At 32.9% G+C, this 65,858-nt stretch overlaps 4 protein-coding genes across 4 annotated transcripts; 2 read left to right on the top strand and 2 right to left on the bottom strand.

The window, feature by feature from the left end:
• The first annotated feature begins 10,568 nt into the window (after positions 1-10,568).
• LOC124361100 (glycine-rich cell wall structural protein-like) lies at positions 10,569-12,841 on the top strand. Its single transcript, XM_046815134.1, has 2 exons — positions 10,569-10,580; positions 12,170-12,841. The coding sequence occupies exons 1-2, from the start codon at positions 10,569-10,571 to the stop codon at positions 12,839-12,841; spliced, it is 684 nt and encodes a 227-aa protein (XP_046671090.1).
• A 7,738-nt stretch (positions 12,842-20,579) lies between these two features.
• On the top strand, positions 20,580-27,118 carry LOC124361099 (putative gustatory receptor 28b). The gene is made up of 4 exons (XM_046815133.1): positions 20,580-21,401; positions 22,962-23,033; positions 24,721-24,810; positions 27,032-27,118. The coding sequence occupies exons 1-4, from the start codon at positions 20,580-20,582 to the stop codon at positions 27,116-27,118; spliced, it is 1,071 nt and encodes a 356-aa protein (XP_046671089.1).
• Positions 27,119-34,709: 7,591 nt separating this feature from the next.
• Positions 34,710-41,937, bottom strand: LOC124359693. The gene is made up of 3 exons (XM_046812638.1): positions 41,789-41,937; positions 35,896-36,214; positions 34,710-35,583 (listed from the first exon to the last, which is right to left on the bottom strand). The coding sequence occupies exons 1-3, from the start codon at positions 41,918-41,920 to the stop codon at positions 35,177-35,179; spliced, it is 858 nt and encodes a 285-aa protein (XP_046668594.1). The 5' UTR covers positions 41,921-41,937; the 3' UTR covers positions 34,710-35,176.
• Positions 41,938-56,129: 14,192 nt separating this feature from the next.
• LOC124361098 lies at positions 56,130-63,077 on the bottom strand. Its single transcript, XM_046815132.1, has 3 exons — positions 62,940-63,077; positions 57,124-57,448; positions 56,130-56,469 (listed from the first exon to the last, which is right to left on the bottom strand). The coding sequence occupies exons 1-3, from the start codon at positions 63,075-63,077 to the stop codon at positions 56,138-56,140; spliced, it is 795 nt and encodes a 264-aa protein (XP_046671088.1). The 3' UTR covers positions 56,130-56,137.
• Positions 63,078-65,858: the final 2,781 nt, after the last annotated feature.

Genomic DNA, 65,858 nt, shown 5'->3' with positions numbered 1-65,858 from the left:
TAATGTTTTGGAGAGTTGCATAGTTGTAAGAAATCAAAATATGGTTATGTATAAACAAAATAATTAAATTGTGTTAGATTAAAAAAAATGAAAGTTGTACTAGCTTTGTTTTATTTTATTACTTGAAATTTATTTTTACCGTTTATATCCTACGTAATAGCAATAATAATCTTAGTTAAAATTAAAGAAATATTCTCTCTTGATTATTTTAACGGTTTGAATTAAATTTTTGGAACCTTTGTTTAGAAAACAACTTTTGTTAACTAGTTAGTGTTAATTCTGATATTAAAATGCTAAAATTGATAGTTTTCCTAAATGCGTTTAAATATTAGATCTATACACACAAGCATACAGGTACACCCAAGTACACTATACACACACACACATGTATTAATGTGTTTTTTAAATACTTGTGTAAATATTGTATATGTATAACCATATATATATTTGCGTATTGTTAATTAATTCACTTGCAATATCAAACATTTTATTTGTTTTCATTAATTAACAATATATTTTGCTCTTTATTATGGTGTTATTACTATTTCGACAATTCTTTTTAGAACCCTAGGAAATAATAAAAATAAGAAACTACACTTAGGTTAAATGTAATGATATTACATGAGTATTTGTTTAATAACATGTTACGTGCATTGAAATAGAAAACTTTTCCACTGGAAATATAAATATCATCCGGTACATGATCTAATAGGTGAAGCTTGAACAAAAAAGGAAAGAAAACCTAAGATGAGATAACTTTTTAGTTTTTGCCATGTTAGAATGATATAAACACAATTTGCACTATGAAACAAAACAATATATTCCGTTAACTTGGTTCATGTACTTTTTTTAAATGTTAATTATATTTATTATTTTCATTTAAATTAACTTTCGTTTCTGGATATTCGATTTTTCATGATATTTGACTGAAATTTCATCATTTTAACAATAACACTTATTTTCATCACTTTGTTGCTTTCTTAAAAACCGTTAATAGTCCATGATTCATCACTACTTGGTACCGGCATTCACAGTGGCAAATCAATAAGCACTAAATACGTGTTCCCAATTCATTAATAGTAACGATCGTTTTAACCCCTTGAAAAAGAGCCTTTACATTACTTACCTAGTCGAGTGTATTCCTGGACAAATACTTCATCTTAACCAATATTGATGTAGAGAATTAGTCTTATTTGTTTCGTGGATGGAAGAAAAATCAACATACAACATAAAAATCGTGCTCTGATAAATCAACATACCTTGAAGTAATCTTTTATAAAAACCTTGGTTTAACAAAATGGTTTATTTAAGAACAAATCTGTTAAGGCTTGTAAGTGGATATTGTTTAGTAAAATATTAAAATCACCTCGAGTCTGAAGTTTGTTCTTTTTAGGTATTAATTTAAATAATAAATAAATCAAATCCTCTTAAGTGTTTTAGTTTGCCATTTGATTTTAACGTATAATGTACAAATTAACTATTTTTACAGATAAATTTGGTTTACAATTAAGCTATTGAGTGTAAATGTCTTAGTTTTTACTGAGATGATCAGTGTCATGAGACATATTTCTTTAACGTTATAGATGTCTGTTACATTGTTGTTATTAGTTCCTCTATTAGAATATTACATGACGAAATAGTTAATTATTGTAATAAATATTTGGTATTTTATCAGGGCACAGAGTTTTAGGAAGTTATTTTTTTATAAAAATGTACACGCCTCCACGCCTCCTAGGAATAAGATTAAGATTCCAGAATCTAGAATCAATTTTCCCTATAGAAGCACACAACCTGACTGTTCTTGAAATCTGAAATCCATCATGAAAGGAATTGATTGTTTGTCGTGCTAGTTTTAGTAGGAAAGGTTGAGATTGAAGGTTATCAAAGGGTTAAAAATATGAAGTGAAACATTTTTCCCAGATCATGTTTTCCTAGCTTAAAACAAATGAAACCAACCGTCAGAAGCGTAGGTAAGTATTAAGTGAGCCTTAAAAAACTATATAGTATAATCTTAATACTAGATAATAGATTTCCAATTTTTATATCTAGTTGACTGATTCTGATGTAATAGTTGGTCGGTTTTAAGTGCATAAAGGTAGGAAACATATATCTGAGGAAAAATATTGTTGCATATTCTTAACGTTTTTGGTTTCCTCTCATTCTATAACACACCAAAACCAGCGCGGTGGACGATTGATTTCTTTCTTACAAAAGAAATTCTCTAGCAAATTAATTTGAAGAAAACTTACTGTGTCCTTTAACAGCGGAAATTGGGAATCGGTTCCTAAACTATAGGTTGTGGCATCTTACTTGAATTTGGTAAGCTCAAACCTATTTACTTGACCGCGGCGATGATATACAGACGGGTGTACTTTTTGATATTAGCTTAACAAAAAGAGAGACTCCATAATGCTTCATAAACAAATTTTAAAACAGGCAAATGAAAAGTGGTCTCTAATGAATTCTGCATTCGTATCTTCAGTTTTAAGTTTATTCAGTAGCAATGTTGATTTAATCAGTTGCCAAAGTGCAACGATTTGAAAATAAATCATACTATATGACATATATTTCGTTCTGCTTATAGCATAGCTATGCTGGAGGGGTTGAGTCAGTGTGAAATTTGAGTTTAGCTCCAGTTCACCTTACTTTTAGTGCATCGTCTGGAATCTGACGCTGTTACAGACTTGATTCCTGGAATCTGGAGTTATGTTGGTCTGAACACATCCAAAAAAGTCGATGATGAAGAAGTTCAAAATAAACATCTCCATGTCGTTTCTACATCACTGACCTCTACTATAAAATATTGTATAAACTAAGAGAAGAAGTATTATAATTACCATAAGGTGCATATTGTGCACCCTACATCTGTAACCAAGTTTTCTACACATATAGTAGCTAGGGTGGGAATGGTTGAATCAATGTGAATGTTTAGCTCAATTGATTAATTATGATTATGAAAGCTTTTATTAATGAATATGTCACGTAAACTAAAAACTGTTTCCAACAGTGTATATGTTACACTCAAACACCGAATTCGGACAATGTCCGAAAATTTTTACTCACTCCGCGATGTGGACAACGTGAATTACCCACGTCGCGTATTGAGCATTTTTTTCGGGACATTGGCCGAAGCGAAATACCCAGAAAACGCGTTGTGGGTAAGCGAAAGTACTCAAGAGACGAAATAAACACGTTCATCGGAGATTGAGCAAAACCATAATACCCATAACCCGACGTGGGTAATCTAATTTGCCCACGTCGGGTTGTGGGTATTTGTAATTTTGCGCAAACGCCGAAAAGCCTCCAAACACAACCATACCATACCCTACACTAATTCCATTATAACAAGTAAAATAAAATCAAATTTTCCTTGAAATTCCATTTATTTCAATCAAAACAAAAACTAAACAGTAAAATACAAGTATCTCTATTATTGAAAATAGAAAAAAAAGTTATTTTTCACACATGTACCACTTTCAATGTTTATTAAAGTTCTTTTCAGAAAGTATTCACTTTACTTGTTAGCACAAGAAGTGCTACCGTGACATTTAGATTGCATTTTAAATTTGATTTTACATCATTGCAAGATCTGCCCGAACACTTCTTCTTGCATCCACATCTGATGAAAACCTTGTTTGGACCCGGATGACTTCATTGCTTCTTTACGGACATTGAGCTGTTCATCAGGTACATCGATGTTATTAATAAATTTATTAGGAGCTACCTGGAACTGGTTTCTGGAAAACTGTTTGTCAAGAACTCCATGCTTTGTACCAAGGGTATAGGAATCATCGTTCTTATTTATTACAACAGCCATTACATTTCTTGGAGCTAGTCGGCCCCGGTCGACATCAGGAATGTTTACCAAAACGTTATCGCCGACTGAGACTGGAGTTAATTTTCTTTCAGTACGCTTTAACATTTTGGCTGCCTGACTTTTCAATGCAGTTACACAGTTTTCTCGTATTGTGTCTATGGCAGATTTTCTTGAGCAAAGAGTGCACAAAGGTAAGCCTAGGTCTTCGTTATTTAAAACTTCATAATGTATGTGCTGACCACATTCAAAACAGCTGTTTGCTTTGTCACAATCTATTGCTTTGTCACAATCTATTGCTTTGTCACAATCTATATTACAGAGTGTTAAGTTATCGCTGGACATAGTTTCTTTTTCTACGTGTTCATTGTTTTCTACAGTCCTTGTCAAAAATCTCCGAAGCATCTTCATCCACAGCATTTATTTCTTCGTTGTCTTCTTCATTAAAACTTTTTTCAAGCTTAGAGAACTCTCCTTCTAGTTCTTCCTCAGTAGTTATTTTTTTTACGACGTCGGCTGTTCAAAGGGGAATCTAATAATCCATTTTTCTGTGGTGAACCAAACATTGCCTCATAAGGGGTTCTCTTGATCCCACTGTGGTAACTGTTTGTTCTTAGTATTCTGAATGATCCTGAGACCATTTGCCCATCCTGAGGTGTTGTTATCAGTCATCCAAGCCAACAAGACTATCTCGAACGTCTTGATTGGCCCGTTCGACAGACCCTTGACTCTGCGAGTGTCTTGGTTTTCCATGTACTAGTTTTATGGCACTCCATTTAATGGCTAGGTTCTCGATAACTGAAAACCGTACCATTACCATTACAAAAATACTAAATTCTAGGGTGGAATCTTTTCACTACAGTAATTTGTTTTTTACCACTTACCGGTTACAAAATTCCCGTTCCATTATCACTGTGAAGTATGTATGGAGCCCCAAATAAGCAAAATATATCCAAAAGGATGTCGGATACTTCATCAGCAGTTTTAGTTTTCAAGGGACGTAGAACAACAAAACTTGGTGAGATGATCTTGATAATTAAGGATAAACTTGTATTCGCCGTCAGGCTCTGATTGCATATCAATTAGATCCACCTAAAATACAATAAAAATACATAAATCGACTCAACATAAATGTTATGTCAACTATACCATATACCTCATTATAACAACTGCCAGTGCGTAATACGCTTAGGTATTTGTCAGCAAAGGAGAAACTGTCTTATTTAGAGAAATGCTATGATATCTTACCTGGCAGCGTGAATTTAATGCTGTCATAATGATGGTTTAACAACCAGCCCTTTACTTTTTGACTTTTTCTTAAGTGCGCAAGGTTCGCAAAGATCCAAATATATTTTAATTACCTCCCTCGGTAATGTTTACAAAATTTCTTTTTTTAGCTCGGCTTCCATAGCTTTTTCTTTTTTATGACCAACTCGTAAGTGAGCTTAATGAATTGTGTCATACATTTGATCAATGCGACAGAAATATTTTATATCTGTCATTTCTTCAGTTGTTTTTTCAATCAACATTTCTTTATCGCCAATGTTTATGACATCAAACCGATTGATTCGGCGATAATCTTTAGACATCAAGGACTGACCATTTTTCCTCTTCTGTTTTGCCTCCTTTACTTCGCTGATAATTTCTTCATAGCGTGGCTCCTCGATAATAAAAATTTCGACTTGTGAGACCATTCTTCTTGGACATCAGATCTTCCAATTTACTGTGAAATGATTCCTTCATTTCAAACAAAATCACAAAACACAACAGCACTTTTAAAATAAGTCAACACACGCCACTTACGCACAGAACAAAGAAAAAACTGCTTGTGTATAACGACAGTGCACTAATGTCAATGAAAATAGACAGTAGGCCTATTTGTTGCTAACAGTGACGATAGTGGGGGGGGGGGGGGGGGGCGCATGTCTCGACCTGCACGTCTGGACTGTGGGAAAACGGATTTCGGCGTTTTGCGCAAATTACAAATACCCACAACCGACGTGGGCAAATTAGATTACCCACGTCGGGTTATGGGTATTATGGTTTTGCTCAATCTCCGATTGAACGTGTTTATTTCGTCTCTTGAGTACTTTCGCTTACCCACAACGCGTTTCTGGGTATTTCGCTTCGGCCAATGTCCGAAAAAAATGCTCAATCCGCGAACGTGGGTAATTCACGTTGTCCACATCGCGGAGTGAGTAAAAAATTTCGGACATTGTCCGAATTCGGTGTTTGAGTGTAAACATATATATTATTTCAACCAAAATTACGTTTCTTGTTACATAAAATCGGTAAGGCTTGAACTACAGACAACAGAAATTAAAGCTGCAAGTGTAATTAATGCTGACGTTGGATACAATTGTTGTTTGTTTATTTCCTGTATTAAGATTGAATTCCATTATATAATCGTTAATCAGTAACATTTATTTACGAATTTAATTCGTTACCTTTACTTTTATTCAGGCCTTAAAACTGTGTATACAATGATAGCAGAACTAAACATAGAAAGAATAGAATATTTTGGAAATTTTGATAACAGGAAAATTAAATTATGTTCAATACTCTGTGTGTTATGGTACATGTAATAAATAGTTAAACCTGAATGAAACTTCACCCCAATTCTCATAATTATTAACCAATAAATTATCCTTTACCTACAAAAATGTATTTATTTGTTCTGATTTGTGTTTACTATTTCCTGCATTAAATACTTTATTAAAATTAATTAATTTTTGTATCGTTTTGTGTAATAGGAAGCCATCACATATGCAGCACTACTTGTGCATGAAACTAAGTTTAGTTCGTGAACCTTATCCGAAAATTCTACAGTATATCTTTCAATTAAATTACTACCGAATTGATCCTCATCCGGATAAACTTTATTGTACATTTTAGGAGCTCTCGTTTAATTTAGAGATATGTTCTACAACTTAATCTCATTTTAGAGTGAAAGCATCATGCTGATAAAACAAACAAAGGGATTTCCTGAGAGAAGTAATTTTACATAATTGAATCTATGAGACCTGAGTGAATACACAACAGAGAGTGTTAACTTTAAAGCATTATAATTACATGAATGCAGTTATAGCTTTTTGAGAGATATAAACATTATATTATCAATCTTTATTCTGCTTCTGTAATAATCTCTTACAGGTTTCTCTTCCTTGATTTCAACATGTTTACTTATAAGCTTATTCTTAAATCTATATTTATTATTAATAGTACTAAGAATTTTCCTGTGGTTAAGAACCACTCCAATTCACATCTAAGGATTAAAAACTCCTAATGATTTTGTTAAACCCCCTCTGAGCATAATTTGAAAATTTACTTAAACGAATAACTAGTTTACAATATTGAATTCTCCATTGAACTGGTTGCTCCACAATTAATGTTAATATTTATGTTGGGGTTTATCATTCCCACTTTCAGGTCTATCATTGACCTGTATCGATTAGATTAGTTCCAGTTAATTCGGAGATCGTTAAATCTTACAAGTGGTGTAAGTTAGAAAAGTAAAATTCAAATTTCCACATTTATTATCTACAATATTGGCCTAGAAACATATATTTATAAATAAATAAATAAATCACGTCAAAGAGTACGGTCTAGTTAATCACACTCAGGAAAGTTAAAGGGGAAACCTAGGATTTAAATCACGGATGCCTCCGAGCCGCTGTAACGCTAGTGGGTCAGGTGCGACACGAAAGAACCGGACCGGAACAGGGAAACAGGAGTTATAGCTGCTAATAATCATCGGCGCGTGGCGGCTTGCCTCTACAGCAATTAGCTAATCTTGTCAGCTATTCTGTTGTTGGCTTTCTTTCAAAGTATCATTATTCCTTTTTCATAAGACCAATTCCTTTGTTTGTATAGAACAGATGCGCCAGCAATTCCGAGCGTCGCGCGATGGGAGCTTTTTTTCGACGTTCTAGTAACCAAAGATTCGTGCAATTCACAACAAAATCCAAAATCTTACTCCTCAAAATGTTTTAAACCCGTTTGCTTTATTTTAAAGCCGTCATATATGTTTTAATTTCTATTAAAAGTATTTTTACTTAAGTGCTCGTTTTTGGTTTATCGGAATTAAAAAATTCCTTTATCTGGATAACTCTTGTTATTTGATTAAAAGGTTTCGGTTTTGCAGGATCTGCTATCTCCACAATCTGGAAGGTATCTATAAAATTGCAAGCCTATATATGTCACCAAACCTGAACCACATGCTCCTAAACCAGCCAAATAACAAACTGAAAACTTCTGGCCAGGATGTGCTTCCTGTTTTCCAACATGTGAAAGCTGCCATGTCGTGGGGACTTCTGACTTCTGGGAATTTCCGGACCAGTAATAAAACCGATCGTTTTGAGTGTATTCTTTCTAAAAACTCCCGATTTGAGGTACATTACAAGTTAAATTTAGATCAATATGACTGATATTAGGTAGCTGATCATATCTGTATGTTTTATGGCTGAAGAAACTTCTGCTCTGAAGCTTTTGGCGTTTGGAATCTCCAGTACTGTCTTATGGCTCTCAAGACCACATGATCTGGAAGATCTCACGTTTTGAACACCTCGGGCTTATTAGAACTGGGATATTGATCGAAACTAATGGAACTTCTACCCTCGAATATTCGTGGCTTTTTTAAGTCCTAGCTCGTCGGGGAACTGCTCTTCTGACAACTTAGTGCCTCGGAGAAGATCAGCTTCTTAAGGCATCAATGGGCACAACTTACTTACGAAAAAGTTGTGAAGTATATCAAAGGACATGGATATAAACGGCAAACCCTTTGGAGGCGGATGGTATAACTCCACCAAGCTCCACCTGTCCTGGTTACAGTTTAATCAATGGAAAGTTCATGTTAATTTCCATTGAAGTTGAAGTAGATTTATGATGTCAAGGTTAGATGACAAGAAAAGAACTTAGGTCCTGGTTTGGTACGATTAAACTCAACGGAGGCTTCAACTATTCATTTATTTTTACAAATTCTATGATTAAAAACCAGATATTTTAATATTAGCAAACACGAAATTCCCTCACTCCTCTTGAATAAAATTACACGCATGAGCACTCAAAACACACACACACACACACACACACACACACTCATGTATATATATATATATACATATATATATATATATATAAATATAAAATATTCATGTAAAATGGAAATATAATATTTAGTCGTAGAAATAGAATTTTGAATATTAAAACACGAATAAAAACCGGATCACTAGAACAATATACAGTGAGTTACGTTTTTATTTCTCGGTGACATTGTAGCTACTATTTATCGCATACTTGCTGGCGAATATGTTAGATATTAACACTCTCTCATTTTTATAAAAGCCTCATCTGTGCAACACTATAACGATTGTGGAAAAATAAAACATGGAACCTCAAATAACCTTGATGCTCAAAACACTTGTTAACATGTTATCCAGGTGATGGTACTCCTTCACAAAGTGACCTTCTAAACAGGATGCTAAGGGAAACGGAGATACATTTCTGTAACATCATTACTAGAAACGAATAGTAATCTCATATTCGACCCACAAACTCCCGCTCTTAGTACAGAGTATTGTAGTGACTTAAAAGTTCTTAATTCAATCCATGGAGGGTTCAATTTACAACAATTCATTATTACGTGCCAGAAGAACAACTATGATTTACGCTTTCAACTTTAGGTTTTTGTTTAACAAAATAAGATGGATTGTTTTTACGAGTTTTAACTTTCAAAGGAATGTACCGTGCTTTGGAGAAATTGGATTCAGAATCAAACATGATAACTTCCTAAACCTCATGTAGAATTCCTAGGCGCCTAGTTTTAAGAGCTATACTTAAAGGAATTCACACTAGGAATACTAGAAGATGAAGAAGGGTATACGGATAAGTAGACATCTTTCGTTCGCCTTCCCTTAGGGAAGTGTCTGATCTTTCAATTAGCACATCCACCATATTGTATATAATACTAATACTAACTATAACTACAAGACATGAAGATACTACTACTACATGCCTAGTAGTAAAAGTAGTATTCTAATAGTATAGTATTGTTGGCCTAACCAAACACATGGACATGGGAAGAGTTTCCAGAGAATAAGCGTCTTTTGATTTTGTAGCTATGCATTAAGCATAGCAAAACTGCGGAACACTTGATCTTTGAATAATTTGAGTTAGCTAAGGATGATTTTGCCGACTTTCGCACATAATAGAGATCGAAATTTGGCACTCTTAAAGATCTGGTCGGTTGGTATAACTTTTTGTAGTACGGCTGACATTCGAATTTACTTGGGATTCATTTCATATTTTTAAGTTGTACTGGAGGCCCTTGAGGTCATAAGTAATCTCCAAGTCTAAAGCGCATTACGGGAAGAACATACTGGTTCTTGCACTTACATGAAGTCTAATACAGTTACATAGTATAAGTTAAAACAAACAATTCGGATAAGACGCAATGTATATGATTACATTATTGAGAATGTAAGAACAAATCTCTGAACACATTTGCTTCACTTTACTCTATATGTTGCAATCAACAGTGGTTACTCCTGCATAAAGTAATGTGTTAATTAATGAGCAGGTCGTACCTCTTGGAGCAACCACGCATAGCGGGTTTACACAACCGATAGTGAACCAGACATTCTCAACCGAGGATGTGGTGTCTTAACCGGACATACCATGTTGGCACACTAAGCTTGAGTTAGTATTTATACCGAACATCTCCCTGACCGAACCAGACCACCACTTCTCCACCATCATGCACATCAAGGTGAGTGAGCCGCAGCATATGGTGTACATCGAATAAAACTGGAGTTAAAAAGACTTCTTGATTTAAAAAGCGTTAAAATATTTTAAATCTGTCAGAAATGGTCATAGAATAAATATTTTTGAACCTGTATTTGCATGTATATACTTTATTTAAAGATTTAATTGTGTTTATATTTGACATATAGGATCATACCTACATGTATAATATAATAATAAATGATAATTGTGAAATAGTAAAACATTTATATTAATACAGGATTGGTATTTTATCCAATAAACAGTAGCAGAATACTCTTTATAATATATACAGTATATAAGTGACAAAAGCATGTTTTAAATAAGATATTTATAAAGATATTTGAACAAATTAATAACTTAAAAACGAATAAAGTTCTTAAATATATGCTTTTCTAAGAGCCTAGTATACATAGTGGTTACCTTTAAATAGTTTTATAGATTCTAAAAAAATTTGAAAACGAATAAGAATCATTTTGGTGCTAAGTCCTTTATAAGTTTAGACTATTTAAATACTATTTCTTATCTTTTAATTCTTTTATAAACAATTAATTTAACCATAAAAAAGGTTTATGAAATTAATTAATAACAATTACAAGTATTATGTATTCTAACAGGAAAAATAAAATTGCCTAATACATTTTTAATAAACTATTAAATAAATTGATGACACCATCTAGGCACTTCCCGGGATTACTTTTCCCCCAGATTTTGAATTGAGTTACATACTTTACGACTGATACAAAATGTTGACAAATTTCTTTTTGTGTTGTAATTTTGATACTATTTTTATCACATAAAACATTTTTAAACACATTTTTTTGTTTCAAAGAGCTATATTTACTTTTAAGAAGCTAAGAAGATATTATTTAGCGATTTATTTTATTATTCATTAGTTAGAATTGGCAGAAAAGAAATGAGGAAGATGTATTATTTAATAGAAGTATTTAAGTGCTAACCTTTACAGGTATTTTAATTTTATCAACACTAAAGAATTTTATTACTATATTTATGTTTACTAAGGTTTAAATGACAACTTCTTCCTACTTAGTTCACGTTTAAAATTACAGTTATAAATTGGAGAATTTAACTATTAGAAAAATTAGTTACCAAATGTGGTATTTATAATAACATGATAAATGTTAATAAATGTATACTGATTTCAATATGAAAATGAAATAGATTATTCTTTATTTTAAATATCTCGTATTATTTTCACCTATTAGATCTGCCAAACAAGAAGTTTTTGTAAATACTGGATTTCATAAAAAAGTTTAATATCTGAAATCTTACACAAACATTCAAACAATCACCTGTATTACACTTGGTGTTTTATGGAAATCCGAAAAAGATTTTCAAAAATGAATGACTATGTTCTTCTATAAATTCATTAGTAAAACCAATCTGACATATGGATAAATTACATATTATTTCTGATGTTTATATTAAGGATTTATAAGAAATATATTTGTGCTGAGTGGATTTAAAATTAATCAATACAGTTCATTTGATATTATAAAGAAATGTAAATTATTGACTATATCACATTAAGACACTAATTGTACAATATCCTAGACTGTACTCGTCTTTGCGGTTATTGCTGCTGTAGACGTTTATGGGAGCCACAGTCATTATCATGGACCCATCGCTATCCCACATGTCCTCCACAACGGCTACCTAGCAGACACCCATGAAGTAGCAGCGGCCAAGAGCGCTCACCTTGCTGCCCTGGCTACACAGTCTCACGGTCACGGATATGGAGGAGGCTACGGTTATGGAGGAGCCTACGGTTATGGAGGAGGCTACGGTTATGAAGGTAGCAATGGTTATGGAGGAGGACATGGATATAACCAGGATGAAGTATACAGTGGCTCTTATGGAGGTCATGGAGATTTCAGGTATCACGGACCAATCGCTATTCCTCATGTACTCCATAACGGACACATCGCAGACACTCATGAGGTTGCTGCTGCTAAGGCTGAGCATTTCGCCGCTGTAGCCAAGGCCAAGGCTCACGCAGGATACGGGCAAGACTACAGCGGACGATATGCAGGAGGATATGGCGAGTATACTGGAGCTTACAGTGGAGCGCACTATGTCGTTCCTTACCACGGACCTCTCGCCAAGCCGGTCGTGCTCAAGTCTGGATACCTGGCAGACACTCATGAGGTCGCAGCCGCCAAACATCACCATCTTGAAGCCCTCCACAAGGCCAGTTACTATGGTCATCAACATCATCACTACTGATTCTCTGTTCTCAAGTTATGCTTAACAAAATAAACTTACACTTCGTAATAGACTATTTCATATTTTTGAGAAACATCCATTTCAGTACACTTTTAATCAGTAAGTTCTTACAAAAATGTATATTTCGGCTTAAACCATCTTCAGGAAATAAAACAAAACATTATAAATACGGCTATATGGACACAATATTGCCCTACATAAGCTTAAAAAGACTAATTTTGCCAAAAAAGCATCTACTTGCTTGCTTGAATTTTGCTGCCGGTATAAGGGGAAGAGTGTGTCTTCCCTTTCTTTCATTAAGCTTCAAGAAAAATATAAAACATAATGTAACTAGAGCCGACCACTTTCCATTATCGTACTTGCAAACACAAATGTCTAAAAAGGTGAGTTTTATAACATGGTTCAAATAGTATTAATGGTTTTTTCGTGACTGGAGCAATCTAAAGTCAAAATATGTAGTACATCCGAGTTTGCAATCTGCGTTAGACTACATACCAAGCTATTTATAATTCTAGCTAATTAAGATTTTCTGAAATTTAAATGTAAACCAATGTTTCTGCCTCTTTGGCGAACTTCAGTTGAAATTTTCAACATCTGTTTAGTATCAGGTAACTTTGAACTACGTTTCACACACGCACGCACGCACGCACGCACGCACGCGCGCGCACACACACACACACACACACACACACACACACACACACACACACACACACACACACACACACACACACACACACACACAACAATTATTTTGTCCAATCCCTTATTATCTCAGGTAGCTTTTTCTATTTTTCAAAGCCTATGTTAGATTTCAATGGATATATTTAAAAAAAGGAATGACCAAAATCGGTCCAGGCGTCCTTAGAGTAGGGCTTAGCAATAGATGTTGCGACTTTCATTATTATTTATAAGATATTGCAGTTATTTTAAAAATTTATCAAACATAAAATATGATATACAAGCATTTTGACTGACAATGAGTAATTAATTATATTGTCTTATAAACAACAAAACTAAAAATATTGAAACCAAACATAAGTCAATATAGGAGTATTGGGTTTTAAAATAAGGTTTTAAAAAGTTGCGGGTATTACTATGTGTAAATGTGTTTATTGAAGTATGAAAATTACATACAACCAGAACATACAGTTTTAAATCATCAATTGCTTTTTCAAATGTTTCTCATATTGTCTAACCATTTTTTTAGACTTATAACTTTATTTTTTATAATTATTCTTCAATGAATGGCATGATATAAAATCTATAGAAATATCGTATTGAATCACTGGTTTTTATGTAGTGGGTTGAGTAAATACATTTTACTGGATAAACCTTATGGTGCAGTTACAAATTTTATGTGGAAAGGAATTAATTGTCAAGTTAACAATACAACAGTTTTTTATGCAAAAACTCTCCTTTCTACCCCCTTGTATTAGCTGTAATTGCCAGCGCTATGAGCACCTCCTTCATGTGGGCTCGCCTGGCGGCCTGCACTTCAGCAGTGTCGGCGAGAAACCCGTTGGGTAGAAGAACCATATGGTTCTTTTCAGAGGCTTTACTTATTTTATGTGCTCTTGTTTCAAGATTTTTCTTACTATAAAGTTCATGGACCTGGCCGATGGACGGCTGTTGGCGTATTTTATTTGAATGATTCTCTACATTGTTTGAAGGATTTGTGTAGATATATATTTGATTTGTGTTCGTCATCTTCACAAGTGGTTTGGAAAGACGATGCCGGTGATATAGGTTGATATGAGGCTGTGTTTTACTTTGCATATTCTTTCTTGGCTCTTCAGAAAAAATTCGATTCCTTATTGCAGACTGTGATGCAAGTGCTGAGAATTTTGCTTGGTAGTCTCTCTTCAGGGTAGCAAGCAGGTGGAGATCCTTTGAGAAGTCTTTAGAAATTATTGGAGCTCTTCCTATGACTTGAGCTTGTTTGAAGTCTGTTATATGATGCGCTCTACCATGAAGCTCCACTACTACCGCAAATAAGAAAGTAGGAACAACTACCTGCAAATATGAATACACTTGTGTACTGTCAAAAATTATATTAATACACACACACACACACACACACACATATATATATATACATGTTTTATTCATTTTGGGAAGTTAATAAATTTGTATAGTATGATAAAATTGTATCTTTATGTAATCACAGAATAGTTTGGAACAACCAATAGGAAACTATCTGCAAATATGAACACACTTGTGCATTGTAACAAATTATATTACATAAATATATATTCATATTTATTCATTTTGAGAAGTTAATATATATATATATATATATATATATATATATATATATATATATAGTCTGATAAAATTTTAATCTCTATACAATCACAGAATAGTTTGGTTTTGACTGTATTTAGTACTTATAACAAAATTTCATTCGGTTGAAACTTCATTTCCAACAATTTTCTATTAAATTTAGTCTACTTTATGCTAAACTAGCTGTTACCCACGGCTTCGCACGCAAATCTTAAGAACCGAAGTCCTTATATTACTTAGTAAAAGCAATTATGCGCGATTGGCTGCGGGTAACAGCTAGTTTGTCAATAAATTCGTAGTATTTTATAACGAAAACTCTTCATTTTCAATAAAATAGCAATTACAACCAAATACCCACGGCTTCGCACACGATTTCCTACAGAAAAATTGGGACATAGGAGGCACATTTCTTTTGAACGTCGTTATTACCCTTCTGAGATAAATTATAGTCACTGAAAGATACCCCAAGCTCATGATCTATTTAAGATTGAAATTTTAAAACCGTCTCAATATGCACCTGTGAAATAACTGGAATGTTTCTCCAATATCATGGAGATTTTTGTATACAATTGAACTATATTAGACCATCGTGGACAGGAGTCAAAAAGTCGGAATTCATTAGCGCACATACAATGTAATAAATGATGGCGCTCAATGTAATTTTGAAACGAAAATAGGCATATTTTAGGTACATATTATTACAGTCTAATGATTATGAGCTTTAGATGTTAGGCGAAATTGCGTATGGTTTTTATTTTAGCTTTGCGCGTGTATCACTTCTAGATCAAATTCTGGAACAATCACTTCTCCGATGCCATGATTGAGCTTGCTTTGTTGTCTCGATTAAGAGAATATGTACACAGGAGTTTTGAGAACCATACTTCTGTCAAAAAAAAAAAAAAAAAAAAAAAAAAAAAAAAAAAAAAAAAAAACATCTAAGATTGGTTTTATAACATTTTTTATATTTGTAGCCAACGTAAGATAGTAATTTTGATATCTGCATTGATCTTCTGATCAAGCACGAGTATGGTTTATATTAGATAAATATTGCAGTTAAAGGTGAATTTTTACGTCAAATTTGAATTGTATTATCTGGATAGTAAAGTCTATGTTTAACAGTGATTGCAGAAACAGTTGAAACAAAATTTGCTGTTTCTCTTAAGCTTACTCTATGCTTTCAAACTATAAGTGTAAAGAAATTTAAAATAGTAATTAAATTATATAAACATATATTTCTTTTGTCGCATTAATATTTACAAAGAACAGCTGATTAAATTTAAAAAGGCTCTTTCACTTAATAACATATGTTTGCTGCAAATGCATTTCTTACGGGTATTTCTGTAACTTTTAGAGACCAGTGGGGCGGAATCCTGAATCGGGAACGGGATAAAAATTATGCTATGTCCTTCTCCCAGTTCTTAGCTACCTCCCTACCAATCTTCAGCCAAATCGGATCAGCTGTTCTTGACTTATAAATAGTGTAACTAACACGACTTTCTTTTATATGTATAGATAGATAATTTCATGATAATAATAGTAGCATTTGAGACAAACATTTTTCAACCTAACAATTTCTTACTATTGGCTTTTTCAAATGTTTCTCATACTGTCTAACCATTTGTTCAGTCTTAAAACGTTCTTTCTTAAAATTATTCTTCATTGAATGGCATGATATAAATATCTATAGAAATATATTATTAAATCAAAATATGGTTGGTTTTTATTTAATGGGTTGAGTAAATACTGGATAATTTTACTGGATAAAACAGTTATAAATACAAGTATGGTGCAGTTATAAATTTGACGTGGAAAGGAATTAATTGTCAATTTAGCAATACAACCTCTATAACTACCATTATATCATTTTCCTATCTTAATTTCAAATAAATTTTAACTTATAAAAACATGTTTAAAGTATTGTGATTTAGATATAAAAAGTCGAATAAACAATGCGGTGAAACGATAAGTAATACTATAACTGAGAATTTAAAACATTATAAGTCTATAAATATATGTAAGTGTAGAATCCAACCGTTTATTCGTAGCCGTATTATCTTAGCATATTGTAGGTCATTCAATTACTTTCTCAAAGTAAATAATTAATTTAGAGTATTTTATTAAATTACAGTATAAATTAGATTACATCGATGAAAAATCTTAATTTATGAATATTTTAATAGAATATCGCAAATTACCTCAAATTTCCAAGTATCACACAAAACACAAAAGAATGGTTATTCTTGTGAATGTCATTTTCACTGCATACAATGTTATACATAAAATCCTTTCAGCTGCTCCCACGTGCATCATTATGTTATGCATAAAATCCTTTCAGCTCCTCCCACGTGCATCATTATTATGTTTTATCTAATAAAATATGCAATATGTCATAAGACTAAATGTTCCATTATTATTAGAGTTTTAAATTTATATAAAACTATTGTATATCCATGAAAATATCATTAAATACAATCATTCATTGATTCTTGTAAAGTATAATGTATCAACAGGATGCAAATTGCTCATTATGGACATTTAGTACAAGATAAGACATAAAAACTCAATAAAAAGTTATGTAAAGCCTAATAATTATTTTATAATAACCATTGATCTTCATGCATTTACATAATTTTTTACTTAAGTTTAAATAAAAAATATAAAAAACTTGCAGTATTCAACACTACTAATAAACAATGAATATCATCATTATAGAAATAAGCATATACTATATTACATGAATTTAAACATATTTTTAACGAAACATCAATATTCCTCCCCTAATTTTTTTGATACATGTTGCAGTATAATATTTAATTTAGATATTTAAGCCAGTTAACTCCATCATACATCCCGATTTTTTGAATATAAGATTTACTTCTCTTCCTATACGTTTTCCAAACTTTCATTTTGATTTTGCCTTGTAACGTGCTCTAGCTTTTAATCTGTCGCTAATTTTTAAATATTTGTCAGGAAATGTTACAATAAATTATCTTCCTAAATAATTAAGATAAAAAACAGATAAAATTATAAATATGAACATACGTTACCATATTAGATAAATATAAACGTGTTTTAAAAGGCACATCATATATTAACACATATTTACAACCTTTATTTTTTTCAACACACCTGTTTGTCAAAGAAGCATGGGAGGCACATAACACCAGTAGACAATACAATGTGTTATCAGTTGTTTAGCACGTTTGCAAGGAATAATCATAATCTTGAGTTAGTTTTGTTTAGTAAAAACTACATCTTTTCCTATTCACCCAAATTTTATGGATAGAATATCTTTCGTAGTCAAAAAAAGTCTTTTTTGTTTCATCATTCAGCGACAACACATTTTCTATCATTTTGTGAAATTTACATTTCAGCTAGACTGATTTATGAAAGGTTTAAGGTATTGTTTCTCGTATTTAAGCACCTTTTCAAGAAATTATCCAGTTTTCCTATTTGAGTGAACACTGTGCATAAGAGTACTTAGAGGATTGGGTATGAATGTGTCATTACTTTAAGTATACTAAATGTAAACAAATGTTTTAACCTTATTCACTATTTTATACTTACATCTAAAACATAGAAATATCAATCGGTGTAATTTGAATTAAATTTTTGGGTGACTGAAGGATGAACATCCATACATTTGCACATTGTTTGGCTGAGCGTTAAGGAAGATTATCACTTGAGGTGTTTGAAAAATTTGATTTGATTTGTACGTTTGTCTATCTGTTAGTTCAATTATAGTGATGTTACTACAAGTATTTTGGCTACTTTGGTCTTATGGGTAACAATGATGACAACGAGAAATCAATGATAGAAAATAGCAGAATAGATAAATTGGTAAGCAAATAGAAGAGGAAAATACAAAGGTTTTATAATTAAATATGAACAAAATTCAAACTTTTAATTCTCAGTTTAATATCGCTGTACTATATATGTATTTAGAATCTATAGAGATTATGTTCATGTGCATATAAGGCTATATAATCTAAGATTTTAGGTACAATTATGTTTCATCATAATAGCTATTCAAATAATAAATTGTAGATTTTAGATGTAAAGATTATGGGATTTGTTAATTTAAACAGGTTTAAAATGTTATTTGGCAGAGACTTTCGCTGGAAAAAATACAGTAAACTGTACAATAAAACCTTAGGTATAAGGAATAATTAAATAAATATTTTTAAGAAACTAGAAAGCAAATGTTTGCCAACTCACCCAGTCCATTGTGTTTTTAGAACTGGCGATAACAGTCACTGCGCTTCAGTGGTCAATTTTGCATACTTCACTGACCATATCCTGATTGTTTGTAGGTGCTTATCATAACACTTTCTTTTTTTGTTACTAGTTTCTATAGAAAACAATAAATAAATATTTCATCCAATTGTCATCATCCAGTTTGTCAGTTGAGGTTGTCACGCGTTCGAAACCGGTTAGTCGACTTATGGTTCTTAAATTTCGAAACTGCGACATCATTATGCGTTTAATGTATACAATAGAAATATAGGATTTTAGATTTGAGACACACCTTATTGAATAAAAATATTATAAGGGTTATATGCATTACGTTAATTGATAATGTAAATGAAAAATTGTAAATACGTTTTTGGAGAAACATATTTACTATACAGCATCAAGTAGCATGTGATTAAGCTAAAAATATATGTTGTCAACAACCAATTTATTTTGTGGAGTTTCAAGGTTCGTTACTTGAATACACATGAAATTCGTTGCTGCTGCCAGTCTAAATCATATTAATATTTACATATATCGTTTTTTATTTAAATCCATAGTGTAATAACAAAATATTAAGTGCCATTTTGTTTATTATTTAGTTTATCATATCCAATATGAATATAAATGTTTATTAATTATGAAGTTAATTATGAGATTTGTAACTTAGATCTTATTCTGAAATATTAAAACTACAGTCATGAACTAATAGATCAATATTTGAGGACATGAATGTCACACGTGTCATGGAAAGTCCTTATAGATACCTTTGCTTAGTTAAATTGACGAAAAACAATTCTATTCATCGTGAAGAGCTTGCTCCCATAAATATCTTTGATAATCAATACAAGCCAATGGTATTGTATTGTAATCAGTTCCAGTGAGGAATCCTGTTGTATTGTGCAGTTTTCAATCATAAATGTGTACAGGATAGTAAATGATGTACTTGCTTTTATAAACTTTGGTGGGATTATTAGATTTGTTTGTTTTTTATGAATACAAAGTGTATATGTCAAATAAACTTTTGTAAACAAGTGCAGTTAAGTGGTTTACTTATTTAAGTGAATCTCGGGTAAACCTTAAGATGCATAAGGAAATCGTAAATCTTCTGAACCCAACAATTCTATATTCAAAATTGTGTGGTGTTTTCCCATCGCCACTTCTGCCCGACAACTCTTGTTCCTCCATTAGCTACACGGTTTTTATTGTCATCCTAATGATGGCTCCATTGACGTTTTTAGGAACGTTAGCCCATGATTTAGTCTACGTGTATAACGACATAACTTCTTTCTTCCTCGCCTTCCACTTCTTTATACTTTTCGTCCAGCACTGTACAGTGTTAGTGACTCCTGTCCTCACTCGAGACAGTCTGGTCAAGTTCTTCAAGATAATAGAATCTGCACAGGAAGCGCTCTTCAACTTGAACATCCGACAACCTCGGTCTCCAAGCATGCTATCGCAGATTTGTTGGTTGGCTTTTTTTACAGTACCCCTTCTGATGTCCATTGTGGTCAGTACCTTCTCCCCCATCAGTTATAGCACAGCCGCCATTTCTGTTGCACACCCCATAGTCTTCTATGGCACTCTTAGTAAGATGAGAATCATGATGCAGCTAGTGAAGGAGAAGTTTGACTTGCTCAACTGGCACCTTGACGATCTCAACAACCGTTGGCCCCTTTTCCTGCCACGACCTCCTGATGTCACCTGCAGTGAGTTTATCTGTGTTGAAAAGTGGAGGAAGACCAAGTATGTTCACTACGATGAAAATCATAGACAAATCACATCTTTGAAAATAGAAGCATTCAACAGAGCGCACATAAAGCTTTGCTACGCTTTTCATACTCTCAACTATGTGTTCTCTGTGGATAGCCTCGTCATGACGCTATGCGTAGGAACGATTGTCATGGGGGAGTGTTTCTCAGCAATCACCAATCCTTACAATCTTCAGTGGAGATACACGCCCTATTTTATAGTATCTGCCATTCACATTGCTACGAGTTTCATCACTGTTTTGACCGTAGCAACGAATATTAAGGAGCAGGTGAGTTCTGTGGTAGTGTTTTATCTGTCAGTTATTCAGTGTAATGTAATATTACAACTTAAAATATTACTACTAGCTGTTTTAAAACTTGGTCAGTTGATAGTAACAATCTTACCTTAATAATGTCTTATAAATCATGCTCTTGTAAGCTGTGAAAAAAACGCATGGTTCTGATCTCAGTGAATAAGTTTATAAAACATTTACTCGGTAATTCAGTTATGTGACATACTCTAATATTAAAAACTAAAAAAGTAACACTACGTTTCGAGGTCTGCAGTCAAACCTCTTCCTTATGTGGGTAACCAGAAACAACTTCAATCTAGGTTCGTATATAGATGTGAAATTGATGTGACAGTGTTAATCCCCACAGTGTATGTGTGTCAGTGTGTGTGTGTGTGTGTGTGTGTGTGTGTGTGTGTGTGTGTGTGTGTGTGTGTGTGTGTGTGTGTGTGTGTGTGTGTGTGCGCGCGCGCGCGTGTGTGTGTGTGTTATGTGTGTGGAATCCCTGTGGCCACTCAATGTTTGGAGAAAAAGGAATTTCCAACCAGAATTGTATGGTTACTCTCCAAAATCATTTTACTCTACTGATGAGTTTTGTTGCTGTTTAGGTGGAGGAATGGACTCCAATCTCGTGTAGTACCACCGTATTGCCTAGAGTTTTATTTTAAAAAGTATTTATTAATTTTAAGTACACTGACGCATTCTATCCAGCTAGTCTGGTCAAAGATGCAGTATTCAAGTATTCGGGTAGTAAAGAAGTAACGTCAAGAAATAGGCAGGTTCTTTATTTTCTGCATGCAAGTGATTCATTTTACCAGTTTTTTTAATTTAATTTTATTCAGACTATGTTTTACAAGAACTCAAATAAACTGTACCATATAAATAACACTAAAATTATACCTTAGTCTCCAGAGAATTTCAAAGCGGTTATGTAATTTTTTTACCAGATCAGAAAAATGATTTACTTTCTGTTAAGGGGACTTATCTTAGTTTTGTTTGTGAAGAGGGCGGTGACCTTTGCGAAGAATACACTCAAGGAAGCTTTGTGAACGCTGAATTTAAACTTAAATGACAACTTAATCTCAAAATATTGTCAGTAATTCATATTGAATTGAGTTATTAGAAATTCATGATAATGAGAGGAAAACTAAAGAAACATACGTTTGTAATAATGTACGTAACAAGTATGTTAAAGGAAACGTACTTTTTGTATGCAACCTAACATAACAATATGAAAAACTTGCATGGGAAGGTATGTTGTATACTTATAAAAAACTGTTTAGTAATACATCAGTATAATAAAGATACATGTACATAACAAATAAGCGACATTTTACACTTTCTTAATTCGAGAAGAAAAATGTTTAGCACAACTGCAATAGTGTATTGTGGTAAATCCAGTAACTGCACAGCCTAAGGTGACAGACTCGATTTGAGCTAGAAGGAACTATGTAAAAACTTGTGAAATTTGCACTATATACCATAAGATAAGACATTCCAACAGGTGGTTCACAGGTTCTCTAGAAATTTGGTTAGTCATGAATTGGTTTGTTATTACAGGCACACAAAACCGCTCTCTTGGTACATGATCTTTTGGACGAGAGGGATTACCCACCAGATGTATTTGATGAGGTAAGATTGTGTTAAAGATCATATATTGAAATTAGCAATACATTCATTTTCGTACTAAGAATGTGGTAAAACATTGTCTCCTGTGTCCCTATAGAAGTTACCAATTTTAAATACTATAAGCCTCAACTCAAACTCAAAACTACGAGTAATATTGCAAGACGATCTACTTGTTAAGAAATCACGAGCCGTAGGGATACATGATATATGGAAAGGCTGGATCTGAGGTCAGTGCAACAGTTTTTGGTAGGATTGACGATAGCGATACACTGTAAAATTTGGAAAAACTCAATAAAGAGATTCGTAAAACATTAATAATTACGTAAAACAGTTTTCCCTTTAATTTCACTAGAATATTAAATATTTAAAACTACATTTTATATTTATCCAAGATAAATAACATTATTCTAGTTTTCAGACTCTGAAACAATTCTTAACAACAATTATTCTTCGACCATAATCATAAGAATAATATTTTTAAACTCTTTCCTAACAGGTTTGATTTTTATGAAGGTCTGAAGACGACCGTTCTTCATTATATTGTAGTATAATGTCAGATGATTATTTGTTAATATACAAAAATGCGTGCTCATATTATAATAAGTAGAGACGATAAGAATTTAACTAACAAGCGTGTTTTTCAAACTGTCCAAGGACACATAAAGACTAATATGTTTTTGCGGCTTCGTACGCTATATCATAGGTTTTATACGTGTCTGAGCACATTTGGTTCGAGTTAATTATTTTTCCAAAACAAATGGCAACAAATATTTATGGCAAATTTACTATACTCCAGTTTTAGTATTCTTCGTATTATTGTTAATTTAATCAAGTTTCTCCAATGCGGAATTTATACATACATAGATCTGAGAAGCCTACATTTGTCTAAAGACAGCCAGAATCTTTAAAAAAGCTAGATAGTACCATTTTCTATTATATTCGCATTGTAATACTGTCCACGTACTGATGCTTAATATTTTATACAACATACAGTAAAAGTTATATTTAAAAAAACTCATTTTTCTTATCTGGTTATTTCATTAGCTTACTCTGTAGTCACAGCGGTTATAGAAAACGTTAAAGTAAGAAGTGTTTTTACTATGAAACTTTCTTTATTCTTTCAAGACTATAAATCTAAAATAGAAAAATAATAGTGAAAATAATTAAATAGATGTATGTGATGTTATAAAATAATGTTTGCACAACAATGAAAGTGGTTTTAAATGAATAATATTTGTTAGTTGTAATGCAATTGTACAGATTAGTTAGGTGTAGCCTGGAGAGATTTTCAATACAAAAATAGATTTTTATGATACCCAGGGATCCTAAGAATCTTCATATAAAATTTCAGTGCAATCGGTAAAAGCTTTACGTTATTGGGTAACACAAAGAAACAACACACACACACACACACACACACACATACACACACACACACACACACACACACACACACACACACATCTAGATATAATAGTAAAGATTGCCATAATCTTACATTAACTATCCTACATTTACTTCGTATTTTATATAGTAGTGATATAGCACCCTTATATTGAACTAGTAATATTCTTTAACGCAAAAAAAGCAAATATTATTTCCTTAGAAAGTTTTTTAGCATTTTATAAAAATCATTGTAATTTATTAGGATTTCAAATGCAGGATAGCTAATGTTAACCGAATGTTTCAGTTAGAAGGCTTCTCTCAAGCTCTGCTGCATCGAAAGATATCATTCTCAGCAGGTGGTTTCTTCGAACTGGACTTAAAACTTTTGCCTCGGGTGAGCTGTAAAATTTATAAATAATAAAATACTACAAGTGACTATAGTTAACATATACGTTAGCAAAGGAAGAGGTCTTGCATGATTATTGTCAGTGATCACCAATAATGCCAGTACAGACCTCAGATAAACATGCGCCACGGTGATGTTCAAATAGGTTTCTGATTGTTCTCTATCACGAGATTTATGATCAAGCAGAAAAATCTCGCAGATATGAGAAGAGAGCATTTTTTTAATGATCATCATTGATTGTTTACCGGATTGCTCAAGCCTATCGCGCAGTTAAGGTAAGATTAACATGCGAAGCCCCTGGTGGATGCTAAAACCTTACAGAAATATAATTATTAATGGAAACTTCATCCAGTAATCATTACTGAATTTAGTAATGCGTGGGGTTCCATGTTGCAGACTTAGAGACATAATGAAGGGAGAGAGAATGGGTCGAAAAATTTGGAAATGCTTCTACTTTTGCCAATTGAAACTAAGGATACTTGGAGCAAATTTAACATCTAGATAATCATTCATAGCGATAAACTTGACGAAAGCTGGGAAACAGATAGATCATTATAGCCTAGGAAATAAATAGAAGTTATTAAGCTATTACAGGTTGGAGAAAGGATGGCGTATTGGATTTTTTTAAATTTTAGACGTCACAATTTGTGATTTTACTGAACTCTCAACGTATTCGTTACAAATATTTCTCGTTTCTCTTTCCTCTTTGACTGCACTCAACACCCTCATGAATAGTTCATATTTTTTACACTACGTTTAAATATAACGTAGGAACTAAATGAAAACATATTTTTCACATTATAAATTACTTAGAATTTTAAAATTTTTCATACTTTCAATGACTCTTTTGTCACCAGACACAAACAAAATTTAGTTATCATAAGTTTTAGAGTAGTTATTTTTGAAACTTAATTTTTTATGGGTCCAAACTGTTTTTTAGCCTTCATGCAAACCTGAAAATATTCAATCTTAACTAAAATTTTACTTGGATAAGAGGGATTTTATAGAATAGAATAGGCTTGTTACAAAATTTCTTACAAAATCCCATTACTTTGCACATATGTGTAGTTTCTTTTAGTTTTGAAAATAAGGTCTTGTATTAAAAAAATCTCCTTGTAAGATTTATAAAGTATAAGAATATTTTATTATTTTTAAAAACAACTTCTTCAATGTTTTCCAAATAATTATAAACACACATAAAAAATATAATAACAATTTAAAACTCACAGAAACGTTTAACTTATACTTCAATTCAATAATACACTAACAAATAATCATTTCCTTTACATCTGACGTACCAACGGATTACTAAAATTTCAAGGAAATGGAGAATCGGAATACAAGAGATCCAGCCTTTCATAAACAATAGTCACAGGAATGTGATTCTGTAATCGATAAGAAGAGTAGTGAAAAAGCAGACAACGCAACAATGATCGACTCTTCACAAACATGATCCCATTTGAAACGAACTGTAAAACCCCCACTGATCACTGTTGTTGGTCGTGGAAGAGTAGTTTTAATTTAAATCTATGACATATTTTTGGGAGAATTTCCATTAACTAATTATTTCTATTGAATATTTCTTTCTATTCCAATGCAAAAATAAACTCCTCTGTCAAACTTACAAAGAATATAGAAAGAATGTAGGAACAAATTAATAATGTAAAAATGGTTTAGTGGTTTATCATGAAATGTTAGTATATAATACTCAATAGTACACGTTATCCATGGTTAATAAAGATACGAATTATCTGTAGTACTTTTATAATATAGTACAGGGTAATTCAAGTTCAAGGTCACTTGTTTCATAATCATAACGTGGCTATGATGGGAAGAGTTGATTTAATGCGAATGTTGAGTGCAGTTCCATTTCACCTTCCGATTTGTGCAGCATCTGAATCTGAGTTTTTGATGACTTTTACTCAACCGATTTAAAATTAAAGCATAAGTTCCTGCATGATAATACAAGTAGGAGTAATTTGTAATAATATCCCGCCAATCATAACCAATATTAGTACGATTTCAACCAGAATGAAATATTGGTAATTTAATAATCTTGAAAACCTGAAAAACTATATCCACAATATAAATAGTTTTATCTTTTAAAATATACTGGATTTAATTGATTTTATAAGTTGTTTATAGCTTTAACACTTATAAAATTAAATTAATGTGCAAAAGGTTTGTACTTTACTATTTTTTGTTGCAGATGGCTAGTTTGATGGCGCCTATCACCTTGTTCCTGATCCAGAACAACAATCGACTCCTAGCGTTTCGTAACAAACCATCAGTGTAAGCAAGATTTGGCCATCTGTACTTATTGGTTAAAGTGAAAACTACTTAAAGTATAACATTTGCTAGTTTTAACAATGCTGAGGTTGGTTACCACTTTAATTGCGATTGCAAATTATTTCCATTTCCGTACAATTTTTTTCCAGCGTCTGCATGGGCACTTTAGAAAGTCTATTATTATAAGTTTATTGTCACTAATTTAAAAAAAAATGAAATGAATTTTTTGATTATTTGAAATTTTACAGACACTTAAAAATTCCATTAAGAAAATAACTTCGTGCTATAAACTTATTTAAATTTATAAGTTTATATTTATAAGTAACTAATTTATAACTAACACTCAACATTGTCTTTATACTTAGCTGAAGCTTATGCATCTTCATCATCTTATTTATCATTCTATTTAATAGACGATTAGCACAAGCAAAAGTCATTTAAATAGTATTTATAAAGTTTGTCATTAAGAATTACCTGTGCTACTGAATTATGAGATTATCCTTGATTGCTCTCAATAAAAAATATGTGTATTAGATATAAATCATTCATAAATAATCTACTCACGTAGCTTATGTAAAATTTGACATTTTAGTATCAGATGGTACAATATTAGAAATACATTTTGATTGTCTTATTGTTAAATAAGTACGTAAAATATTAATTTCATAGTGTTGAAATTTTCGATAGTGATGTAAGAATAATAATAAGGTAGGATTTAGTTACATTGAACGTTACTTAAGAGGGTTTTGCTGGAATTACATGCAAAATCTAAAATCTGTAGCCCACTTAATGCTCGCTCTTCTGCAATATTAATTGCAGACAGAGAGGCAGAATGTAAACTTTACCGGTCTCTAAGGAACAGGCTTCAAATCGGTAAATTTCTATTTAAAAATGTGTATTTTTTACTTACTAGTCGCCAATTTACGTCATATTACATTTCATTAGTAATGCAGATGAAGATATCCTTAGATTATCAATTGACGATGAGTGGCTCCGAACATTAGATATGATATTTTTTAATAAAACGTGCCAATTCTTCGGAGGGGACTTATAATCCTGGCTTTGAACCTTGACTCGATGAAAGTCTCCTAGAAAAATGAAATCTGGAACCCTAATATAAACAGGGAGATTTCCCACGAAATCTTCAAGGAAAGATATTTTTATTTAGAAAATTGTAAATTCTTTGTACCCCATCTCGTTATTTTAGGGCAAACATATTGCCACTTCTGTCAGATGAAACTTGTTACATTTTGTATGAACAACGTTCAATCTAATAGCATCTGTTAGGTAAGGAATATTCTAGAAAATTACATCCATGCAATTTATTCTGTCTCGTTTATTCATGTTATGTTTCAAAGAAATCCAAAAGACGCGTTATCTGAAAAACTGGTGTATGCTGTGAAGCTTCCCACATCAGCTGAGAAGTTAACTATACTGATTTTAAAATTTAAATCCTGGCACTTAGGCACTTAGTCCAGTCCTGTTGTTATATGACGGATATTTGTATTGCATTCAATAAGAATCTCCAGTTCAAACTTTAAAAGTGATATTTCCATTCTTTTTTAATGTGCCCACATATATACATATATATATATATATATAAATGAATTATTAAGAATTATTAATGACTAATTTAAATAGTCAGGTTTTCCATATGATTTTATATGCATAGATTTATAAATGAACTTCTTATCATATACTTGTCTCATCCTTCAAAACCTGAAGTGATATTACTCTGAGGCAGCCCTCTTTCATTTAAAATAAAGTTTATCAACAAATAAACCATATAACCTATCGTTATGAGAATATTTTATAACTTTTACAATGCATAGTTTTAGAAACTAGTTATTCAGTTCTAGCATACCCCCATATAGTTAACAAAATATAGTAAAATATACTTACAAAGCCAATTTTATGAATAAGAAGTGTTTATTTATTCTTTTTTCTCAAAATCAGAGAAGTATGTATGAAACACTTGAGCTGGCAAACTTCATAAAAAACAAAACATTAAACCTTTTTACAACACTGACTTAATTGTCCTCTCCCAACGTCTAACCTGACCCTATTAATTATATAAATTGTCTGCCATATTTCCTGTTACTTCTAAAAGTAAGTGTTTTATATCTTTTATTTTATTTATGGTTTAAAGTACCAATACATAGATTTTATTATGATCCAGTATACGTCATAATAGAATCGAATTTTAGCTTATAACTTTTAAAAATTCGTAAACTAATAAATTCAGAACTTGAATGTTCAGTAATTGGTTTTTTTGAAGAAAGTGTGCATGTCTTAGAATCTAGGACTTCTGTTTGGAAGTAAAAGGGATTTGGAAATAATTTATTTTCGCATAATTAATAATTAGCCATAGGTTGTGTAAATGTTTTTAAAATGTAATTTTATTAGTTTCAAGAATGTAAATAGTGTATATAATAATATTGATCGTCATCATCATCAATTAATACTATTTAGCATTATCACGTATCCTTGGCAAGAGATTCGTGGTAAGGAGCGAATGTCCATGGTACGCTCCAGAATGCTACAGAAGCTATATGATCAGCCTCGCTTTGGCAGCGGCTATCTCATGAGTGTCTGCACTGTGTCCGTCGCTCAGGACGTCTGGAATGGCGGTGGGACCGTGGTAACTAAAGTCTCCATGAGCGCTGTAGTTTTCTTTATCATCGATTTATCCATACGGTAAGGAGCTCACGTTTTGTGTAGCGAGGAGTACGAAGAACGAGGTAGGTTCGATCAAATTCCTGGAACTAACCATTAAAAAATATACCGTTATATTTTCCTCACCCTTCAACCACAGTGCCTGCCTACCTCAGTGTGAACTTATTGTCCGGCTATGTTCATTTGCCTTAATCGACTTAAGAGTATAATTTGAGTCACTGGCAAAGTATAGTTAATCCTGTGCATTATGTAATCAGAACTCGTAATTTAGGAATTAACGAAATGTATTGATAATTATCCTATGTTTAACATAGGTATAGTGGTCTATTTAAATATATGCTTATTATTTAAGTAAATTTTCCTAGTATATGGTAATCATTTAAAGACGCCGACTATTTTTTTTATCTGTATTACCAATACTTTTTTAAGGAAAGGAGTTTAAACGTATGAAATTAATACTGATAACTAAAAAAGTAACAACACGACTAATAATGCTAAACAATGTTAAAGTCATGTTAAAATAATTACCATGACACATTAGAATTACTAACGAATGAAAACAATACAATACACACACAAAAACCAGGACAGTGATTAAAACAATACGGTTAATAATACAATGCAATAAAAACTTCCAATTAAAGTTCCAATTTACGAAAATATACAGAGTATAACAAAAAGGTCTGGCTATGAATTTTCAAATTCTATGCGTGATTCTAAGCTTTTCCAATTTTCATTACTGTTTTGCAGCAATACGACATTTTGTTAATTTTATTGGATTAACAATTTTATTTTCGTTGTTATCTTTATGATTTTTACAAAAATTGGTAAACGGGTTCATCTAAAGGTATTATAGCAGAAAAAAATATTTTAAAATGAGTTTTAATGTTTTCAAAATAGTGGTTACTTAGTTTTTATTTGATGAAATATCTAATAAACAACTTTCTTATTATAAGGCACTCTAAAGTTTTTAATTAACCTTTCCTTTCTAAGAATACCTCATTTGTAAAAATCGGTTGAGAAATTTTACCGGAAACTATTTTACGGTAGGTTTCGTATTGCACATGCAAAAAAAAATCTGACAGTATTTGAACAACTGTTGTTTAAATCAGTTTTTACTCTTATTAAAATTCAACACTGAGGCTGACTATTGAATATTTAACATCTAATAAACGTAAACATAACCAAATTAACACATTTGTATGATCAGTTTAAAATTGGTAGTGTTATGGAAAGTAACTATTTATTAGACGTTAAATAGTCTTGGTAAAATATATATGGTTGCAATTATCATTCAAATTCTCGTGAGTCTTAATTACGTGGAATTTGATGCAATTAATAGAAGACATGTTTGAAGTGTATGTTATTTAGCCTTCTCTAATGCGCTATTACGCAACAACTCTGTCCATGAAATTATATGACTGGACGACAAATTTCCATTTCCATTTCGCCGACAACCCGTATAATTTTCTCCTTCAAGCCACTGATGTTTTGGGGTTTATTGGCATACACCAATGACTTCGGATAATTTCAAAGATGAAAGTCACAAGGCATCAAGTCACACGACTTTGGTACGATGATGACAGCAACACGATTGTTCCGAGGGCATAGTGCCAGGAGGCCACATGCGTGGCATAGTTTTTCATGCGTGAAATCGGAATCATTTTTATGCATTTACTTTTTGTTTTGTATGAAAACATATATCTTAATGTGATATATAAAAACATTTTGATCACTATTGGTTTCAAATCAGAAATCACATAGGTTGATTGTTAACACCTACCGATCTCAGGATTACACGAAAGTCTTGATTAACGATCACAAACATGTCCTTTCGTCAATTAAAGGTAACGGTAGATTATGGGAGTTAAAAAAAATTGTTTTTCATAATATCTTATCTTATCATGAATGGGGTTGTGTTTACTTGGAGTTGCGTAATTATGTTTAAACAATTTATATTGATTATTTTTATTTGTTGGTTAGGAGAGAAAATTATTAATTAAATAGGTTACTCTTGTATTGATGCTGGATGTTTTGTATATGAATCTGGGAATAACGTAATTCATAATAGTGTTAATTCCGTTGATGATTGGATTCACCATGATTGCTCTCACTATGGCGATAAGTTAAATTAATAACGTCATTACTTCATTACTTTACGGTTAAATAATTCACTATTAAAAGATACGGTACTTAATATGTTAAAATCGTATAATAATTGAGGTTGAACTTTCGATATATCGATGGTTGATTTCGCTCTAAAGTGCCGCAAACCACTGCAATCGGCCCTTTCACGTGCGTGGGCACCGTGTTAATGCTGCATGCTAACAAAACTGCGATTTGTTCCACAAACCGAAAGGTGGTTTTTTGAGACTTTCCGTCTGAAGTAACACATTAGCTTGTTAATTACTCTGGTGAGGTAATGCCAATCGGATCGGCGTTAGATAACATGTGCCTGTGCCGGTAACGTGTGACGCGCTGCTGACTGGCTAGGTATATAGGGCAGAACAATAGGCTATCTACCACAGTCCACTACCTCTTGCCACCACAGACACCAGCAATGCTGTGGGTAAGCTTTCGTCTCTTTTCTTCTTGTATGGACAAAATAGGTGTTTACAGATAATCGTATAGTATTCCAGTAATACACTTTCTTGTTATAAATCCAGTTCACAACATTTTTGATAAACATATTTTTTTCTTTTTCATGTAATTATTCTATTTTAAAACATCCACAGATGAATAATTCCAAAGACCTCAAATAGTTTTTATATATTTAAGTAATAACAAGTTCTAACATGACGGTATTTTAAATTTTTAAATTTAGCGGTTAACGTGTTATTGTTATTTTGTTATCATATGCTATTTCACATACAGATATAACATATCTCAGCTGCATTCATTTTAATACCTCTTCCTTCTTAGTCGTTCCTGTTAACACTGGGAAGCCTTTATGCTGTGGCTATTGCTCAATCTAAATATGGACCCTACAAAGGACCTCCAGTTGTGCCCGTTATCCTTCCGGGTGGCTTCCTCGCCGACACCCAAGAGGTTGCTGCCCTAAAACAGTACCACTTGAAGGCACTAGCGAAGACCGCCGAGGAAGTAAAGGATAGCGGTCGTAAAAACTACTATAATCCAAGGTAAATTATTTGATTCAGTGATCGAGCACTAAATTGGAGTACCACAGGTTACCGCATTAGAATTCGTCTTGTTTTTTGTTTGTGGCAGTGGTACTAATTTTTATTTATTTGTCTAACAATCGTATATTAACGAAACATAATTAAGAATATGAATTATTTTCTAAGCTTAAAAAACTTAAAAGAGCTTAAATAGTTACAGCTTCTAATTTAGTGTTCATTATAAATCAATAGAAAATATTTTATCATGACTCTAATATTGATGCTATATGTAGTAGATGAGCCCTGTCTAGAATAAAAAATGCTGGACTATATAGGATTAAGAATATGTGAAAGTAATACCACGTACTATTTATTTTCTTGTAGAGAATTAATGTTTAGTATGCAGTATTAGTAGTTACTAAGAGGGTTACACGTTGTCTCAGACCCTACAAAGCAGAAACGCCTCGCTTTCAATCACAGCCTCAGAAACCTCTTTATCATCAGCAACCTCAGAAGGCACTTTACCAGCCTGCCTACCAAAAGCCCCAGCATGTCCGTTACACCAAGCCTCAGGTCTACCAGGCGCCCAACCCGTACATACCAGAACCTTCGAGGCGTCCGCCACCTGTTTACGAGCAAACCTCTGTCCAGAATTATGAGCACGATGACTACCAGGACGAGTACCAGTATACCCCTACCTCCCCCCGGCCTGACCCTCAGGTTACCCCAGTTATTCTGGCCAACGGCTACATCGCTGACACACAAGAAGTGGACGCTGCTAAGCAGGAGCACTTCGCTCTGGTAGCCAAAGCACAGGAGGCAGTGGCTCAGGCAGCGCAAAGAGCGGCTCAGCAGCAAGCGTCAGCAGGGTATGTTGCGCCCTCAGCGGCTCATAGAGAACCTGCTGCTGTCTACAGGGAACCTGCTGCTGCCTACAGGGAACCTGCTGTTGCCTACAGAGAACCTGCAGGAGGCCAGCTGGCTGCTAGTTACAGGGATGGTGCCCCCGAGACGCCCGCCGCGGCCGCCGAAGGGTATACGGACTATTGAAACGTTTTTCGAACGGACTGTACGCTCACTTGAACATAGCTCGACACAGAATTTCCATTTACTACCGCTGTGATATATATACAATTTTGTACAAAGAATAATATTACTGTAAAGTAAACTATTATATAGAAAACAACGGAATCAATTATTTTAAATCCTGTCTCGATTAAGCAAACTGTTCAAATCTTTCTAATAATATGTATGTAAGGAGCAATTTAAATTATATTCAACAAGTACAAATTTCATAGTTTTAATTAATTATAAGCAATTAGAATGCTGATACAATTAATTGATTAGAGGTAAATAATACAGCTATAAGTTTGCAGTTTAATTTTAATACTAGGAGCCAATAAACGTAATACTTAAATAAAAAGTTGTATATACTTTTTAGTATTTAAATGCTATGTATGTGGAATATTGCTTTCCAAAAATCTTTTCACTGTGAAATAAAATTAACAATTTTATATTAAGTAATTAAAATAAAACTAATAATACGTAGTATACTCGCAAATAGTAGAGAAAACTTCTTTATTTAATATCAATTATTAAATATGAATTGAGTTTTGTTCATGGTACTGAGGTAAAATCAAATAAAAATCAACTATTATGCAAATGGGTATTTTATGTTCTGCATATACTTTATTGGTTTAATAAATAAACAAAATTGTATGATAATAAATTAAATACAAATTAAACAACAATAATAAATAATAAACGTATAAACATAGTCTTATAACATCTAAATAAATAATTAATAAATAACAGTAATTACCTGCTAAAGTTCAGTACTCCTTTTGAGGAAATAATAAATAAAAAACTACACTATACTAAATAAATACACATTTAAAAACATTAAAGTTTATATGAATTTCAGAATATTTTCGTTTGAAATTGATATTAAATTATATAGTCAGCAGTTTCATTAAAAAACGTAAATGGTTTTATAGAGCGATTGCTTCTTTCGAAACATCGGTTAGAAAATCTACTGTTTAAATCTTGTAAAGCTAATAAAATACATATATATGCTCAAAATTACATAATGCAATATGTATTTCATTGAATTTCAACTATTATGCTATATATCACGAGTAAAATATACTTAGCATTCATACACAAATTTGAACATTTTAAACCTTTCGTTTTTTAAACCTTCAGGTACTTTGATAATATCTTTTTACCGTTTTAATAATTATTGACATTTATTAACATAAAAACATTGTCTACTTCTCCTTGGTTCTTGGAGACTTCTTTGGTGATTGAATTTTGACAGAACGTTCAATATTATTTATGTCTCCCCTCCAATCCCTGAGAGATTCCCAGGGTCCCCAAGGATCTAGACTCCGCTTGTGCCAGTGTCCGTGTTCATGCTGCACCTCAGACGTGTGCGTGTTGATATGGCTCACCACCGGTTTCGTAATAACCTCATAGGTCTTAGTGTCTCCGCCGCCGCCGCCGCCACCACCTCCTCTGACGGCAGAGAACCCCGCCATCATCAGGGCCAGGAGGGACGTCATCAGAGCCTTGCCCGCCAGCGCCGCCAGCGCAGCCATCATCACACTAGCCATCATTCCTCCCATCATGGCCGCTACGGCGCCATACCCTCCCAGGCCGTCCTTCTTTGCTCGTCCTGTACAAATATAAAGAGCGTGAGTCTTATAGTGCAAACACAATTTAAACACAACAAGTACGAAAATCTCGAAAAAGTGCTATTTTGGCCACAACACCCTTTAAACTACTTTTTGAACAATTTGGGTGTTTTGATTGAAAGCACATTATTCTAGAACCTTTAAAACTAGTAAAGTGAAATTATGAATGTGATAAATTATATTGACTACGGTTATAAGTTTAAAAAACTACCTATAGAATTTCTCAATACTTTTTATATATTTTGCAGAAATTAGTTTTTTATGTTCGTTTCCGTAGCTGAATGACATTATACCTGAGAAAACATCAACCATAGCCTTCTGGAAAGTTCCATTGCCTCCGGACATGAAGTCGATCAGATTGACGTTGAGGGTAATTGAACGGACATATTTCTTCAAGGTGAAAGCCACGACGTCATCCAAGGGGGCTTTATCCGAGGACAGGCTTCTAGCCACCTCTGGAGGTAACGTCAAAGGGTCCGTGTTGTTGCTGGAGAAGAAGACACCGGGTAGGAGGAAGAAGGCCGAGTCCTTTGACATCATCTCGATGGTCCGGACCAGACTCAGCTTCAGACAGGGAGTGCTCAGGTTGCGGTAGCAGCGTTTCCAGACTACCTGGTTACATGCGTTCAAGCACAAGTTTATATTGGTATTATATGCTGTGTATAAATGCTAATGTTTAGTTCTATATCGAACATCATAAATGGGAGTCCTTGGGCGGCAACACAACAGCCAGGACTAAGGATAGCTTCACGACATCGAAAGCTAAAGAAGGAAGATTATCGCCGGTGGGATAATTATTGTTCAATATTAGTTTGAAGTCAATCATGTTTTAATATTTCAAACTGACATTTTGTATTATTAATGTCATGCATTACAATTGCAAAGTACTGAAAGAAGTATAAAATCAACTTTAAAATGTGTTCAAATTACCACTTTTTTACAATTTAAAAAATATTTGTTACTGATAATTTAATACAGAATTTATACTAAAGTATATCTTAAGATTGAAGGTTGAAAACAATAAAATATGCTTGAAAATTAATTATAAATTAAGCAGCGGCATGTAAAAAGCGTTATTTCCAAACCAATATTGTTTAAAATTAGAAACACAAGCTCAGGAGAAATTTAATTTAACATGTGTTATTTTATTATATCGATTTATCTTGGTTTTATCATGTATTGAATTAGATATTTTTTAATATTGTGTTTCTGTTTTTTCGTCACACTTACAGCACACAGCCAAGAAAAATCCATTTTGCCCATTCGGTACTAACTTTCATTCAAATAAAATGGCTAATTAATACAAAGTGTTAATTAACTGGTATTGTTAAAATATGAAACTAGAAAACTTGGTAAACGTAAATACATTTTTAAAGACTAATAAAAAGTGTTACAAGAGCAAACAGGGAAGTCGAAAGTTAAGGAGGAAGTAATAATTTGTAGGAAACAAAAGGAAATCAGCAGTGAAACTTTGAGTTTCCATTGGCAATTCGCTTTCTGGTTGAATGGCCCCTATTCCGCGGTCTGTTACACAAAACGGCACTGCTCCAGATATAATAGCTGGACTGCCGCACTGCCACCGCTACGTCACGGTCACTGTACTGCCTACAGTGCTATAGTAGTCGAGGAATTATTTCAAGTACAATTTCTGTCATCATAAGTACATCATACACATTAATAACATTAACAATAAAGTATAGAACAATGGAACACAATTATCACTCTTCAGCTGAAAGTAATGTTATGTTTAAAAATATAATAATGGATCTCTCTATGAGTGAAAATATCTTTTAGAACTGTTGTTAAATTTATTTTTAGTGACAGATCACTTATGAGCGTTTACAGACATGTATTCATAATTTAATTTTTTTCGAAATTAAATATTTCTATCAAAACAACGGTATTTTAAATAATATATTTATACCATTTTAAAAAGTACAACTTCATGAAAATAACAATTTAACAAATGTATAGCACGTTAAAATTTATATACACAATGAAAGAATATAGGAGAAACTCGGACATTTTTGATCGCCGACACATAAAAGTGTATGATAACGCTTCTAATATATAAAACACTTTTTCGAACTAATGATAAGGATTATTATTTATAAAAAGTTGTTTTGACAGAAAATATGCACAGAATAAATTCCAAGCAACTAGTGTAGCTAACAAGCATAACATCCACAAACAAGCGTGTGGTACTTACATAATCACATAAATTAGCATTCCATAGTAATAGTACACGAACTATTCACATTATCAACAATTCAAAACTTAAAAGATTACAGCAAAGTGTAGTAAAATAGGTCATCTTACGTTATGAAAGTTTCTCGGACCAGTTAATAAATACTGCAAAGCAGCTGTCGTATTTTGGGTAACAGGAGAACACACAGTATTTAAAATCAGTATAAAGAAATATTGGAATGAAGACCATTTGCACCTAAATATCATTAGTACGTCTAAAATACGTGATATAAAGTGATTTTTATACATGATGCATCGGCACCCATTTTCTGAAGCTCCCTATACGGATAACAAAATGGCGGCCCAAAAAACGGGAGGCTGTCAGTACGAGAGTTGGGCAAGAAAAACGTGCGATAAAATAATTTTAATAATATTTTTTTTAAGTCAATAGTTAATCATACAGAAAATTCAATGCAAAATAAATTTACAACTGGTGGGGAATTCAGAAAATAGTCAAATTTAGAAAATAGAAGTAAATGCATTTAGTACAGTAAAATCAAATTAATTTAATTCCTATAAATCATCGATATAATTGATTCAAACTCTTGTGAAAATTTGATTTCTTTAGTCAGAAAGAATTAGCATAAAGTATCAGTATCAGTGCAACATAGGATTAGAAATATGAAAGATGTTCATATGTACATAGGCTATTTGTTAATGAGCTTGTGAAGTTGCTAAAGTTTTACAATTTTTAGCGATATGAAACTGTAAAAACTTAAGTAATCTATTACACATGTTTATCGTGAGGTAATTGGTTAAAAATTGAGTTAAGTTTGGCCTCGATAAAAAAATAATAAAATCAAATTTTTGTCAAAAATAAACCAAAACGATCATTACAATACACCTCAAATGGACATAATTTTACTAAGAAAGTGTTAAGGAATTGAATTTACAAATTCTAGCTCGTTAATAGTACCTCGTTGTTTTATATTCGTCCAGAAATAGTAACAGAAGTTGGTTTTAATTGACCGGTAAAACTGTATAGTTTTTTTGGAGCAATGTATAAAAAGGTTTAAATTTTTTTACAATCAATAGGGTATACTCTTGTAAAGTAGTAATATGTTACAATACAATTATTTTTAATAAAGTGCCATAGAGTTAGTATAGACCACAAAACACACACACACACACACACACACACACACACACACACATATATATATATATATATATATATATATATATATATATATATATATATACAATTATATTTTCTCAAGCAGTGGTTTAGGAGTGCATTCGTCAAAAGGTTTAGGCATTTAAGGAAATTGACAGATAAAATTATGAATTTTCTTCAAGCTGACATTTATAGTAACCTACATTTAATTCAAAGTAGGATCGTTCTATTTCTTTCTGATCTGGTTAATCAGATCAGTGGTGTATAATACACATATCGTTGAGAGAAATAATTTACTAATTTTGAAAGTTCTTAAATGGTCGGGAATGCACTATATGTTATTGAACTGAAGGTAGAAGGCCGAGTTGTAAAGGTTGTAAGATAGACTGTAACGTTACAAAACCGCTGTGGTTGGGGCAGTAAGCGCAATAATGTTTCCTGATACAAAATGTTCAAATATTTGCAAAAGAATTACTAATGATATTCAAAAATATTGTGAATAATTTGTGAAAATTAGGAAATATCCTATATTAAAAAAGATGTAACCTATTTCTATGTATCTAGGTGCGGCAAAAGTGAGTTAACCGAAAATGCACCATTGGTATAACTTGGTATAAGTGAGATGCTAAGACAAAACATTTCGTTTGCTGCATGAAAATGAACAATTAGAGTTTACATGTTGTTAAACATAACAAAACCAACTCAAAGTTTAAATACTATTATTTTTGCAATGTGAGGGAAATAAAATTTCTAAACAATACATGAGGTTTACTTATAACTGCCTGGAAATATCTCGCTGTAAGCAAATGTGGGAGTTATGATTCTTCTCTTGCAATCGTGATTGAGTTTTCAAATCATAAACTATTCATAGATCACGTGACTTTTTAAGGCTTAACTTGGTGATATTAGATATAATGCAGGAAAGAACATTTCCAGGCCAAACTAAAGAAATTGAAGCTATTCTGGAATATCTAATAAATAAAAAATCTATTGGCACCATTATAGGAGACAACAAGTAAAAATGAGAAGAAAACGTTTTGGAGAAGCGCTCATTAAACGCAGCTGATTCCAGGAATACATATCAAGACGTCCAGATAACATTTATAACTTGTTCGTATTGGAAGTCTTTGATTTGCTGGTCTTGTGCAACGATAAAGGTTTGGAGCTAAACATTAAACTACATTTTTGATCTCTTTTGTTGGATTTTATTTCAAAACATTCAAGCGGTCTAGTCGTCGGCCTTGTATCTCATGCATTGTTATTGGAGCGGGGACATAAACGATTACCTTCTAAAGCATCAACAATTTCGAAAATCATTTGTGACATTTTATATTATGTTTTTAGTATAGTTAGCTCTTTTGTAGGTAATAAGGCATAATGAAGTAGGTTCATGATATTTGCGATGGTTGATGTCTACAAAGGTATTCAAGGGTTAGTATGGTCTTTGCTGCGATATTCCTATAAATTACAATGATTACAAGCGTTAATATTTTTGGTTGTCACGGGTTTTCAGTTCGAATGATTACATATATACCGCGAATCAATGGAGGATATAAATTCTCATTTCCTTGCATGATGGCCTAACTGATTTCTGAGGATTTAAGAAAGATTGAGAAAACGTGTATGACGTTTATGCCAATCACATTTACTTACACTTGAATATTACAGGTTTCCTTACAGCAAAAGAAAATATTTTCCTAAGTGTTATAGCCCTGTACACTGAAATGTAAGGTTTACTATAATACCAACGTAGTAAATAGTAAAGCATAGTGTAATAACGAATAAGTTAAAATATCCGTTATTTTGGAAAAATGTGATAACGTAATACATTAATACAATTAAATAAGAATTAACGAAAATGGACAATGAATGTCGGGGACATATTGATAAGACACAAGAATATTGAGAAGACACATCAATTATTAGTGCCGTGAGTGTGCGTGTGAGAGTGTTCTGTTCGATGAGAGTCCGTAACACTTCGGAGGTCACAGTTCACTGGACAGAATATAACAATCCATAACAATGTTAGAATTTATACAATTTAATGAAGGTATTCACAAACATGAGCAAAAAACCTTAAATCGTAATAAAGAATGTAAATGGCAATTTAGTATGACTTTATTATATATAAAGTCCATTTTTAATAATAAGTCTTAACTCTATTTGATTTTATAACATCAAAATCAATAGATTTAGAATGTTGTAAACACTATACATATCTTGTATATTTTCAACAAGTGGTGACATGTTTTCTAATTTTGATGATTTTGGGTCCTGGGTGCTAGTTGCGGTAGAGGTTCTGGAGTAGTAAGACTGAAAAATATATACCCCAGACAAATATTGACACAAGTATAATTACAATAGACAGATTTATACCAATATATAAACAAACCTTTACTCTGTTAGTAGTTACAAGTTTTGTTTAAAAGCAAAACAACATTACATTAATTGTTTCCAACATATAGAAATATATAATATTAAAATTTTTTATAATCTAAAACCCTTGAAAGTTTGATATTTTTGGTAGGGAAACAGTATATAACATATATTTTTCATTTTAGCTAATTTCAAAAAGATTATTATTATTATTATATTTGAGTTTGAATATTCAAACAGAATAAATTATTGCCAAAAAGAAAGACTTATTAATTTATGTTATTACGTATATATACTACGGTATGGTACTCTTTAGTGTATGTATTTAAATCACTGACAATATACGGATAATTGATCAATTAACAGCAGCAACATGCGTACCGCAAGTTGGCGAAGATACTGGATAAAATAAAATCTAATCTGTGCTTGTAACAAATCAAAGTCACCTGTTTAAGCAGATACTCATCATTATCAGAATGTAGGTGGTTGTTATCAAGGTGAATGTCGTCGCATCTGGCGAGCGCTGCACTGATGAGAAGCATGGTCACCACGCACCAGCACCACTGCACCCGTGACATTGTCCGCTCACTGCACCCTGACCACCGCGACTGAGCAGCGCTCTTCCCATCCACATTTATACTGCGACGATCACAGGAAAGTATATTCGCCTTTTTGCTGACGGAAGTGTCGGTTAACTTCTTCGGGAGATAATTGCGCGGATGCGCCCGACCGTGGCCAGGCCAGCATTGTTTGACTGACCGGTGCCAACAATGGATGTTGTGCTGGACGCAAATCGATCTTTTTCTAAATAAAAGATGAAAGCTACCACAGATAAAAGGACAATAATTTGTAACGAGAAAAAATCAATTCCAGAGAAGAAAAAGTTTTCTATTTTAACCTGCAACAATTTTACGCAATTGAAATAGCCATTCAATTCTGCGTTTTAGCTGCTGGTTTAAACAATATTTTAGTTTTCTTGCTGACTTGCTTTGATTGCTAACCTAACATAATAGCATCATGTGATTTAGGGAGTATTTTATCATAATAATTCTGTTATGGGGTGTAATTATTTATTTTCCAATACAGTTGCAGACAAATAAATAAAACTGGTGTCTTTCATATTTAATAGAATATACTTAAAAACGTACTCAAAATCCTTACAATTTGAAATAGATTATAAATTAAATACTGCAACAAATCTTCTTTGAGAAAGGTCTTTAGAAAGCGGATATGGAAAAAAGGATTTCCTACGTCATATTTAATCGTCTTTAAGATATTTCATCACAAAGTTCAAATTTAATAATTTTCAAATAATGTTGTTCATATTAAAACTATTTATAAGAAGAAAACATTCGGAGTAGTGGTATATCCCTATCGGCGCAACCTTGTTAAAGTCGGAATACAAATATAACATAAAAAGAAGCTTCCTGCATATGTATGTGAAAAGTTTAAATATAATTTTATCATTGTAATGTTACTTACGTACTAATTTAAATAACGATTGTCTTCATTAATTTAGTTTTTAAAATTTATAATTTTTTGTTTTAATCGTATGTAAATATTTGGACGGAGGAACAATTTCAAAATCAAATAGATGATTTTCCTGGATTTTTATGAATAATTGAGACCCAAGAATATTTTTGACTATTGGTAGTGTAACCTTTAAAAGTTCATACTGTATTTGCAACTTACTTGGAAAGCTGAGTTTTGCAAGGAATATTTTACGTTTTTTAAGTATTTAGATATGATATTTTAAATTATCGTAAATAAGTCTTTGTTTTTGTAATCCTTTCCGAAAAACTTTATAACAGATCCAAAGTGTCTAATACATTAACATGTAGGCACTATTAACCTTATAAAACTCAATAGATATAGATTTGTGTACTAATTATGTGTGATAAATAACATAAAATACCATATGATAATGACATTTTAAAATTGGGATGTCTTACAATTAAAATATTGTGATTCGGAGTTATATAATTCTTTAGGCATTAAACTCAATGATTGATACATTTCGATTCATTAATTATATTATACTTTATTATCGATATTGTGTTATTGACTTTAAGTGCAAATCATAAATGCACGCTACACGGCTGATCTTCGCAACTTCGCAAAGATCTCTCTCTATCTCTGGATCTGCTGCAGATCTATCAGATAAACATTATACAGCTGTTGTGTGCCCGGAGCAACCTGTTGCTGATGTGTTAGTTGATTATGTGGCTCTTACCGCAGAGCAGACAAGATTTCACCACGAGGTCTAATTTTGGAGGAGGTCGAATACAAAAGTAGAACTATAGAATTGAATGGAGAAATAATTGAAACATTATTTTTTTTCTCTTGGTATTTTTTATACCTTAACTGAAAACCGACCATCAGACACCGTCAGTCAAATCACCGTCAGTCACCTCGATAAAGCGACTGTGAGTATCAACTTGTTGGTCTATAAACGGTTAGCTGTCGCTGATTTAACATCGCTATACAGGTATGTCTCTGACAGTTGGTTCTAGTGTGTCAAGCGAAGAAAAATATGATCTGAAATATATTATGATTCGGGTTTTTAGCCCTTTTGATACCTTCCACAAGATCTAACGCGACTAAAGAACAGTTTCGTTCCTATGGGAAACTCCTCTCTCAGTTTCTATAAATCCGGGTTGTCTGCTTATAAAATTTTGCTATCTGCTCTTGAACTATTAGATAAATCTTAGTTATATTCCTAAATAGTATGTACTATATGTAGAATGGATGCAACATCTTAAAAGGTTCTTCTTGAAATTTTTAATAGGAGGTATCTCGAACTGTTGCATTCAGAAGCAAATCAAGTGGGAACCAAGAACATTCCAAATTCCTTTGTTGACTGAAAAAATGTTCCAAAGAAATTGAAGGATTTCATAGATATTTCAAATTTCTTTGCGATGAGAGAACTAACATGTACAGTAATTAGTTATTTTGATATTTATTTTATATTGTAATTTTTAATACACATTAATATTTACATGGAACACATTCAGAGTATATATTTACATATATTAATCCACCTAATGTTTATAGCTGTTATGTCTGGAGTGTAAGTACTGCAGATGATGCTGTTTGGCGGCAGCGACCTCGTTAGTGTCTGCTAGATATCCAGACTTCAGTAGGACGGGCTTCGCGAGTAGTCCGTGATAAGGAGCCACACGATGTGAGTATCCCTGGTATGATCCAGAATGTCCCTCATATGCTCCTGCATATCTTCCATTATAGTCTCGTCTGTATCCTGCATTAGCCTTGGCTTTGGCTACGGCCGCGAAATGCTCAGCCTTGGCAGCTGCTACCTCATGAGTGTCTGCGATGTGTCCGTCATGCAGGACGTGTGGGATGGCGGTGGGACCGTGGTACCTCAAGTCTCTATGAGAGCTGGAGTGTTCATCATCACCGCTGTATCCATAGCTTCCTCCTTGCACGTGACTATGAGATTTTGTAGCTAGGACAGCAAGGTGAGCGCCTTTTGCCGCCGCTACCTCATGCGTGTCAGCCAGATATCCAGACTTGAGCACAACAGGTTTGGCGAGAGGTCCATGGTATGGAGCGGCATTGTATATGGGTTCATAGTTCACCCCAGAATACTCGCCATATCCTCCGGCATATCTGTCGATATAGTCCTGTCCGGATTTCTGATTGGCATTGGCCTTGGCAACAGCCGCAAAATGCTCAGCCTTGGCCGCTGCTACCTCATGAGTGTCTGCGATGTGTCCGTCATGCAGGACGTGTGGAATGGCGGTGGGACCGTGGTACCTGAAATCTCCATGAGAACTTGAATGATCTTCGTTGTATCCGTCGCTTTCCCCATAAATTTGACCGTGTGATTTTGAAGTAAGATCAGCAAGATAATTACTTTTGGACATTGCTACATCAGGGGTGTCTGCCAGGTAGCTGTTGTGGAAGCTTTGAGGTACGACTATGGATCCATAATAGTGACTGCCGTAAACGCCCACACCAGTCATAGAAGCCAGTATAAAGATGGCCTGAAATAGAAAAGACGTAAATGATTTTGTGCTATAGGATAAAAGGCTATTGATACCTATAAGGCTGAAATGTTTAAATTTTTAGTTTCATCAGTTATAGGATGCAAAGAAATACTTATTAAAAAGAGATAGAAAATAATAGGATTGAGAGGAACATTAAGGAAGCAAATAAACAGGGTGAATATAAAGTCCGGACCCCCCCTCTACTTTTTTCTAGCCCAAAAGTCGTTTTTGAAAAATGTTATACTTTTGACAAGCAAATTGAGTGATGGAGTTTCAATACATTTTCTGTACTCCAATTAAACTGATATTTTGGGCTTCGTGTATTTTAAGTAAAATTTGAGATATGTAGCAATTGATATAAGTTTCGCGATGTTTTCAGGGTAAATAGGTGAGAAAATATTTTAAACTATGCCTTGTAAAAATGGTTTTATGGATTCAGTGTTCATATAATCTCGAATTTGGAATTGTTCTAGATTAAGAACATATTTTAAACATTCAGTTAAGACTTTTTTCACTACAAGGCTTAATCTATTTTAACAAATCTGTAGGCGTCACCTACATTCTCTATCCATGTAATAAAAAATTTATAAGAAAAGAAACATGTCAACTACCCAAGTTGCTTTATTTATTTTTATGTTTTTTTACTATTATGTATTGTTTCAGAGTTATTAAAGGTTCGTTATTTTAATTTAAGTTCTTGTTTAATAACGTTCAGGCACCTAAGGTGGGGCATATGGATGACTTTGAGGATAATCTCTTGCGCCTTCTCCCGGGCTATGGTCGTGTCTTGATTATGGGTGACTTTAATACGGATCTTCTGAAACCTCACAAATCACAAAACACTATACAGCTCACTAGGATGTTTCAATCCTGCAACCCTGACTATACTACCACTGAACGCCACGCACCACACTGCCGAAAAACCGCCACCTGGCTAGATCTTATGGTAGTCTCGGACCCTGAGGAATCATTATACCATGGGCAGCTTCCAATTCCGGCAATTTCCCATAATGATTTAATTTTCTGTGCCCTTTCATTAAAGTTCCCAAACCTAAAGAAAAATATATAACTTACAGATCATACAGAAATATGAATGAAATTGCATTTTTTGCGGATGTTTATTCATACCCATGGCATTCCGTGCAGAATAAGGAGACTGTTGATGAGATGGTTGACTCTTTAAAATTCTCTTATATTAAAGCTGTATGACAAACATGCCCCTCTTGTTACCAAGCGAATTAATAAGAAACGACCCGTTCCCTGGATTACCGAGAATATTCTCGGTCTAATGGCCGAAAGAGACGCCTTGTTTCGGAGGGCTCGGCGCTCTAGAGATGTCAACTTAATGATACGGTACCGCCAATCTTCGTAAACCAAGTCAAACAACAAATTAGAAATTACCCGTCTTCGATACATAAATGGAATGTTTTCAGACAGAACTCAATCGACAACTGCGTTATGGAGTAATGTCAAGAAGCTTGGTTTTGGTAAGCAACCCTCTCCTGCCTCTATTAATATTTCACTTAATGATCTAAACGAGTATTTTTCATCATTTTCTCAAAAATCTATCACCGCAGTTGTTCAAACCCATTTAGATGAATTGAGTCAACAAACCCATAATATATTCCTCAGACAGCCAGTTTCGTTTAAATCCAGTATTAGAGGTAGATGTCCTTAAAGCAATCAGGCGTATACAAACGAATGCTACGGGTTCAGACAACATATCAATCTTATTAGTTAAGAAAATTCTTTTTGCTATTCTCCCTGTCATTACAGCAATTTATAATAAATCTCTCACAACAGGTGTTTTCCCCACACAATGGAAGTCCGCCTTAGTTCGTCCACTAAATAAAATTAAATCTCCATCTGAACCCCAAGACTACCGACCAATTAGTATCTTACCAGCTCTCTCGAAAGGCTTGAGCGAATAGTTCATTCCCAAATATCAGATTTCTTGTCTAAAAATAATATTATTAATGTTTTTCAGTCTGGCTTTCGCCCAAAACCATAGTACAGAAACTGCACTTCTGAAAATAACTGATGACATTCGATTAGCCATGGATCGAGGTCTTTATACCTTACTAGTTTTCTATTCGATTTCAGCAAGGCCTTCAATACAATCATTCATAATATTCTATTTAAAAAGCTTAAAAATTTAGGTTTCTCTGAAAATGCTTTAGCATGGATAAAATCATATCTGAGGGACAGAAAGCAGTGTGTGTGTGCAATGACAACTCAATGTCTGATTTCAGAACTGTGACCTGCGGAGTTCCGCAAGGATCAATACTTTGGCCCACTACTTTTTATTTTGTACATAAACGACATTAACACTGTATTGCGACATTGCAAATTTCACAGTTATGCTGATGACTTACAAATCTACTCACACTTTAACATTATCGACATAAACCAGACTGTGAAGTGGATGAATGAAGACATACAACGACTTGTTCCAATGGTCTTTAAAAAATGGACTTAAACTTAACCCGGATAAAACCCAACCCATGATTGTCTGTCATCAACGACTTGCCAACTCCATTGACCTACAAAATACACCGACAATAACTGTAGACGGAAAACTTTTACCATACGTTGAAAGGGTAAAAAGTTTAGGACTAATCATAAGCAAGACACTTGGATGGACCGATGCAGTGGTGTACACCTGTAACAGGGTGTTCGCTGCTGTGCACACACTGAAACGAATGCAAGGACTTCTACCATTTCACATTAAACTTCTGTTGATCAAGTCACTTGTGTTTCCTTACTTTAAAAACTACTGCAACTCTGTAATCAATGACATGACTGTAGCCCCTTAGCACTAAACTGCAAAGAGCACAAAATTACTGCATTCGCTTTCTGTTTGATTTACGTCGTAGGGGATCATGTTACACCATATTTTATTCAATCATCAATTCTAAAATTAGCTGATTCAAGATCGATTAGAATTTTGTCATTGTTGCACTCTATTATTAATACGGATTCACCAAAATATTTATCTGAAAACTTTCAGTTTTTGGCGGGGAGTGGCGCAAGAGAAACTCGGTCTGGTGCACTAAGTCTCAGAATTCCAATACACAGAACCAAAACCTATAACCGATCCTTCACCGTTACCGCATGTAGATTATGGAACTCCTTACCAGATCCTGTCAAACAAATTGAGAGCCGAAAACGGTTTTGTGGCGGAGCTGAGACGAAAATACCTGGACCGGATGATCGTGGCGGGCGGCGGGGCTACTCTTTGAATCGTGACTGTGTGAATGGAAGAGTGAATGGAATACTGTAAGTGTAAAGCTATAGTTAATTAAGCCTTAATTTACATTATTTAAGATTAATTTTTTAAGAGGTTAAATGTAAGAAAGGACCATGTGGTCCTAATTTCGCCTCAATAAAAGAAGTGTTTCTTTCTTTCTTTCTTTCTTTCTTTCAAGCTTAGCAACTTGGGTAGTTGACATGTTTCTTTTCTTATAAATTTTTTATTACATGGATAGAGAATGTAGGTGACGCCTACAGATTTGTTAAAATAGATTTAAGCCTTGTAGTGAAAAAAGTCTATGCTATTGCATAACATTTTAAAATTATTTAGTTTCCTAATTTTAATGTTAGGGACACCTTCAAGTATGAAATAGATATAAGTATAATATTGCTTTAAAAATCTTAATTTGGCATGTTATAATTATTAGATCAATTAAATTAATGCAGCACCATCCATGAACCTGATTTTGACGTATGATAAATATTTTGATATACTTTATATTCCTATTATCAGTTTACTGTGCTGTTATATAACAATAAATTGAATTATAAAAATGTGTATTTAGCCTGTAATTTGCTACAGACACATACATTTATAAACTTCAAATTTTAATATGAAATGTTCTTGTAAATTTTGTAAATACGTAATATATTGCGGTGTTTCCAGCATTTTCATTTAAAGCCAGCTGTTTTAAAACCCTTTACTAATGTTTGTGATTTTAACAGTACTTATAAAATGTATAAATATATATACATATATATTAAACACATGTACAAGCAGGTTATCTAAGTATTGATGGTAAATAACATTTGATGATATTTACGTACATTTCAATTAAGTAAAACAAAGGAATATTGATTTTGAATGTTTTGATTGAATAATATTTTGTTTTTAATTATTATGAAAATGGCTCTTCACAGGGGGATCGGAATAGTTTAAGAACTTAATAGTATGACTCGATGTGAACCAGATAGCTTATACGTTTTTTAATCTTATTTACTTTTATGTCTATATTTAACTATACCTATCTTTAAAAGTAGTTCTCTCATTTTGTAATACTTGAGTAAATATTACGTATGGTATTATGTTACAAATACGAGTTTTTAATATTTAGTAATTAAATAGTTTGGCAGATATATAGCGCAATAGAGAGGGTATGACACTTGGATTCGCATAGTTTGTTCATGCATTTTCAAATTATTTAATATATTATTACAATTAAGATTGATTTATTGGTTTTTAAATGAAAAGTGTTATAAATAAACAACATATTATCATAAATATATACAACAGTAGTATTTAGCCCTAATCATAATTTAAATTATCCCTGACACATTTTTTGTTTAATTTTACCTTTCATTGTATTAGTTACAGAAAAACCGTACTCACAAGCAATGGGTTACCGACTCGTTCGTCTTTAAAAGATATTGCTAGTGGATATAAGGCTAAATATCTCATGACGAACTTTTTCACTCGTCTGAAAGAAGCTGATAGAAAACAAAACTCACCAGAGTGTTCATATTGATGGCCGGAGGTCGTCTGATGCTCCGAGCAGGCTTCTAGTCTGTTTAAATACTATTTCTAGCGAGTGTGCAATATCCTGAGATGTTTCCCTCTGACCCAATACTTCGCTATGTGGAACTGTACAAGGATTCGCTACAGATTGTTTGATTGTGTGAAATGTTCTTGAAATTAATTTTAATTCTAGAGTTAAAATAATAATTAAATACTAATTAAATATCCATTAGAGTGTATAATACCATTTTTTGCTCATATGCGTGGCGCAAAGGTAACTTGGTGACATTAATAATTGAAAAATAGTAAAAGCGCATCATATTTTGGACGGAAGGTCTAGCAAAAGACTGTCTAAATTATATTTTGCATCGATTAATTATTAGAACTTCAGCAATAAATATTTGATATTTCAACATTGCAAAGTTAAATTAAATTACACTAAATACTTTTTTAATTAACCTGATTAATAATTAATTAAACCTGACAATTATTATTGTGAATTAGTATTTTATGATTAGGTGTTCCTTGCGTTAGTAATAATGTATTACGTATATTTAAAAAATAATAAATTAGTAAAAAACTAACACCAAAATCAACAAAATATTTAATTAAGTTAAGTTTGCGATATCACCACATTCAGAAATTAGAAAGTCATAATAGAGTCAGTTAATCATGTAAATCAATCACACTAAGATAAATATATGTGGATCAAAATAAGTTGTATTTTATAAATTTTTATGATATATAACATAATATGCATTTTTAGTTATTTGAAAAAACAAATAATGAATATCTATTATAGTCTTTAAAGGGATTGTGATACTTAATATAAAAAGTTATATAGAATGGTCCTATATAATTGTAACCTGGATATGTGATCGTCTTGGTCTAAGAAGGAACGTATTGATCTTGAGGAAAAAAGGTCAAATGATAATACTCTACATAATCGTTTTAAAAATTACATGTCCACGAAAAAGACTTTAAGAACTCTATTAGCCTACGAGATCAAAGTTGAATATTTCGGACATTTAATGAATGTTAGGATGGTAGTGTAATAGTAACTTTTTCTAGATAACGCTAAAATTAAATATTAAAATATAATGCACTTACAACAACACGATAGATTTTATCTCAATCAGATCACAAATATTCCAGCTATGAATTTGAAGTTGCAGTTTGGTTGAAATTAAAATATATTTATTATAGGCTCAAAAAGTAAATCAGAGTCCGTTTTTCTGTTAGCCCTTCTGTACACTACCTATTTCATTACGTTGTGTTATTTCTCTCGACACTCCGTTTAATCGATTTATTTATTCTTATTTGCTACGATTTAAAAAACATTAACCTACTTGATGTGAGAGTAATCATTACACTACTTTACTTTAAATTTGATACATAGTTTTGGTCTCTTGCAGAAGATACCCCCGCTACTAAACAGTTTTGTACAGATATTGTATGCTTTCAAGTTAATTTAGTATTTTTCAATTAATGAATTAATAAAATTAATGTGCAAAGTAAGAGCAAGAATAGGTTCGGTTGTCGAGCTTTATCTTATCCGCCTATTTCCTGACATATACTATTTAGAGGAATATTTTAGTTTGCCGCCAGCAAAGTAAGGTGCACTGTAGGTGGTGCTGTTGCCCGTACTGTTGGCCGGAAACATTTATGGTTAAACATTCTAGATAACTACCTCACAGAACGAATAAATATTCCATAAGAATTTCTCTAAGAGATACGATATTTCATATTTTAAAAGAAGTTAAATATACAGTGCATTATTTGACAGATTCGTTTAACAGGACTGGTATTACATATATGGTACAACACCTGTGTTTAAACATGGTTATTTCAAACAAAGGATTTTAAAACTTCCATGCTATGAGAAGTATTTAATAGCACAAAATAAAAATGTGTGTTTTTGTTATTTTTTATTAGGTTTAAAAATGTTACGCTATAAAGTTACAAGGACGAATTTAATTGCACTCTTAGGTAGGGCAAACATTTTATTGTGGTAGAGAAGACGTTATAGGCCTAACTTCGCCTCTAATAAAGAAACTTTTAATTTAATTTAATTTCTTGTCATGAAAATTGCTTGAATAAGTCGATTTCCATCCTAACGTCCTGTTATGTATAGAAAAATTTGCAATGTGGTACTGACTTTGATATTTAGATAATGGATAACGATTTTACGTTTGATAAATTTCTTACAAAAAATAGTACTACTTTTTAATGGACTTCAAGAATTCGGTGTTTATAAAATTTGGCTGGTTTCTGTTTCTCTTTTATGTATTTCCTGTTACCATTTAACCGATTTGATGAATATATATTTATATCAAAGAAGTCTGCCCCATAGTGTTCCCTAATAAATAGTCTGACTAGAAAAAAGTCTGATACTTGAAATTTTATATTGAGAAGCCAGACAAATCAAATTACGGAGATGTAGTTTTGTTACAACTATTAAAGTTTACCTCAGAAACTCCAGAACACGACATTTGTAGTATTTAGTTTCAGAATCATGATAAAAGACTTTAGAGTTGCTCTATGAAGTTTATTCGTTTACATCATGATTCCAGAAATCACCGTTCTCTAAAACATGGCATTTTCAGGCGACCTGTGTGGCACCCGTTGATGTAATTGAGTCACTACTGTAAAATAAAACACAGTTTTTATTTGTTTTGATTGATTTGAAAACATGATATTTTCGAAGATGTTAGATAACATATATTTACTCGTGAAAAAGGTCGGAAAAACGTCCCTTTTGGAGACGGCGGTATAAAAACTTGAGTTCGAGCAACGATACAAAATTAAGTTTGCAGATTAAAATTCTCAGTCAGATAAAAAGTCACTGTAAGCTGCCTCAGAGTTACAGTGTAAAGTTCCACATAATGCATTACGGCTCCAGAAAACATTCCTTTTAGGAGTCATTTGAAACATGATACTGCATAAGATGTCGAGGTGTAGTTTTTTCCAGTAACTAGAATTTACCTCACAATAGTAGACAACATATCGTAATTCATAAAACGGTCCGAGTAGCATTCCTATTGGAACGATGAGGTAGAATTGATTGCAATATTTTTTAATTTTTCAATCACAATATGTTAGCTCATAGTTTTTGTAAGAAGATCCCTAGTCTACGTAAATGTTCTAAATAATGGCGGGGTTCTTTGAAACATGATGCAACAAAACAACGATAGCAATAAATTTGCTGTGATGTACTTTTCTTCCGATGAATATAACCCACCTGCCACAAACATGCTAGAGAACCTATCTTTGATCAGATTTACGGTCCGAGTCTCGTCCCTGTTGATGCCAATGTCGAATCCTTCTTTAGCAATGAGAGAGGTTGGAAATGTTCTAATCACCATTAGGTACCTCAAAGTTCTCAGATTATATTAAGATTCCAAATGACGTTCCTTTAGGAATCCTTTGAATCATGACTCGGAGCAATAGGACGGAATAATTTTCTGATGTACTTCTTTTAAAACGAACATAACTTTACTCACATATGCTAGGGATAGACCGTCGTTCATATATACTAATAATTTCAGTGATACTTCTATTTGAATAATCTAATAATACTCTCTTAGAAGATAGTAAGATAGAAGGAGTCCAGAAAGTAACTCTTTTCAAATAAACATAGGTTACTCAACACTTGGAAAATGATTTTACTTGTATCAGGATTGCTCAAAGAGGTATTTGAAACGTGGTATTCAGTAACGAGATGGAATACGTTGCCGAAATATAATTTTTTAGCTATTACCATCATTTACCTCAGGTATGCCAAGAAATATTTCAGTACGAGTACAGCAGTAGGGAAAAAGTTCAAATAACATATTTACTAAATGGATTCACGAAATGTTACGTTGTAGTCCCTGAACATCTTCATCTGTATTTCTAGTTAGAGGAGAGAGTATACAACATTAGTCACTAAAATTTAAAGTAAAATATATAATTTTTTAAACAAACATAAACCGCTTCAATACTTGTAATAAGATAAAGGATCTAAAAAGTAAAAATAATTTTGACTTCACAAAATAAAAGTTTCTCAAAGCCACATATCACACAGTTTTTGAAGGCGGTGCCAAATTTTATAACGTGCTAAAAAGTAATTTTGTAACACAAAAATTGGTTATATACAAATTTAAGTGGATTTAGTTTTCTTAGAACATGGTCTCATGAATTAAATGATAAAATTGATTTACTTCACCGACAAATCAGATTAAATGCCTGTGCATATCATTCATACATTCATAGAGGATACAGCCTCTTTTATAAATAAGCACTTAATGTTTTAGTATATATGATCTATTCATTAAACTTACATGCCACATGCCATTGCAGTGTACCTATCAAAATTCAACTATGGATGTATCAATTACTATGATGTAAAGTTATAAGTCTAAAAGTTTCCTTTCGTTGCTTATGAAAAATTACACTTTATATTTAGGGTAGAAAAAGGGGAGAATTTGTATAATTTATAAAAATAAATTAAAATATATAAATCATGTCCCTTAAAATTTTGTGATACTTTTAGAATTTGTGTATCTGGCTTTGAGTAACTTTAGTTTTATAAAACTGTTTTTTTTTTACTCCTTAATTTTGGTACGGGTATTGAGGTTGGTTTATTTTTATTTTAAGATTTGTACTACTCGTATTACATAATAACGGATATGTTGTATTTTAGCCAATATATGTTAATTATCTAAATATTATAAACAGACCATCAATATTTTACCAAGAAAATAATGGGAAGAGTAGGTACAGTACGAGCTGAATAGGACTGATAAAAGTCTACCGGTATGGCCCGGGTGTGGACTATTACTAACTCAAAGTCATAGTCCAACATCCTAGACAGTTTAGCTTAGGTTTCAAACTTTACATACAGAAAGTTACATCTCGATTACGTTCTACGGAATTCGAACAGCTGTTAAAATGTTCTCTATGTTGTAACTATCTCAATACGGAATTTTGGAACTTGCAGATACCGGATATTCACATACTAAAAAAACACATTAGTAGACACTCTAGCTAAAATAGCAAATCTTCGTGTTTTAACAACTAATTATTGTAATCTGTTTCCGCACCTAATCTGTTAATAACACGTGTTATATTAGTCTGTTTTTAGTTTAGTGAAAAGCAAATAAGAATTTGAAAATAATTGAGCATTTGTACCGAAAACTCATAAACAGTTTCGTATAGCAACACAGACACACTCATCGTGATAGGAAAGAGAGCGAATTTGTATAAAGAAGGAGAGAAGAAGTTAAAATAATAATATATCCTTTTTAATATATCCTTGTAAAACACGCAGCAATTGAAAACAGAATATTATTTATGTACTAGAGCATGTCAGAGAAGGGTTTACTGGTAGTGTACTTTGTTCTGTATCGACTCTCCCCTTGTTCTGATTCATAAGATCGTCGCAGATGCCAGTGGCCCATGAGGTTGGGCAGAATTTGATTGATGAAACATATTGAATCAGAAATAGTATAGACGTACAAACGTTAATAGCTTAACGTAACCAAAAACCTATTGTTATTGAAATGTACAAATACAAAAATGTTAAATTTACTTGATTTTGAAATCGATAAATTAATACAGAATACAGTTTTGTTTTTTATTTCATACCCAATAGACCAAATTGATTTCTGTTACATATACAGTATAAAATGTACCAGCAGAGGGGACGTCAACCTATTTTTTGTATATAGCGTACTTGATTTCTGACCAACTGAACTATATGCGGAATAACCTAATCCGATGTTCAAGGAAATATGCTGTGTTAACTCCGGGGCAGTCGTAACACTCTTATTATCTTAACTCCCTTATGATTTCAACGGGAATTTTAATAAGAAGCTTGTGGTATTAATAAATAAAACATAAGAAGATACTTATTTAATTAAAATAATAAATTAACAGATTTTATAAAAATTACTGAACAATCGTTACATTAGAATTCCAAAGAAGTTAGTATGACAGTAAGAAGAGGAACTAAGATTTAAGGCACAACAACAGAACTACCTCCCACTTAAGGGTATTAGAATGTTTCTTCTGGATGCAGGTTTGTGCATGAAGTACGGGTAAGAGGCACTAGTGTCCGCCTCCATTGCTTCTATGCTGCGGTGTTTTATGTCGTGAGCGGCGTGGATAACCTCATATGTAGTCTTGCCATCAGCGCCTCCGCCACCACCTCTCATCGCGGACATCGCTGACAGCATGAGAGACAGCAGGGCTGTCATCAGCGCCTTTCCCGCCATCGCCGCTATGGCTGACATGCCTAAAGCCATCATCGTGCCACCTGACATCATCCCGGCCATCATCATAGTCGAGCCGGTCCTGCGCCTCCGACCTGTAACATAAACCGGTTTAAAAATCTTCCAGAATTAAGTATTAAAATTGCATGAAGTTAGAGCTACTGAAGTAATTATAACCTAAATATATTATAAATCCATGTTAGTAAGCCAAATAGCCACGAAACTGTAATTCTAAACAAATTAATTGACTTTACCTTTGAACAGTTCCAAATTTCGGAAGTAAACATGAAGTTGGAATGCCAAAAAAAGCAAATATTGGAACTTTTATCAACTTAAAGTACCATATGTTTGTACAAATTTTACTTTTCAGACTATAAATTAGTTGTTTTTGCTATTTTATCAAACACGGTCCATTTGAGACTTAACTTTTTTAACGTTTTTGTACTTATGTGTTGAACTTAATATGTAATAGTTTCACCTACGCCCATATGAACACTTCAACCCCGATTGCATATTTGTTTCATCAAAACAATTGTGTCATTATGTTTTTTAAAGGATAATGTTTGAACACTTGCATACAATATGATTAATGCTTTGGCCATTTATCATTTGACTGTTGTGTGCGTCGATTTCCAATATTAGTTACTGAGCCGTTTGAGAGCCATACAGCGGCCTGTAGTATTACATAATCATAATTTATTGTAATCATAATCTTCGTCTGTTATTGTGGAGTACTGAATATTGCGCACCAGTAGCTGATGACTCCTCCGCCTGGCCAGTCCGAGTCAGGGCCTCGCCCATCTCTCTGATGCGTTGTACGACCCCGCCGTCCAGGACACGCACTGTGAGACTGAGAGAGCTTAGGTACCGAGTGAGACTCCTCAGGAGAGCGTCGTCCACCTGACCTGCTGTGATATCCTTAGGCAGGTCCTGCAGAGACATCATATCACCTCGGACAGTCAGTCCCGGCAGTAGTTCTAAGCTGGGAAGCCGGGATAGCCGGTCTAAGGCACGGACCACCGATAACTTCACACAGGATACCACGTGCTTGGAGAGGCAGAGCTCTTGGAGACTCTGAAAACAGGTCACACAAACCCATTCAATTATGACGGTTGAGATGTATCACAATAGAAAGAAAAACTGTAATGTTTCTTATAAAAATTCTTATATTATTGAAGGGATCAATATAATAGTTGAGATTAATAATAATTATTGTTCAAAAACATTTTAAAATAAGTCCTAAAGTTCAAGGTTAAAGTTAAAAGTAAACTGCAATTGAATTAAGAGTCCGAGTTAAAACTTGCATGACAAAAAACAATAATGTAATAACTAGGAATATATAAAAGCACTAAATTCAATGAAATTAATGTGTAACATTTATCGATTTATTAAATTATAGTAATAATAGCTCATATTATAATAATAATATTTTCATAACAATATTCCTCCTGCTTAATGAAATTGCTAGTAAAATGCTTACATATTATTACTTTATTTACAAAATAGAAAAGTTAACTCAACCCAATCACTGTCTCCCAATATCATAATGTTATGTTGATTATTACATACATTAAATACATATATTGTACTTGAAAAACTATTTTACGCAATTAAAATAGCAGTCTTAAGATTTAATACTAAATGCAAATTAGTAAGTATGTGGTAACCAGAAGTGTTAGTCAAAGAGAATTTGATTGCGAATTTTATTGACGGGTACCATTAATTTTGTTTAAATATTTACAAAAATCCACTATTTCATAGTTTATTCATTTTATATGCATTCTCTTCTACAGACATGAATATAATATATTCGCTTTCATTATATGCATTTATGAGTAATAGGTATGTTTTAATTCATATTTGTTAATTGTTGAAACGATTGAATTAAATGAATCTATACTAGCTTAACGTTTTGTGATTGGAGCTGAAGAGATAATGATTAATGTATGACACTGCAATTAGAGTTGTTAGCAACACCAATTTACAGAGCCTTCAGTGTAATGATAGTCACTACATTGGACATGTTACAATAAAAGGACACGTACACTCAAACCTCATGGAGACTTGAGGTACCACGGTCCCACTGCCCAGCCCACATGTCCTGTATGACAGTTACGTGGCAGATACTGACGAGGTAGACGCTTATTCAGGACACGTACACTCAAACCTCATGGAGACTTGAGGTACCACGGTCCCACTGCCCAGCCCAGCCCACATGTCCTGTATGACAGTTACGTGGCAGATACTGACGAGGTAGACGCTTATTCAGGATACGGACACGATTACAGTGGTCGGTTAGTAGGACGATATAGCAAGTAATATGGAGCTTACGATATTCTCATAAATAAAACATATCTTTATTTAAAGCGTTCAATTCTAATTTACATACAGCTCATGACAAATCCTAGATAAATAAATAACACAACAGATTAATGGACACGTAATAAAATATACACACGTACTTAGAACATTTAGAATGAATTGAAATATTAAGAACACGAAAGAGATAAAAATCGTTAATTCATTGCGTAAACGAAGCTCAATTAGAAGTCTATAGGAGGTATAAGACATTTTGTGTCCAAAATACGAAGTCTCATCACGTGACTTCTAACAAAAGATCCCTCTCTAAGGGCTTTGTCTAGTTACCTTGCACTCATGCGGTCGATTTTATCAAGAATCATTATATTAATTTGAAAATTCTTGTTATTTTAACTAATACGTTAAAATAACGACATTTATTGAGACGTTTTGGCAATTTAAAATTAGGTTTTATGGCTATTGAAATTATAAATTTACTTATGCTGTATTTTTTTAAGTAGTTGTATGAAGTTCATAATAAACTAAGGGCGCAATGGCCGTATCGCGAGGAAACCTTACTTCGCTCTTCTTCCCAATTGCCTACAAAGTACGACAGCAGATGTTTTACTTTGAAGTGTCAAAAACCTCTAAAACAAGGATATTATTGAGGAGCAATAGAAATCTGATGTTTTTCAGTTAATATATGAACAGGAACAAATGATCACGATCGACGAAAGCAATTTGTAATGTTTGGATTATTTGGTCACCTTCAGATTACAAGGAACGGACCGGTATGTCTTAAGGGACACTTATTTGATCAAATACACCCCAAATGTATAGAAATTTCATATCTTCAGTAATACAAGTGGAAACGAAGGTTACTAGATACAATAAATTAATATATCGTACGATAGACACTGATACCATGATAGGGATCTCCCTGTTTGATTCACATTATACATAAAGGCATCACTCCTTATCGCACTATGGCATTAGCGCGTTTACCATTATCAGATTGTTCTGTGAAATTCTAAATGTATGTATTGTAACTATGCAATAATACAAATGTGTTAAAATCAAACTTTAGGCTAGATTATAATTAATTTTAGTGCAATACATAGTATTGTAAAATCTAATTTTATACTTCACAGGATTAGATGGCTAGGTGTTATTTGTGCTTGCTTACTTTTTATCTGTCAGTACCACACACGGATAGATGTATAGATATAACATTTGATTGTAGTCACACTCATCCAATGCTATAAAATTAGGCAAGGACAAATTTGAGCGCATGGAGTGCCCTGTTTAGAGAGGCTTAGGTAGCTCAGGTTGTGGATATTTCATCTATAATAATCAGTTACGTGACGTAGGCCTAGCGTCGGACCTCAGAAATAGTTAAAATAATCCGCCAGACCTCAGCAGATGTCGTCCGTATAAATAATTTATCACAGGTATAACTAATACAATAAAAGATTAAACTAATATATGAATGATACTCGTGTGGGTCCTACCAATTACACTAATAGTCCCGGAGCTGAGGGCCAATGTTCATTGTATAAGCACACAACTGGTTTATCTTGAAAGAAAGAAAGAAAGAATTTTACAAACAATAAATCCATCGTCAGAATCACTAGTTTTGTTGAAGGTAAAATGGGAAGGTATAGATAGAGTAAAAGTATCAAACAATAGTTTTCTCAGACCGTATTTTTCTTACCTTAACAAACTTAATGCCCTTCATCAGACACATAAATAAATATTAAATCAGGGTCAGCAACTGTTAGTAATTGTTACAAATATACAATTTAGGATAAAAGTGTTAACTTTCAGTCCCTGTATCCAGTAGTCCGACGATTGTGTAATAGTTATAACCTTGAGCCGAATCAATACCACTTTTAATGGATGTACGTATTTTAAAGCGCTATTTTAATATGTCTTTCAACTTATTCTGCGATACTATCAGTATCGGACAATCAGCTGTCTGTGTGTTGCATAGGAAATCAATTCTACTGTATTAAATATGGTCTTAATTGAGGCTTCACTCTAGTGCGGTAATGGAGCGCGATGGCTTGCTATACTCCATACGTAATTTCTAAGTCCCAGTATGTAAGAAACATCGAAGGTCGAGGCCTGCTGCACACTGATTCTGAGTTAGTACCGATCTATTGACAGCAAACGCATGATCAATTAAATCCAATAAGCTCATCAAATTTATTAGTCAAAGAAAAATTGTATTAGTTCAGAATTAATCTAATAATATCAGATTACATGAAAAAGTATATTTTGTATGGTATATAAAATGCCACGAGTAAATAATTTAACCTTGTAAGTTACTAAATAAATAATTGTATAATTTACTGATTAATTAAATGGTTACCATGATTAATTAATTATCCGATTATTTAAGGATCGCCCTTGTTTCGTGTGGATGTTTAGCTTCAAATTGCTATGGATGACGTTCCAATTATTTGTTGCTTCCTCTGTCGTTGTTTCTAATTCACTAGTTGTAATCATAAACAGAGTTTTACTGTCGATTTTATATAATATTGTCTATCTATCAATTATCTATCATAGATAGCAAAATATGAATGTGACAGGTAAAATTGTACGAATTTACTACTTTTTAAATTGAAAAATGGAATTGAGCGTTTTAGTTTATTAATTCTCGATTATTAATTACAATAATAATGTCATCCTCCTCAACGGGCAATTGAATTTTTCCTCAAGGAATGTTTAAATTGCGATTAAGTATAATACTCTTAAGTTAGCAATTTGTAAGTTTTGTAAGTATATAATGCCTAAAGCAAATGAAGAGTTTAGCCATGCAATTAAAATAAGCACCCTCATCATCTTCTATAGTTGAACTAAATTATCTCAAATCACAGCTTACCTAGATGAGAACACATTATTCAGCAGTGGAATAGGCTAGGGATATACGTGCTTCTCCAAGATTAATAAATCTGGATATTAATGGACATTACTCTTTACCTCGCTCGATGTATTTTGAAAATGTCTCTGAAAAGTGAAAGACCTATTTAATGTGAACCCCAAGTAATGTTACGCGTTGATAAGTCATTAAACAGATATCACCTTTTATTGTTATCCTCAGGCTATTATTAAGATTAAAACGGGCTTATTTAGTACTCGTTAATAATTATATCAGGCGTTGAACTGAAATTGATCGATAGCCTTCAGGGAATATCTAGTGCAATCCACGTATTGTTGTTGGGAATCGATGAAAATAATATCATAGTAAAGGTCGTGTTTACTCGTTTCAACTTATACGTCCCAAAATATCCTGCAGCAGCCAACTTTGTATATGTTATTTACTATCTCAACGATGTTATAGCTAATATATAACTATCCCTTTTGGAAAGAGTTAGCTACGCGTAAATAATGGAATAGGTATTATCGTAGCTCAGTATTACGGTATTATAGATAATTCAATTTAAATGGAATTATATAATTATTGATGTTACCCGCTACTTTACATGCATTATAATAGGAGAGTTAAACGCAAATAATATTAAAAGGTATGCTTTACTAAAATAAATGATGATTATTGGAACTGCTTATGAATAATTGAGCAGAGCAATTTAAATACGACTATGTTTGAGCTCATAATTGAAGAATACAACAGTGAGATACTACAGTATGAGTATGTGTGGAATATGACATACTTAATTATGTTCATACTAATTTAAGTAACTTAAGTCGTTACCTTACATACTAGAGGTTTAGATTTATTGTAAGATTGAACGTTTTGGAAAATTTCACTGTATTTCATTCTGAAAGTAATACATTTCTTATAACTGAATCATATAGAATAGCATTTTTAATTATTCATTTATGTCATAATTTATGACATGTATGTGTTCTATGCGGTACTTTTACATCCTGTTTAGTAGTATTTATCAATTCACTTCATCCTAATTCCTAATATTAAAGATTGCTTTAATAATATAAAAAATAAGTATTCAAAATTGTGGTTTTTATAGCTTCTAAATACCTATTGCTTAAGGAGTTTGTAGATTAAAAGTGTTTTTGCTCTGAAGGATTTAAATATTCATAAACGTTAATTAAATTACATTTTAAGACACTCACTTTGCTCACGATGAATATATATATATATATATATATATATATATATATATCGAAAACTATAGCTAACGATAATTCTTTTAGTATATCTTTGACTACTAAGATGTAATTTAGACATAAAATTGAATTGCCTATGCTATCACTTCCCTAACAAAATAGTTCTATCCACCTTATTGTCAGAAGCCGGAGTCCCAGGATCGAGGAGGTTGTTGTCCACAGCCTCCACCAATCCCGAGGTGTGAACGTCTCCGTCGTCCGCCCCACACTCCCCCAGCAGCGCCACCCCCAGACACAACAACAACAGCATTCTCTTGCTCCCGAAGGTCCTGACTCGGCCTAGCGGCAACACCAGACTGGACCTCTGCCGCAGGCTCTGTTTTATACAGTACCTCTGTTTTGCCGCAGTTTAGCGATAATTTGACCGGTTTACGTGTGGGAGAGCGAATTGTACAAAATAGCGCTTGCTCCCTGTCCTCCGGGACTAAAACAGGGTCAACCGTGTTCTATGTCGCTGCGCCGCGCCGTGTCGGCACCGTGGCACGTCGCTTTCCCACAATTGTCGTATTGGCGGTGTTCTTCTGCACTTCCTTTCAATTTATTGTGGAGAGCAGGTATAGTACTTTTTACATCGACATTATAGCTAAAAATTAAATTAGCTTAAAAATCTGTTTAGTGTTCAAACGAATTGAATCGAAATATAGTCAAATAATTGAGTGAATTTGCACTAGTCATAATAAAGACGGTGATTTAAATTTTTAACTGTAGTTATATTTTGTTTAATATTCTAGTTTTAGTCCAGTATTTATGGTAAAAGGTTTTTTAATATTTGTATTATAGGCCTACAACAAATTTATTTTATTTCATCTGGCTCTGAGACTTTTTTACTTTAGCATTGTAATAGTAAGTAAGTTCGTTGTATTAATTCTGAAATTAGGTAATTAGAGCTATTAATCATAATCAGTTCATATAACTGATCATGAGATTCAAGTCCTTTAAAAAATATGATTACTTTCAAATGTCATGGCTCCAAATATAATTTCTCATTCAGAAACTAATCTTACACTTTGTTGCTTTATATGTAATATAAACCTGTATACATCTATAATCATTAAAATCAGTAAAAGTTCTTATTAAATATCACAAAACTCTTTAATTACTCTTAATTCAAGATGTCTATCAGGATAATAAGCTGAGGAAACAGGCTTAAAAGACCTTTCCTGTGCTTCCCTGTTCTCGGTTTTTAAGTTCAACGAGTAATCCGTTAAAAATAAACCCCTCCGAAAAGATCTCACAATGTTTCAGAAGGATATAAAGTCTTATTTAGATCTTTTTGTGCTAAGTAGGTATAAAGTTGTTAACTGCTTAAAAAAATACTTATCTTCTTTTCTGGATATTATCTAATTCTTAACATGAGGATAAAATCCTATAGCACATCTCTACCAGCCAAATGTAACTAGTTCAGTGATTTGGATTAAAAGAGTTGGGTACACAGCTGAAACAAACAATGAATAGCCTAATACATTGTTTATCCAGCCTGGTATATACCAGCCAAAATCCACTATCGGATTTGGACTATAACAACCTTTCATAATTAATTTACTTACAAATAACATTGCTAACGTTGGGAAGGGTTGACTCAAAATTAAAATTAATTTAACTACTTGATCTGCATCGCAGGATCTTATTGCACTACGTTAAATACCATCATGATTCAAAATTAGTATATAGGATTTACTATCTACTATAATACAAGCAGAATACAAGTTTTAATTACCAAACATAATATATAAGATATTTGGCCTTGTAAAAGGTTTAAGGGTGGTGGTAGTGGTGACAGGAATTAGATAGTGAGTGTCTGCCAGGTATCTAAAGTTAGCTCTTGCAGTTGAGCTGATAAGAGCTACCCCACATTGCATCGGCTTATGATCTCTCGAGCGGTTTAGTCACGCACAGAATTGCTCGCAACACTGTTTTTAGTTTGTTACTATTTTTATATTTTATACTAGCGGGCCCGGCGCGCTTTGCTGCGCATTTCAATAATTTTTTGCAAAAGTTGCCCGCGGCTTCGCACGCAATTTCCCGTTGAAAACAGTACACTATATTCACTTATTCTTTTTCTATCACATTCTAAACATTGCTGAGATAATTGATAGTCGTTCCATCGTGAGCCTCTTGGGCGTATTATGAAGGTATGTACCATATTCCTGCCTCTATCTAGCTGTTACCCACGGCTTCGCACGCAAATCTTAAGAACCGAAGTCCTTATATTACTTAGTAAATTTTTTTTTTTACTATAATAAATTTTAGATTAAATTAGTTATATCTCCGATGCCACGATTGAGCTTGCTTTGTTGTCTCGATCGAGAGAATATGTACACACGGAGTTTTGAGAACCATACTTCTGTCAAAAAAAACAACTAAGGTTGATTTTATAACATTCTTTATATTTGTAGCCAACGTAAGATAGTAATTATGATATCTGCATTACTCTTCTGATCAAGCATGAGCATGGTTTATATTAAATAAATATTGCAGTTAAAGGTGAATTTTTACGTCAAATTTGAATTGTATTATCTGGATAGTAAAGTCTATGTTTAACAGTGATTGCAAAAACAGTTTAAACAAAATTTGTCGTTTCTCTTAAGCTTACTCTATGCTTTAAAACTATAAGTGTAATATATGTTTACAAAGAACAGCTGATTAAAAATTTGAAAAGACGTTAACATATGTTTGCTGCAATGCATTTCTTATGGGTATTTCTGTAACCAGTGGGGCGGAATCCTGAATCGGGAAAGGGATGGGCATAGCTTATAAACCTTCTCCGTGGAAAAATACATATACGTACAAATTTTCATCATGATCGGTCCAATAGTTCACGATTCCATAAAGGACAAACATACAAACATTCATTTTTATATATACAGATTTGGAATGGCGTTGTGTGTCGTGTGCTAAAGATTTTGTGAAGGCATTTCCATTTGAAGTGCTTGAAAAATGACTAGTAAGGGGGAATAATTCTTAGGTCCTCAAACAGGGTAGAAAAGCGAGGTCAGGTCTGTAAAAATTAATCCACTCAGAGCAGCGTTGC

Source organism: Homalodisca vitripennis, chromosome 4 (assembly GCF_021130785.1).
Source record: "Homalodisca vitripennis isolate AUS2020 chromosome 4, UT_GWSS_2.1, whole genome shotgun sequence".
Taxonomy (NCBI): Eukaryota; Metazoa; Arthropoda; class Insecta; order Hemiptera; family Cicadellidae; genus Homalodisca; species Homalodisca vitripennis.
Note: the sequence above shows the minus strand (reverse complement) of the source record. Positions and strands in the feature narration are given on the sequence as shown.

What these genes read in the sequence shown, in the direction of transcription:
- LOC124361099 (XM_046815133.1), top strand. Translation starts at nt 20,580, where the DNA reads ATGGCTCCATTGACGTTTTTAGGAACGTTAGCCCATGATTTAGTCTAC. An exon ending in CAACGAATATTAAGGAGCAG is followed by an intron (nt 21,402 to 22,961) that starts GTGAGTTCTGTG and finishes TTGTTATTACAG; the next exon opens with GCACACAAAACCGCTCTCTT. An exon ending in CACCAGATGTATTTGATGAG is followed by an intron (nt 23,034 to 24,720) that starts GTAAGATTGTGT and finishes CGAATGTTTCAG; the next exon opens with TTAGAAGGCTTCTCTCAAGC.
- LOC124359693 (XM_046812638.1), bottom strand. Translation starts at nt 41,920, where the DNA reads ATGTCACGGGTGCAGTGGTGCTGGTGCGTGGTGACCATGCTTCTCATC. An exon ending in ATGAGTATCTGCTTAAACAG is followed by an intron (nt 36,215 to 41,788) that starts GTGACTTTGATT and finishes GCATGTAACCAG; the next exon opens with GTAGTCTGGAAACGCTGCTA. An exon ending in TATGGTTGATGTTTTCTCAG is followed by an intron (nt 35,584 to 35,895) that starts GTATAATGTCAT and finishes ATATTTGTACAG; the next exon opens with GACGAGCAAAGAAGGACGGC.
- LOC124361098 (XM_046815132.1), bottom strand. Translation starts at nt 63,077, where the DNA reads ATGCTGTTGTTGTTGTGTCTGGGGGTGGCGCTGCTGGGGGAGTGTGGG. An exon ending in CTCCGGCTTCTGACAATAAG is followed by an intron (nt 57,449 to 62,939) that starts GTGGATAGAACT and finishes ACCTGTTTTCAG; the next exon opens with AGTCTCCAAGAGCTCTGCCT. An exon ending in GGAGGAGTCATCAGCTACTG is followed by an intron (nt 56,470 to 57,123) that starts GTGCGCAATATT and finishes TTTATGTTACAG; the next exon opens with GTCGGAGGCGCAGGACCGGC.